This window comes from Castor canadensis, chromosome X (genome assembly GCF_047511655.1).
Source record: "Castor canadensis chromosome X, mCasCan1.hap1v2, whole genome shotgun sequence".
Taxonomy (NCBI): Eukaryota; Metazoa; Chordata; class Mammalia; order Rodentia; family Castoridae; genus Castor; species Castor canadensis.
Genome location: NC_133405.1, coordinates 144,839,042 through 144,911,130, shown reverse-complemented (window position 1 = coordinate 144,911,130; position 72,089 = coordinate 144,839,042). Strand labels below are relative to the sequence as shown.

At 35.8% G+C, this 72,089-nt stretch overlaps 1 protein-coding gene and 1 pseudogene across 4 annotated transcripts; one reads left to right on the top strand and one right to left on the bottom strand.

Moving 5' to 3' along the window:
- Positions 1 to 649, bottom strand: part of LOC141419523 (zinc finger CCCH domain-containing protein 14 pseudogene) — a 983-nt pseudogene extending 334 nt beyond the window's left edge.
- A 31,090-nt stretch (positions 650 to 31,739) lies between these two features.
- On the top strand, positions 31,740 to 70,721 carry LOC141419938 (eukaryotic translation initiation factor 1A, Y-chromosomal-like). Of its 4 annotated transcripts, none has more exons than XM_074064479.1 (5): positions 31,740 to 32,030; positions 59,211 to 59,261; positions 64,787 to 64,868; positions 67,327 to 67,418; positions 69,851 to 70,720. In XM_074064479.1, exons 1-5 carry the CDS (start codon positions 32,001 to 32,003, stop codon positions 69,854 to 69,856), a joined length of 261 nt encoding a protein of 86 aa, XP_073920580.1. In that variant the 5' UTR covers positions 31,740 to 32,000; the 3' UTR covers positions 69,857 to 70,720. The 4 variants fall into 4 exon arrangements, 3 of the variants coding, with proteins under 3 accessions (XP_073920580.1, XP_073920579.1, XP_073920581.1); XM_074064478.1 differs by lacking the exon at positions 64,787 to 64,868 and adding an exon at positions 66,331 to 66,433 and having other exon boundaries at positions 31,742 to 32,030; XR_012444663.1 differs by lacking the exons at positions 31,740 to 32,030; positions 64,787 to 64,868 and adding exons at positions 55,418 to 55,896; positions 66,331 to 66,433 and having other exon boundaries at positions 69,851 to 70,721.
- Positions 70,722 to 72,089: the final 1,368 nt, after the last annotated feature.

The following is a 72,089-nucleotide window of genomic DNA, read 5'->3' as shown; positions in this document are numbered from 1 at the left end:
CCATTCGCAGTCTTGGTAATAATTGTATCAGTTAAGTTTCTTTTTTTTTTCCATACTATCTTCTTTTACTCCCTCTTCTTCAATTGTGGGGGGAGGGGAGAGTTATATGGGGGTCTTGTTTTGCTCCTGAATCACTTCTAGTAATTCTTTGAGGTCTGGAGGGAACTAGAATTTTCTGTATCTGTGGAACTAAAGAAGAGTTACTTTGTTGTATCTCAGGTTCTTGAGATTCAGAGATTGCTTTCAAAATTAGATCCAGGTTAGCTTGTTCAGAAGGTGGAAGAGAAGGTCTCCTTTCAGGATTTGCTGGCGCTGACACTTGTTGGACAGGTTTCCTGTAGCAAAGCCATAATCACCATCTACCTCCTGGTCTCCCTCATGATTGACATTTCTTTAAGTTTGGCACCTGGACTTACAACAGGGAACTTGGTCTTCTAAGATCTTTTCCCCTCATTGCTCATTTTTATCATTTCCATTCAAAAGGAGGAACTATAAGACTCTTCTAAGATATTAGGCACTCTAGGTTGCAAACACATCCTGTTTCACACACCTGGATCTCCTGTGTTGTCAGCATAAATACTGTTTGCTGTTGTTACGTGTCTACCTGCAGGTAGTTTATATGTTTCAATAGAAGTACCAGAAAAGCCATGTGTGAAGTATCACTGTAGTTTTTTTCTGACACAGGGGATTCTCTTGCACAAGATTGAGGTCTTTATCAATAACATCATCCAGTTCTAGTTTAATATCAATCACACCTCCAGAGTCTGCTCTCTGCTCAGAGTTTTCACTATTGATATTAATCAGGATGCTGTTTCATCATCATAGGTCTTTCTGACATTAGTGGGGTTCTGCTTTTCTGAGCTTGTAGAAATTCTGGAATCTCTTTTTCCCATCTAATGTTGGAAATGGCAAGGACAGTCACTGTGTTTTGTACCTTCTCTCATCTCCCTGACTGAAACAGCTCTTGTAGTTCCTAATTCTTACAATTTCCCCTTACTGGACTGCATCAGGTCTTACATCTTATCTCAGCTATCTCTAGGGCTCCTGAGACTTGTATTTGAGTTTCTTTTAGAGGTCCCCACAGTCCTTCCACCTCTGCCTCCACCAATACTCTGTTCCCCATCACAATTCATCTTGAAAAGTGAAAAATAGAGAGTGGAAATGTGTTTTGAAAACCTAAGGAAAAATACTTCAAGATACAGGCATAGGGAATGACTTCCTGAATAGGACACTGGTAGTTCAGGAAACGATAGCAACAACTGACAAATTAGATTACCTCAAATCAAAAACATTGTGCACAGGAAAAAGAAACAATTACTGGAGTAAAGAGATAGTCTACAGAATGGGAGAAATTCTTTGCCAGCCAACCATATGATAGTAGATTAATATCCAGAATATGCAAAGAAGTAAAAAAATTAAGCAGAGAAAGAAAAAGTAATCCAATCATTAATGGGAAGATGAACTGAACAAAGATCAAGAAGTATGAGTAACAAATAAATTCATGAAAATGTTCAATATTTTTAGCCATTATGGAAATGCAAACCAAAAAGTCAAATCACACCAGTCAGAATGCCACTCTTTAAGAAAACAAGCAATGACAAATGAAGGTATGGATAGAGGGGGAAAAGAAACCTAATACACTGTTGATGGGAGTGTAAATTAGTGGAGATGGAGATTTCTCAGAAAACTGAAAGTAGAACAAACATGCAACCTAAATACACCACTCCTGGTGTATTTAGGATTCCAAATCAGCATGCATTAGAGATACTTGAACACCAATGTTTATCATGGCATTATTCACAATAGCCATGCTATGGAATCAACCTAGGTGCTTTTAAACAGATGAATGGATAAAGAAAATGAGGTACATATATACACAATATTTTCAACCATAAAGACTACTAAATCATGTTATTTGTAGGAAAATGGGTGGAACTAAAAACAATGAAAGTAGAAATGGTTCTGTTTAGGAAGATAAAGGGAACTAGTGGGAAGGAGTAAGAGAATAATTGACGGTGAGTATTATCAAAATACAGGTTTATTATATAATAATATATATGTTTGTACTATTGATATGTACTAATAAATAAATCTTAAATGAAATATGGCTTTAAAACAGCAGGCTGTCTCTTATTCTAGTGATTGCTTCCTGTGCTATACAGAAGCTTTTATTTTAATGTTATCCCATTTATAAATACTTGCTCTTATTTCCTGAGCTACTAGAGTCCTGTTCAGAAACTCTTTGCCTATGCCTAGACCTTGAAGTGATTCTCCTATGCATTCCTCGGGTAATTTGTTTCAGTTTCAAGTCTTACTTTAAAGTTAGACTTTATTTTAAAGACTTTAAAATCTTTGTACATTTTGAATTGATTTTTTTACAGGGTGAGAGATAGGGCCCAAGTTTCAATGTTCTACATAGGGATATCCAATTTTCCCAGTAACACTTGTCAAAGAGGTTGGCAGTTTTCAAGTATATTTTTGGCCCCTTTGTCAAGAATCAGATGGCTGTAACTACCTGGGCTAATTTCTGGATCTGTTCTGTGAATCTGTTTTCTGTGTGGGATGGAACCACAGATCACCACATTAAGTGAAATAAGCCAGTTTCACAAAGGTGAGTATCATTAAATCTGGACAAAACAAAAGAATGATATACAAGTTAAAACGATCTGGAAGGGGAAGGGGAAAAGCAGGAGAAACAAAAAGTAACAGATGTGGTGAATGTGAGTAACGTATATTCATATGTTGAGATATATATATATATTTATATATACATTTATATTTAGACACATTTATTTATTTTATTTATTATTTATTATTATTATATATATACATTTATTTTTATATATGTATATATATGAAATATAATAAAATTCTTTGTATAATTAAGATACAAAAAATGAGCAAAATTAGCTAATTTTAGGATAACTATACAAATTGACAGTGATGCTGTATATTATTGTCATGAATATATCACTTTCATAGTGTTTGAATATAAGGAAATGCAGTAATTCATCACATGCTTTTATGTATGCTAATCAGTGTTTGTTATGACTACAGATGTGATGGTAATCAGGAAACATGACACTTATCATTATGTACCTAATAGCTTAATGACAGCTACAGGAACTCCCTACAAAATATACCCATTAATGTATTTTCAAATTTACTAAGAATGCAAAGTGTTAAGAAGGTAAAGTATGAGTAGGTATTTGACTATTGTAATTAACCAAGATAGAATTTGGAGAAATTTTCTAATACAATAGGATATTTCAGGTTAGATCTGATAAAGAAGGATTACAAATACTGTTTAAAAATTTGGGGGAAGCCTAGTTATTTGGGAGTTTGAGCTCAAGAGAATGGAAATTTAAGTCCAGCCCAGAAAAAGTCCATGAGACCCACATCTCAACCAATACCTGGGCACATGGTGGTGACAGCCAGGCCTCGTAAGCTACATGGAGGCTGAGATTTGGAGTACCACAGTTCCAGACTAGTCTGGTCAAAAAAATGCTTGGAGGACCCCATCTCAAAGGAAAAAACCTGGACATGATGGTGCATACCTCTCATACCAAAGATGTTGAGCCAGAGCAAAATTCAAGACCCTATCTCCATAATAATCAGAGATTTAAAAGGCTGGATGTTTGGCTCAAGCAGTAGAGAATCTGCTAACAAACGGGAAGCCCAATTTCAAAACCCAAGTTCCACCAAAAAAGAAAAACAAAATCAGCAGAAAAGATTAGCCCAGAAAAATGTAAGTGTATAAACATTTAATATGCTAGAGTATATAGGTGCATAGTGAAAAACATAATTAGTAAGCTCAGGAGAATATTCTGCATTATTCGGAGCTCCAGAAAAGCAAGTCAGATATTTAGACTAATGAGACAAAAAATAAAACAAGAGTGGATGTCCAAGAAAGAGAGAGAAAGCGAACGCTGACGAGAACGGTTTGCTAACTGTAAGAGTGAGAATGGTCAAGAATTCAGAATGAATATAATGTGCAGGTAAACGCCTGGGTCAAATCTACACTGTTCTCAACACTAATTCTAGGAAGCCTCCCATTGTGATTCCCCACTCTGTGGAAAGGCGTTATAGTGAAGAAAACAGATGAACAAACTGTAACCATGTGCAGGAACTTTAGGTGCAGTTAGTTTCATCTTGTGAGAAAATCTGTGAAGGACAGATAATAGGGAGGATATGAAATGGAAAGAATGGTATCTGGAAATGGAGGATTGTGACATATATCCCAGAGTGAGTTTAATACTTGCTGTCACACTTATTATGTTCAATTTCATCAAGCAACTCATGTTGTCTAGTGTTGCTGCTTGAAAACATAGATGAGAAGTAAAGATTCAGTGAAATCTAGACTTCAAAGTGTTGAGCATTTTCCAGGAAAAGTCAATTATGGAGGTAAAAACCCAACTGAGGAAAAGTCTAGTTGTATCTGAGGAATGATAATAGTTATAACAATAGATTTTTGTTGGAAAAAGGTGAAAAATGGAGAAGTTCGAGGAACATGAGGCTGGAGAGAAAGGCAAAGAAATGTTTATACATAGTCTTCCATATTTACTATGTCTTGACAACTGAAGATTTGTAGTCTTATAAATCAGCAAAGCACCTCAGAAGTCTGAAGGGAAAAAAGTGGTTGCTCCACAAGTTGTAAAAATGAGGATAGGATAAGTTCACCTGGGTAAAAGCACAACAAAGAATTCTTTGGTGGCATGTTTAGCTCTACTGTTGGCAGCACGGGCTCCTGTATCAGGCTGAGTGAGGTTCTACCATCTGCAGCATGTGCCTTCCTTAGTTGCTGTCACAGTAGAAGAAAAAATGAGGCTTTTTGCCTAGAGTTCACGCTCACCCTGTTTGCCTATAGTCCTTGGATCAGAACTGATATCATGACCCTAGTTAATATCAAAGTAGAAATTTCTGGGACAACAGACAGAACTGTCACTAATCACCAGGGTCTCTAGTATCATCCTGTAACTGTTAATTTGTGAAATACATTAAAAATTTCTAACACACATATAATTCACTTACCATATGTTTTCTTCACAAGCATATATTTTTCAAATTTTTCTGATAAGCTGTATCTAATTATTTCAGGAATCATTGATTCTAGAAACAACACAAATTAATAAGCATCAAATTATGTTAAAATAGGTCATTATCACTCAAAAATTTAATATTTATTTTTAATATATCAGAATTTAGAAATTTTGAAGAAACAACAAAATATATTAGTATAAAATGTTTTCTTTTGAAATATTAGAAATAATACCATATATTTGTAAGATTTCATTTAAAATTATATAAAGTGTACATTGTTTGTTGTCTTGTAGGTATTGTAATATAGTAGTAAACTCCTAAAAAGAATAAATTAGGTCTTCAAAGTGTCAATACGTCCACATGTAGTTTATAGACTGGGTATTGAAAAACATCTTGCATATCTTGTCGGAAATCAAGCAAATTCATAAATTTCAACTAAGGTATATGACAATAGGGGAAAATTAAACACTTGAGCAACAAAACACTCAACAGACTTTCAAATTAAAACAGTTCTTTTAGGGGTCCTATTTTCAACCTGATATTTGTATAATTATATTAAATAAAGGACATGAACATTGACATACATCACGACATATTTTCACAAAGTATTACAAATGTTAATTTAAAATATTGCAAATGCTAATAAAAATGTTAGTAATGGCATTTAAACATATGATCAGATGACACCAGAGTCAAACCTCAGATCACTGATTTATTAGTTTGTTTGCTTATATGTTTAAAGAGTTTTCCACTGCTTACACCCATAAAAAGACATGACAAGACATTTTAGTAGCTCTAGTAGCCTAAGAAACAGAGCACTTGGGGTGGAAGAAAGAATCAGAAGCAGGAGGAAGTCATGGCACTGGAACTCATATTCAAATTGCCTATGATACATAAGAACTGCCTGATAATCAAGACAAAGTAGGAAATTACCACTCAAGAAATGCTATGAGTGCCATAGACACTGGGACAGCTCAGAACGTTACTCACAATGTATCACAGTATGTACTTTTACTTATTGCAGGAATGCATTTTCAATCCACATTAAGGAATTATAAATTTCACTTCTGATGTTTGCAGCTCAAATAGCACTTAAAATATCAGTGATTGAGACAAACATCCAGGTATCTGACTAGAGAATACAAGAAGAAACTGTACTGGTCACACAAGAAGAAAAGCAATTATTTAATGAGAAATCCCCAATGGAAGAAATTTTTATGGTAAGTGGAATGGAAACAAAGCCCTATAAACAATACAATTAAAAAATGCTGGAGCTACTGACTTCCGGGCTCCGCAACACTTCTCTAGTGGTAGCCTTTCCTTTCTCTCTAATAAATCCTACTTTATATACCAAAAATGTTGTATTTAACCTGATCTTTGAGAAATTGTAGGAAAATACTATGACTTCACAATCACTTTCCCATGGTACACACAGTTGGGATATTCTTAATGATTAGGAAATAATCAATAAGACACTCTCTAAGAAAGGGAAGCAGAGAGCAGAAAGAGAGAGAATAGAGAGGGACAGAGGCAGACAGACAGATGTGAACACACATATTTACAGGTACAGAGACAGATGCATACATACGTAGAGAGAGGCACACACATGTAAAGACAGACACACACACACTAACCAAGAGAGACAAACATGCACACACACATGGAGATGGACAGACATGCACACATACACACTAAGACACACAGGGAGAAAGATAGACATGCACACACACACAGATGTTCATGCACACAGAGACAGGCACAAAGATGTGCATGCATGTGCACACACACAGATACACACAAATTTGATAACTACTGTTGGTAACCCTGCAGCATCCCTTATATATTACTAATGTAAAGAGCTTACTTCTATAATATTGGAAATTTAATCTGCACACTACAAGCTGCTTTATAGTTGGTCGCTCAGATTTTAATAATCTGCCTTGTAAGCTTCAAAAAGGAAAAGGAAAGCATGTGTTTAGACTGTTAAAAATTAGGACATATTTGTTGTACAGGGGGCATTCATTTTAATAATTCCCCACAGGCCTATGGAGTACATTGATTAGGTCACCTCCATCTTCTCTTCCCCTTGACTCTCTCTCTGCCCCACTTAAAGAAATTGCAAAACATTTCTTTGTTCTACTTCACAAAAGTTGATGAAGTCCATAGTTTTAAGAAATAGTGAGTGTGAATTTTAAAAGATGTGTAACATCTAAGGGAAAAGTTGGACAGAAATTGTCAAGGTATTTTGGCAGGAAAAAATACTTTGCTTAAAGAAAACCTGCCTATATTAGAAATTATAATGTTTCTAGCTTTAAATTTTCCCATAATAAAAATTGACAGGGGTGTTCACACTGTTACTCAACATACGAGTTGTTTTGTTTTAAAGGTTTTTTACTACCTGTAATGAAAAAAGTTCTCTCAAAAATATACTCCCTTAACTTTTCCAAATGCAATTCTTATCCATGGGCAAGAAAAAACACACTTTTCTTTGCATATTCAACTGTTTTAATTTAACTATTTGTATGAAGAATATTTTACTACTCAAATGGACCACAGTTCTGACAAATCAATTTTACATCAAATGGAGAACTTCACATGTCAACAGATACAGGTGTGCACCACAAGAAAGTGCACTCTTAATTTCATGTTGGCTACATTCTTAAGACAAAACAACCTAATCGCAGTATTTCAACTGTTTTCCTTTATGATTATGAAATTATATACATAATGTTATATACGTTATATATATAACTTATATATTATTATGTTTTATATATATAACTTATATATTATGTATAATGTTATATATAATATATAACATCATATATATAATATTAACATATATATATTAATGACTTGCCTTTCAATTTAGCTTTAAATTTTATTTTATGTTGCCAACAGAGAGATCAATGTAACTGCAGGGCATGCCATTGCATTAATCTAAATACTACATTTGTTTCCTAGTTATTCTTCTATAGATCCTTCTGTAAGTCAAAATATTCTTTACAAGTTAAACATGCAGTTTCAAGAGAAACTACTTGGATTGACGTGAGATGCAGAACTTGCAGTCAATCAAACATATTTTCTCCTAAACTTCCTGATGCAGACCTTTCTGAAGACTTACCAACTACCAACTCAGAGCCTGGAAAATCACCAAATCATAGACTTGCAGCCTCACACCAAAGTTGAAATAAATATTAATTTTACTTCCAGAAGAATATTTTAGCAAGAAGAAATTCATATGAGGAGTGGTTATTAAATTTGTTAGCATTTTCCCCCATAAGAACTCCAAATAAAAATAAGCATTTATTTAGGTCATGTAACAACAGATCTAGTAAGTCTCACTTATACTTCAGTTTTATTAAACACTCCCCTTAATTAAGAGTTTTCTAGGTAACACTTATTTATCATAGAAATACAATATGAAATCCTGTGAATGTAGCTTCATATGCCAGAAAACTTTAATATTCTGAAAAGATGTTTAAAATTCCTCTCTGATTATAACTAAGGATGTTGTATGATTTCTGTTTCAAGGTGTAATTAGCAACTGTCATTGCAATAAAAATACTGAATTTTGGTATAGTATTTATTTGCTTCTCTACTGAGCACTATTTTCTTCACAACATTTTTCTTCACATGAATAATCTGCTTTTTTGTAAATAATTTAATGTACATAATTGATTGGTTTCTTATTTTTAAGACTGTCAATTTGTTTTTGTAAGTATGGATTCTGAATTGAGGAGCATTGAAGTGTGTATGAAATTTCTGCAGTCATTCACCCATGAAAATGAGCGAGGCTGACTCCTTCATTTGTTCAAGTAAATGGCTGTGCTTTACCAGAGATTAATAAATTAGTAACTCTCATTCAAAGGAGCTACAACTTTGGAAAATGCTGAAAATGAACAAATGTAGTAACATATGTGATGGTTTGTACATTAAATTCCCATCATGAGCTATTTCACATCCTATATTTGGGGGTTTTTTTGAGTTAGGGAATTAATGCTTTATTATAAATATTGCCTCAGAAATAAGTGAGAATTTTTGACCTTTTCCTGATGGGCTTAACAAGATTTAAAAATTTAGGATTTCAATAAAGGAAATAGTGACAGATCATACTTCCAACTTGAAATTCTGCAAGGTATCTAAATGGAAACATGAAATGCGAATATAACTTTAATAAAACTGTACTTCTTTTAAAGAATACAAATCCATGTATTTTGAGAACAGAGAGAGATGAGGTTATATAAGTATATATTATATACATTTATATGATTATTATATTAGTATAAAAAGTCTAATGAAAGTTTTATATATCCTTAATCAATACAAAATATATATTTTTCAAATTACAGTGTTAAATTGCTGGTCTATAAAATAACAATGTAAGTGGGTTTTGTATATATGTGTGTAAAGTGCATCCACTTTAATACTTTATGTGTCATTTTTAGTGGATACATATGCATTATGCATTGTCATTTTATTACAATCTAGTAGCAAGTTTATAAAATATACTTAACACAATAAGACTGGCTAAATAAATGTCATAAGCATTGGATATATAACAGAGTTCTATCTCTGATAGAATTTAAAAAATGGAAGAATTAATGTTAACATAATAACTTCAAAGGGGAATTAACCAATTAGTTTATAGACATGTTCTGATAGAAATGTTCCACTTTACAGCTAATAGTAATCATCAGACTTTTCTTTGAAATAAATATAATTCATAATTGATAGAGTAGCCCTTCATTGAACCTTGAAGTTTGGGCTACAAAATTAAATCTAAGGAGTTCATCCTGAAATCATAGATAAACAAACCATAAAGCCAACTATGCCAAAGTCTCTCAGTTTTAACATTACTGCCATTTTTTTGTGGAAAATTTTTTGTTTTGTGTGGCTATTTCATGCATGATACAACATTCATCACAATTAGTAATATGGTTCCATTAAATGCCAGGTTCACCAACCCTGAACACCTTCCTCGTGTTGTGACAGCAAAAAAGTCTTTTGTTATTGCAAAATGTCCCATGGTAGTGCAAAAATTTCCCAATAGAAAAGCACTGATCTATACACTACCTTTCCCCACTTTCCAAGTGTTAGCTTTGAAGAGATAATGGGTGATGGGTTAAATTCACTTAGTAATAAGAGGCAGAATATGAAGGAAAGGCAGCTGGGGTTTCTTATCCACTGTCCTTTTCTCTACTTGGATATCTAGTTGAAGTACAACTTCTATGCACCCTTAGTGTTTATCTGAGGTTAATAGGATTTCAGTCCTCAATACTTATGCTTTTATTCTATGTTAATATCTTCACAAGACATTATCAATATGAGAGTCTCTTTTGTGCAAAACATAAAACCAGACAATATTGTTCATTTAGTTAGTTTACTGTGACTAGAAATACACTTGCATTTTTAAAATAAAGATCTCAGTTATTTAAAGATGAAGATATTGTGATGTCTAAATTATATTAACTACTTTATTGAATGTAGTAACTACTTAAGGACATAAAAGCTATTGGTTCATGCTATAATTGTATTACTTGTTGACATATTAACAATTAAAACTCTCATTTATATTGTTATTGCTTTTAAAATGCAAAGTAATTAGTCTAAATGAATTACAATATTATTCAGGTAAAATGACAGTCACACAACTAAAGATCCCTTACAGGTAAACACTGAGTCAGACTTGCCATCTTGTTTCTTTCTTTTTATTTTCCATTGTTTTCCTTTTTCTTTCCTTCCTTCCCTCCCTCCTTCCTTCCATCTCTCCTTTTTTCCAACCCTCTTTCCTTCCTTCCCTCCTTCTTTCTATCCTCCTTCCTTCTTTATTCCCTTCCTTACTTTTTTCTCTGTTACTTTTGTACACCCTTAAGATAAATTGAACACTACAGTTAAACTCTGGTCATTCAATAGAAAATAATCTATATCAAAGGAAAAGCATTATAGTTCCTTGCTAAAAATGTAACTTTCATATGTAGAATACAGGCCCAATACAAATATAACAGTATTATGAAAAACAGGTCATGCTAAGGGGAGGTCACATATGAGAGAGGCAGGAAGTTAAAGTGAATGTGGTTGATGTACTTTCTATACAAGAATGAATGTAGCGTTTTTAAACCTGTTGAAATCACCGTAAGAATGAGACTAAGGTAGAAATGGGGAAAACAGAGGATATGAATCAGTTTGAGTTATAATACACAAATATGTGGATATGTCACAGTGAAACTCTCTGTATAGCTATCTTATACTTACAAAAATAGAGAAGAAAAAAATAGGAAGGTAAAACAGGTTCTGCTGGGGATTGGCACCAGTGTGAGGTAAGAGGGTATAAGGAAAGCATGTAGTAGGGTGAATATCATGGAAATATTATGTAGTTGTGTATGAAAATGGAAAAATGAGACCTGTAGAAAGTATTCCAGTAATACTTCCAGGACAAAGGAGAATGATGGAGGGTGTTAACTCAGTTATGAAATATTGTAAGAACTTTTGTAAATGTCACAATGTACCCCCAATACAACAATAAAAAATAAATTGACAAGAAAAGAATTCGAAGAGATTGTTGTGAAGGAGCATGTATGGTTTGCTCATTGCAAATTGTCAATTTTCACCTTTCTTCATTAGCAGATATACTACTTTGAAAGATCTAATGTCTATTAAGAGTGATTATCAATTGCACACATCTGTGTGCCTATATGCTTGTGTGTATGTGGCTATGGCCTTAATTTTCATCTCTGAAAATAAGTTTCATGTGGCTTGGAAACATTTGCTGTATAATACAACAGAAGTTCTCCTGGTATGTTTTTTCTCTGTATCACTTCATCAATCCCATCTTTTTAACATTCTACTTAGTTGTTTCTATTACATATGAGCTTCTCATTTCCTTCTACATTTAATTCAAGCAAAGTGGGTAATTGGTAAATGAAATATCACTGATTAGACACACAGTGAAGTTGCAATGAATCCTGTATCAGTCTACAATCATTTTGATTATTCCATTAATAACATACACTAATTTCAAACTATGTTAATAGATAATTCCTTAAGATATCCATTATGTACTAAAATTTACAAAGTACTAAAATTACTCATTCCAGTTGAATAGATATATTCAAAATAAATATTCAAATCATATTAATCCACAAAATCCCAATAGATGAAATTTTAATGATTAGAGTTTGAAATATTATAATATTAATGTATAGTTTGAAAGTCAAACTTACCTCAGAATAAAAATGGTTTCTAGTGCCTCTGTCTATAAGGGACACAATGCTGGAAATCTGAAGTTTTTAGCATTGTAAATGTATGATTAGCACATTGGCTATTATTACTATGAAATAATAGCTCTATATTATATAGTCAATGTTAAACTTGTATCCAGTTATGCTTTACACCACTTTGGATGGCTTCATGAAGAATTATGATAGCCATTGTTTGGTTATTTGATATCCTTAATTTTTTAAACATATTTCACCAGGCTTGGACTGTGGGTGGCCATATTAGTTGGTGTTATGGATTTTTAAGGTGTGGGTCTAACAGGTCTTTAGACCCAAAGTGTGGGTCTAACACACTTTGTAAGTGTGCCATGGAGGGGAACTGTGTGACCCCAATCACTCAATCTCTATCTACTTTCTGTCTTAGTGTTGTAACCAGTTTGATCTGCCACGTGCCATCTGAATCCTCACCAAGGCCCCAAATCATGGGGTCACTCAGTCATGAACTGAAAACTCCAGAACTCTCTGTGAAAAGTTGTGAGTGTGGCATGGTGGTGCGTATCTGTAATACCAGCAGTTGGGAGAAGGAGGCAGGAGGATTGAAAATTCCAGGCCAGCATGAGCTACTCAAGGAAACTGTATCTTGAGTGGGGAGGGGAGCTAATTGTATCAGGTATTTCACTGCACTATATGAAGCAAACTAATACAGTAATACTGCTTCAAAGAATACAATATGACATTATTTACAAATGCTATTTCCACTATCACTGTAGAGTTTAATTTAAAATTCTCTAGGTTATACTTATTTTGTCAGTACTGGTTTGAACTCAGGGTCTCATGATTATTGTGCAGGTGCTCTACAACATTAACCATTTGACCAGCCCTGTTTTGTGTTGGATATTTTCGTGATAGGGTCTTAGAAACTGTTTCCCTGGGCTGGCTTTGAACCATGATCCTCTTGGTCTCTGCAATGGGATCCCAGTGATGTTATACTTTTAATCACAATTAAAAAACATATTTTTCTACATGATCCTAAATCTTCTTAGTATTTTAATGACTTTTATCACTTGCCTTTTTATAAATTCCATTGACTTTATATTAGTACAGTTACAAGGCTTAATGAATTTTGTTTTGATCTATGGCTACTTCATTGACCATCTCCTTAATATTCATACTTGTTTTCCCTTGGGTCTAATTAATTTTTATTTTATCACAACCTTTTTTTCAAATAGAACATTTGAAGTCTTTCTGCATCCATTCCACATTTGCTGAATAGGAGAATTTAGCTGGTTAATTAATTTTTCCATTTATTTTGTTTTGGTGGTATTGGGGATTGAACTCAGGGGTTTACACCTGCTTTACAAGTGCTCTACCACTTAAGTCACAACCCAAGACCTTTTCTTAAGTTATTATTTGTATTTTGAAATATTTATTAAGTTTCTTGGCAATGGCTATACTTAACATTGACATGAATGTGTATCCACAATAATCAGTCACAAGTTCCCAGGCACGGTTGATGGAGTGGCTCATGTAGTGTATCACCTGACTATCAAGCATGAGGCACTGAGTTCAAACCCCAGTACTGCTAAAATAAATCAAAAACATGTTTACAATCAGTCCATGGCACAAGGTCAACAAAAGTTTGAGACCTAACAATAGGAGCACATTTCCCCCCCAAAGTCTTTACTATTACACTAATAAAAACCTATGAACTGAAGAATTTTACTTAGCATAGCATATGCATCTTTAAACAAAAAACAAAATGTGAAGGGACAGAACAAGCATCAGAAGCAGCATGATATTAAAGGGTTTGGGGATTGTTAAGTATGAAGCTAAATGTATATAAATTAGTATTTTCTGGGTCTCAGTGGAAAGCTATAGAGCATGAAACAAGAGATGGACAGTGTAAGTAAGCAGATGGATAAGAATTCTAAGAAAAATGATATGCAATGTGTAAGATTTAGAAGAGTAGAACATAAATAAAAGTATCTTTCATGGTTCCATGAGTTCACAAGACAATGCTCAGAAAATAATCTCTGAACCTGAGAAAGTGTAAAGAACAATCTACAAAATGAAAAGGCAGGAGAAAAAAAAGACTGACAAAATAGAGCAGAATATCAAAGTACTATTGGAAAATTACCTATGTATTTTCAGTGAATAATGTGAATGAAGAAGAAGAGCAGAACTGAACAGAGGCAATATTTGAACAGTAATGATTGATAATTTCCACAAATCCCAAAGAAGATTTGAGGAAGCTGAGAAAACTCAAAGCTGAATAAAGGCATCTGAAAATATTATGCAAAACCTGAAAACCTATACTACAGCAAATCATATTCAAACATCAGGAAATCAAAGCAAGAATACCTTGATAGAAGTCAAGAGGAAAGGAAATATCTTATGTATAAAAAAACAAATACAGAAATTGTATCTGACTTCCCTCAAAACCCATGCAAATAAGAACAAATGGAGTGAAATACAAAATGTGCTGGTATAAGAAAAACCTCACCATGTAGAATTCTGTTCTCTGAAAATTATGCTCCAAAATTGAAAGAGAATAAAGATTTTATCACACTATCAAAATGTTTACAAATTTGTTACCAGTACATATGTCCTGCAAGAAATGTTAAATGGAGAATTGCAGGAAGAAAGAAAAAATGTGATTTCAAAAATATGGAGCTATATGAAGAGAAAAAGAGAAGTAGAGAGTGATTGAGATTAAAAATAAAGTTCTCCTACATATCAGAAGTAAACAATTGTATTTCAGTTTGATCCAATTAAATATAAAAACATTGATAGCATTCACATTAGCATCCCCCAAATTGAAATTCTTAGATATATATTAAATGCAATATACACAAAGTGTCTATGAATAAAATTACAACTCTCTAATGAAAGATATCAAATAACTCCACAAGGGAAAGATAGTCCATGTTCGTGAATAGGAATAGTCAATATTGTCAAGATGACATTGCTCTATCTATTCACTATAAAAGTATCAGCAACTTGTTTTTGTGACTATTTTCAAACTCACTCTAAAATTTATATCAGAAGGAAACTGACTGAGACTAACTATCTCAATTTTGAGGGAAAGTAAGTCAGAGGAATGTAACTCAACTTCATAATTTAAAATAGAGCTACAGTTGTCAAGACAGTATGTCATTGATGATAATACAGACAGCTTGATCAATGGAACAGAACCAAGAGCCTCAAAAAAAGAATAAAATTCATATAGTAAAGTGATCTTTTCCAAAGTGGCACAGGTAGTAATTTCAACAAATGATGATGCTTCTGGATGCTCATGATAAAATGAATCAAGGCACACCATGTTCACAGAAATTAACACTAAATACTCATAGCAGAAATGTAAAATACAAATCTATAAAATTCCTAGAAGAAAACATAAGAGGAAACGTATTTGACTGTAATTATGCCAATAATTTTTACATGTAAGAGGAGGACAGTATGTATAAAAATATTTGCAAGCTGGACTTCATTAGAATTAAAATTTTCTGATTTTTGTAAGACAATGGAAAGAAAACACAAACTGGGAAAATATTTACAAATGACACATGTGCTTTAAAATGTACAAAGTTTCCCAACATAAGAAAATTTAAAAATAATAAAATGGGCAAAAGATTTTAAGAAATGCTTTACCAAAGAAAATATACAAATGGAAAAAACATATGAAATATATTTTTATAACATGTGGAAAGATATTCAACATCACAATCCATTAGGGAATCATATGTTAAAATAGCAACAAGATGCCACTACCTACTCATTAGGGTGAACAAAATCTAGTACACTGACAATAACAAATGTTGGAGAGGAAATAATGCAACACAATTCTCATTTATTGCTGGTGGGAATGCCAAACTCTACAGCAGATAGTCAAGTTCTTATAGTACTGAACATATTCTTACAATATGATCAAGTAATTACAATCCTCAGAATTTAAGCAAAGGAGTTAAAAATTTATATTCACCCCCGCACATGTTTACAGGTGTCTGCAGAAGCTTTAATAGTAATTGCTAAGACCTTGGTAGAAGGTATCTTTTTGTAGGTGCATGTATAAATAAGCTTCTCTATGGTGATATAATGGTATATTACTCAGTCCTAAACAGAAATGAGCTATAAAGCCAAGGAAAAATTCCATGACACAACATACTATATACTTTGATGTTTTAGTTTGAAATTAATGTGGCAAAACCTTGTCTTGCCATAAGAAATTTAAAATATCATCCCACAACCATAGCAAACTGGCTAACAGCTGAGGGGGGAAATGACAAGAAAGCACAAAGAAAATTAGTGGATTGTTGTGTAGAAAACTTTTGAATAGGAATGTCAACCTTTCAAGTTTTTCAAAATGTTTTCTCAGGAAACATTCTTCTATAAAATCAATTGGGATCTGTCAGATTAATCAAGTCTTCATTCTTGCAGACAAAATAAAAATGATGAAACATAACCCAAGTCTGTAATCATTGCTTGGAAGCCTATGTTCTGACAGGTATTGGAAGCTCTATCATAAGTATAAATGAGTGCAAAGAAATCTTCTAAATGTGATCATGATTTGTGGAAACACAAACTTTAATTTCATAAGAATCACCTGGCATCTTCTTTATGCAATACCTAACTAGTCTGTGAAAAGCCAGACTTCTAGAATCACTGTGATTAATCTGAGAATATGGACACACCTGAGTTTGTGAACAATGAGAAAAAAAACATGATTCTTCAAAGGAGAAACGCTTGTTTGTGTTAAGGATTTAATCACTCCTTGAGCCAGTTATCATCAATCATCAGAGTCTAAAGTATTGTCAATATATAAGACTTAGTCTAAATGGGCCATAATGCCATGTATACAAAGTGACATATGTAAAACATTTATTTTCCTTATTATATAGTGTATATATAAATTGAGTATATTAATTTAAAATATTGTATGTAACCTTATCCCTCTGAATTTATTTTCCTCATGATGTCCTATACAACTATTTCTCATATGTTCTTGGGGATGAAGATTCAAATTTCTACTTGGGAAGATATTTCCTCAATACTGGACAAACACAATATATGTACAACCTTGGTATTTGTTATTCTTTCCTTATTAAAATAATTAACAATATTACTTCCATATTGTATTCAGAAACCAAATGGAAAATTCATGCATTGTTATAGAAACAAAGTAATATTTTAAAATGCATTCAAGTCAACAATGTTTTAGATAAAAATTCATCAGAGAGTGTGGATTTCCATTACATACTTTAGGAAAAATTTCTCTCGCCAGCCTGATCCCAGATTACCTCCATCTATGATAACTTATGCCTTTTACATAAGAGGATTCAACACTTTAAAATACTAATGACCCAGTAGCAATCTTAAAATTAACAATATTGTCATCCTTGGATCAGTTTTGTACTTATTAAAATGTACACAATGGGAAAATAATTACATATTGATGAAACTTGGCTCAGGTAAAGACAAGTAAAAAGAACAAATTTTGCAAGCAGAAAATATTACTGATTTGGAAGAAAAATGATTGTATGTGAGATTTCTTGCTCAAATTTCAGGCATTCTTTTGATTTAATGCTTGATATCAATGATGCACATGTATAGATAGCTATCTATAGATATACAGCTCCACCTTTTAATAAAACAACAATAAATGTTCCACAAAGAACATCTGATTACACTTTACATTGATGTTAAGTGTGAAGTAGGGGTCAAAATTGGTGAATCAGAAACTATTATTTTTGTCAATTTGATGTCTTTAAAGACACCTACTGGGATAGTATTCCTGAAGTACAAAGGCAGTGTCTCACATGCAATTTCTGGTCTAAAACGCAGAAATGGCTTTAAAATTCCAATTAGTAGGCATTTGAAAGTAGTGATTATTCTGTTTTCACTAAGAAAATACATATTTGATTGAGGAATTTCAGTATAATAAATACAGATATATCTTCAGTAAGTAATAGCAATGTGATCTATTATAATCCCTTTTTAACAAGTCATTCGGTTTCACAACCTTTTCAGCATGTGGACATGCTGATATGTACTGGATATGGAGGCTCAGGCCTATAATCCCAGCACTCAGAAATTGAGGCAGGGAAATCAGGAGTCCAAAGCAGCCTGGGCTACTTAGTGAGTTCTCACCAGCCTTGACTACATAGTTACAGTCTATCTCAAGTAAACAAATAGATATGTCTTTTTCGGCTTTGAAGATACTTTTCTATTTTAAATCCTCAGTATTGTTTCTTTACTCAGGCTGTATTTATTTGCTCTAGTCCATATAACAGATTTATGCAGATTTATTTGTTATTGTTTCCTTACTCTCTGACAGCAAAAAAAAAAAGCATCCTAAAATTTAAAACAGTTGAAGGACAACTCACTTTTGTCTTCATGATTCATTGTGTTGGGTGGTTTGTTTCTCTGATAATTTATCTGGTTTTGCTCAGGCAGTTGCACCCAGGGTTAACCCAGGGTTAGCTGGACTGAAGGGCCAAGTAGGAGACATCTGCCCTTGTTGCACTTGGTAAGGGCTATTTCCTAGGTAAGTCCATCTCCTCCATGTGGCCTTTCTTCCTATGGTTAGCTACACCAACTTTCTCACATTCCAAGAGTTGGAGGTTGGGGTTACAAGGCCACTTGATGTCTGGACTGAAGAACTGGTGCAGGTTGATTTCAACATATTCTATTAGGAAATGAAGTTCCAACCCAACCTGGAACCAAGACACTGAGAAATGGACTTGGAGGATCACGCCACAATGTCTCCCTAAACTATCATAAAAGCCTCCCATTTCTTAGATGGATATTCCATATTATGAATTGAGCTAAGAAAATAAGACAAAATTACATATCATAGACAGAGGCCTTTGTATAACAAGTTGAGGTAGTGGCACACATAGGTCACCTCTTTTCAGAAAGATAGAGACAAAATTTTAAGAAAACAAAAGGCAAAGTCAATATATAAAAAAAGTACACATGGCTAAAGAAAATCACAGCTTGGCATTTTTATGGTATTGTGGCTGGATTGAGCACAATATAAATGTAGTAACTGATATCCCCTTCTTCTTGGAAGAGTGGGCAGACAATTAAGTATTAATAGCAGCATTCTTGAAAACATCCAAGTGAACAATGCTTGGCTACTGTTTCTGTTTGTAATACTGTGTGTGGTAGTCTGAAGGTTTGAAACACTACTTGCGTGCTCATTTCTTCCATGGAGCTCTCACCATTCAAACATAACAAAATTGGTGAAAAACCAGTTTTGCTTTTCTTCTGTCATCTATGTATGAATTCAACAGCTGTGCTTTTTGTTTTGGACTGTTTTACTGACGGTATTGAAAACATTTTTCACCTGAGGCTCATGAAGAGAGTGAGTACTTAGCTTGATGTCACTAATGAAAAGAAATCTATCTAACGAAGTACATTTCTTTGCAGAGCTGTGTCGTGCCATCTTTTAGGCCCTCTGCTGGAAAAGTGAAGTCTCAACTAATGCTTTCTAACCATATTTTCTTGTATTATAGAAGTAAGATGTCATTATATGACATCTATATGTATATAAAATATTTTGTGTCTGCTTTATGATATTTAGTATTGACTGCTTTATCTAAATAGCTGTTTTTAATTACATTACTTTAGAATATTTTCTTTCCTTCTGAAAATAATTTTTAAATGGTGCTAGGTTTGGGGGGATTCCAAGATGGTGGCTAGAGGGAGGAAGCAGAAAGCGAGCCTCCTATAGTGAAATCTTGGAGAGATGCCAGAGACACATTTTGCAGGCATAATCACTGAGAAAAGGCATAACTTTGACCCCTCCACACCTCCAACTGGCGCAGAGAATCTCCACTTCACGTTAAATGGAGAAACCAGGAGGGCCCCCCGGCCGCCAGTCGCTGGCGCCCAGATGGCTTGGGAAGACGTGGACCAGGTGAGCTTTGCGGTACCGCGGTACTCCCACAGACAAGCCTGGGCCAGAGGAGCATAGCCCCCTGGACAGACTGACCTCCACCCAGGGAAAAAAAAGAGAAACTGAGTAATAAGCAATAAGAACAAATAAGACACGTAGGAAAGAGGGTGGGGCGCACTGAGCGCCAAAGATTGGGGGAAGGGAATCCTTCCCGGGACTGTAACTAAACAAGCCAGGCAGGCCAGAGAGCCGCTGGCAGGAGCGGGAGTGCGTGCCCAGCAACCAGGAGTGGGAAAGCTTGTGAGAGTGGCGGAGGGAGGAAAACTCCACAGGAGAGGAGGGAAGACTCACTTCCCATGTGAGCTGTAAACAAACATGGCAGCTGGCAGGAGCAGCAGCACCACCCAGTAATCAGGAGCAGGAAAGCTTGTGAAAGAGGAGGTGGGAGGAAAACTTCACAGGAGAGGGGGGAAGACCCACCTCCCACATGAACTGTAAATAAACACACAGGCCTGAGAATGCAGGTGCAGTGTCACGTTTCCCGGTGCTTGGAAAGGGGAAAGCTTGTAGCAGAGGCTCATGCACAGAGAAATCTGAGCAAACAAAGCCTGCGGGACCAGGTGAGTGCTAAGCTCACCCCAGAGATCTGCATAAATAATGCCTCCAGCAACAGCAGGCTGACAGCAGCAGGCAATGAAGCCACAGTTGCAGATACCATTCTCAGAACTGTCTCCAGACTCTTTTTTTTTCTTTGTCTCTCTACCTTTGATGAGAGAACAACCAAATTAGACCTGCAAGCTGAAAAACTTACTGAAACTGTATTGCATTTGAACTTGGGACACTTGGTGGGGTTCTTTTTGTGCGTGTGTGGGTAGTTTTGTTCTTCTTTATGCATCCCCTTTGATGAGACAACTACAGAACAACATCTGAGGCACCATCTCCAGGATTGGAGACTGAGACTTCACTGCATTTGAACTTGGAGGTTTCTTGGGTTTTTGGTTTTTTTAAATTTTCTATTTTTTCATTTAATTTTAATACATTTTTATAAATAGATTTTTCTTTCATTTACTTATTTTTTATTTTTATTCTTACCTTTATTTTTTTATTTTTGATTTTCAATCCTCTCTCTGACTCTCTAATGTCTGTTCAGCTTACTGTCGGTTAGTACACTAAAGCTCCCTGTTTATACCTTTGAAATCTTGTCTGACACTTTGTTCTGTTTTCTCCCTCCAGTCTGTGTATTTGTTTTTCGCATTTCTTTAACTTCTTGCTTTCCATCTCAGCTCACCCTGCCATTCTAAATATTACCATTGTTATTATTACAAGCTAGGAAATACTTAATTGCACGCAGTACAGGGACAGTAACAACACCAAAGACAATGATGGGAAGACAGAAAAAACAGGGAAACCAGTTTCCCCACAGCAAAAAAGTTAGTACAGGAACCAGAGGGGAATGAAGAAAACAGGTACTCAGATCCAGACTCCAAAAAAATGAAGATAAACTATGCCAAAGGACCCAATGAAGCCCACAAGAATAATTTAAAAGAAGACATACTACAAGTACTCAATGAGAATTTCATAGAGATGATACTGGATAGAGTCAACCAAAATGTACAGGAGACACTCAAGAAATTCCAAGACAACAAAAATAGAGAATTTGAAAAAACAAAAGAAGAAATAAAGGAAACCATAGAAGCACTGTATAAACACCAAAGTGAAAGAGAAAACACGATGAATAAACAGATAAATGAACTCAGGACAAAAATAGACAACATTAAAGAGGAAAACAGCCAGGATATGGAAAACCTCAGAAAAAAAGAACGAAACAGAACTGCAAAACAAAATGGAAGGCCAATCCAGCAGAATAGAACAAACAGAAGACAGAATCTCAGAACTCGAAGAAGAAATGGTAATTAAAGGAAAAACAAAAGAACAATTAATTAAACAACTGAAGACCTGTGAAAAGAAAATGCAAGAACTCACTGACTCCATCAAAAGACCAAACCTGAGAATTATGGGCATCGAAGAAGGAGAAGAGGTGCAAGCTAAGGGAATGTGTAATATATTCAACAAAATAATAACGGAAACTTTCCCAAATCTAGAGAAAGATATACCCATACAGATGCAAGAGGCCTCCAGGACACCAAACAGACCAGATCAAAATAGAACTACCCCACGACATATCATCATTAAAACAACAAGTTCAGAAACTAAGGAAGGAATATTGAAGGCTGTAAGAGAGAAAAAACAAATAACATACAAAGGTAAACCCATCAAAATCACAGCAGACTTCTCAACAGAAATATTAAAAGCAAGAAGAGCTTGGGGTGAGATTTTCCAGGCACTGAATGAAAATAACTTCAATCCCAGGATGCTCTACCCAGAAAAACTATCACTAAAAATAAATGGAGCAATAAGTCTTCCATGATAAGCAGAAACTAAAACAATATGTGACCACAAAGCCACCACTACAAAGGATTCTTCAAGGGATTCTGCACACAGAAAGTGAAACCCAACTTAACCATGAAAAGACAGGCAGCACCAAACCATAGGAAAAGAAAAAGCAAGACAGTAGAGAGTAACCTCAACTTAGGTACACACAATCAAACCTTCAAACAACTAAGACAACTAAATGACAGGAATCACCACATACCTATCAGTACTAACGCTTAATGTTAACGGACTTAATTCACCCATCAAAAGGCACTGCTTGACGAAATGGATTAAAAAGGAAGATCCAACAATTTGTTGCTTACAGGAGACCCATCTCACAGACAGAAATAAGCATAGGCTTAGGATGAAAGGCTGGAAGAATATTTACCAAGCCAATGGCCCCCCAAAACAGGCAGGAGTAGCAATACTTATCTCTGACAAAGTAGACTCCAAACCTACATTGATCAAATGAGATAAAGAAGGACATTTCATACTAATAAAAGGGGAAATAGATCAAAAGGAAATAATAATTATCAACCTGTATGCACCCAATGTCAACGCACCCAATTTCATCAAACATACCCTGAAAGACCTAAAAGCATATATAAATGCCAACACAGTGGTTGTGGGAGACTTTAACACCCCATTATCATCAATAGATAGGTCATGCAAACAAAAAATCAATAAAGAAATCCAAGATCTATAATATGCAATAGATTAAATGGACCTAGATGATGTCTACAGAACAGTTCATCCAACTTCTACACAATATACATTCTTCTCAGCAGCCCATGGAACCTTCTCCAAAATAGGTCATATCCTAGGGCACAAATCAAGTCTCAGCAAATATAAGAAAATAGAAATTATACCGTGCATACTATCTGATCACAATGCAGTAAAAGTAGAACTCAACAAAAGTAAAGACAAAAAACATGCAAACAGCTGGAAACCAAATAACTCATTACTTAATGAAGAATGGATCATGGATGAAATAAAAGAGGAAATTAAAAAGTTCCTGGATGTCAAGGAAAATGAAAACACAACCTACCAGAACCTATGGGACACAGCTAAGGCAGTCCTGAGAGGAAAGTTTATAGCCATGAGTGCATATATTAAAAAGACTGAAAGATCCCAAATCAATGACCTAATGATACATCTCAAACTCCTAGAAAAACAAGAATAAGCAAATCCCAAAACAAATAGAAGGAGAGAAATAATAAAAATAAGAGCTGAAATCAATGAAATAGAAACCAAAAAACCCATACAAAGAATTAATGAAACAAAAAGTTGGTTCTTTGAAAAAATAAACAAGATTGATAGACCTCTGGCAAACCTGACTAAAATGAGGAGAGAAAAAACCCAAATTAGTAGAATCAGGAATGCAAAAGGGGAGATAACAACAAGCTCCATGGGAAGTCCAGGAAATCATCAGAGACTACTTTGAGAAGCTATATTCAAATAAATTTGAAAATCTTAAAGAAATGGACAGATTTCTAGATACATATGACCATCCAAAACTGAACCAAGAGGAAATTAATTACCTGAATACATCTATAACACAAAATGAAATTGAAGCAGCAATCAAGAGTCTCCCCAAAAAGAAAAGTGCAGGACCTGATGGATTCTCTGCTGAAGTCTATCAACCTTTAAAGAACTGATACCAACCCTACTTAAACTGTTCCACGAAATAGAAAGGGAAGGAAAACTGCCAAACAAATTTTATGAAGCCAGTATTACACTTATCCCAAAACCAGGCAAAGACACCTCCAAAAAGGAGAACTATAGGCCAATCTCCTTAATGAACATTGACGCAAAAATCCTCAACAAAATAATGGCAAACTGAATTCAACAACACATCAAAAAGATTATTCACCACGACCAAGTAGGCTTCATCCCAGGGATGCAGGGGTGGTTCGACATACGAAAATCAATAAATGTAATAAACCAAATTAACAGAAGCAAAGACAAATCCACTTGATCATCTCAATAGATGCAGAAAAAGTCTTTGATAAGATCCAACACCATTTCATGCTAAAAGCTCTAAGAAAACTAGGAATAGAAGGAAACTACCTCAACATTATAAAAGCTATATATGACAAACCTACAGCCAGCATTATACTTAATGGAGAAAAACTGAAACCATTCCCTCTAAAATCAGGAACCAGACAAGGATGCCCATTATCCCCACTCCTATTCAACATAGTACTGGAATTCCTAGCCAGAGCAATTAGGCAAGAAGAAGGAATAAAAGGAATACAAATAGGTAAAGAAACTGTCAAAATATCCCTATTTGCAGAAGACATGATCCTATACCTTAAAGACCCAAAAAACTCTACTCAGAAGATTCTAGACATCATCAATAGCTATAGCAAGGTAGCAGGATATAAAATCAACATAGAAAAATCATTAGCATTTCTATACACTAACAATGAGCAAATGGAAAAAGAATGCATGAAAACAATTCCATTTACAATAGCCTCAAAAAAAATCAAATACCTAGGTGTAAACCTAACAAAAGATGTGAAAGACCTCTACAAGGAAAACTATACACTTCTGAAGAAAGAGATTGAGGAAGACTATAGAAAGTGGAGAGATCTCCTATGCTTATGGATTGGTAGAATCAACATGGGAAAAATGTCGATACTCCCAAAAGTAATCTACATGTTTAATGCAATTCCCATCAAAATTCCAATGACATTCATTAAAGAGATCGAAAAATCTACCGTGAAATTTATATGGAAACACAGGAAGCCACGAAAAGCCAAGGCAATACTCAGTCAAAAGAACAATGCTGGAGGTATCGCGATACCTGACTTCAAACTATATTACAAAGCAGTAGCAATAAAAACAGCATGGTACTGGCACAAAAACAGACATGAAGACCAGTGGAACAGAATAGAGGACACAGATATGAAGCCACACAACTATAACCAACTTGTCTTTGACAAAGGAGCTAAAAATATACGATGGAGAAATAGCCTCTTCAACAAAAACTGTTGGGAAAACTGGTTAGCAGTCTGCAAAAAACTGAAACTAGATCCATGTATATCACCCTATACCAAGATTAACTCAAAATGGATCAAGGATCTTAATATCAGACCACAAACTCTTAAGTTGATACAGGAAAGAGTAGGAAATACTCTGGAATTAGTAGGTATAGGTAAGAACTTTCTGAATGAAACCCCAGCAGCACAACAACTAAGAGATAGCATAGATAAATGGGACATCATAAAGCTAAAAAGCTTCTGTTCATCAAAAGAAATGGTCTCTAAACTGAAGAGAACACCCACAGAGTGGGAGAAAATATTTGCCAGCTACACATCAGACAAAGGACTGATAACCAGAATATATAGGGAACTTAAAAAACTAAATTTTCCCAAAACTAATGAACCAATAAAGAAATGGGCAAGTGAACTAAACAGAACTTTCTCAAAAGAAGAAATTCAAATGGCCAAAAAAACACAAGAAAAAATGCTCACCATCTCTAGCAATAAAGGAAATGCAAATTAAAACCGCACTAAGATTCCACCTCACCCCTGTTAGAACAGCCATCATCAGCAACACCACCAACAACAGGTGTTGGCGAGGATGCGGGGTAAAAGGAACCCTCTTACACTATTGGTGGGAATGTAAACTAGTACAACCACTCTGGAAAAAAATTTGGAGGCTACTTAAAAAGCTAGACATCAATCTACCACTTGATCCAGCGATACCACTCTTGGGGATATACCCAAAAGACTGTGACACAGGTGACTCCAGAGGCACCTGCACACCCATGTTTATTGCGGCACTATTCACAGTAGCCAAGTTATGGAAACAGCCAAGATGCCCCACCACTGACGAATGGATTAAGAAAATGTGGTATCTATACACAATGGAATTTTATGCAGCCATGAAGAAGAACAAAATGTTATCATTCGCTGGTAAATGGATGGAATTGGAGAACATCATTCTGAGTGAGGTTAGCCTGGCCCAAAAGACCAAAAATCGTATGTTCTCCCTCATGTGCGGACATTAGATCAAGGGCAAACACAACAATGGGATTGGACTTTGAGCACATGATAAAAGCGAGAGCACACAAGGGAGGGGTGAGGAGAGGTAAGACACCTAAAAAATTAGCTAGCATTTGTTGCCCTTAACGCAGAGAAACTAAAGCAGATACCTTAAAAGCAACTGAGGCCAATAGGAAAAGGGGACCAGGAACTAGAGAAAAGGTTAGGTCAAGAAGAATTAACCTAGAAGGTAACACACACACACAGAAAATCAATGTGAGCCAACTCCCTGTATAGCTATCCTTATCTCAACCAGCAAAAACCCTTGTTCCTTCCTATTATTGCTTATACTCTCTCTACAACAAAATTAGAAATAAGGGCAAAATAGTTTCTGCTGGGTATTGAGGGGGTGGGGGGAGAGGGAGGGGGCAGAGTGGGTGGTAAGGGAGGGGGTGGGGGCAGGGGGGAGAAATGACCCAAGCCTTGTATGCACATATGAATAATAAAAGAAAAAAAATAGATAAATCGAAAAAAAAATGGTGCTAGGTTCAATAACACTAACACAAAAGAATCCTAAGAGGAAATGAGAAATCTCTTTCTGGAGCTTACTGAGCACAAAAAGAAAGCAGAAGAAAAATTGTCAATGCATAGAAACATACTATGCACAAGTTACACCTAGGTTGTGCACAATCAACACATTGCACTTCACACATTGTAACCAAGAAAAGCAGAACCACCAAAAGCACACCTCCAATTCATCCCAAGTGTGACCACTCCTCACCTCCATGATCATTTTAGAGCAAGCCTCCATCATATTTCATCTGGTGATGGCTACAAAAATCACTGAAATATTTGGCAAATATTTTACTTTATCTCTTCTTTATAATGAGCCAAAATCCTATCAAAATCCTATGTTTGCTCTTCTCCCTCCATTTATATTTTATTTCTATCTAATTGCTTGTGATATCTGTTCAAGCCCAGGTCTTTGAGAGACTCTCTTATCCTTACCATGCACTGCAGGTCAGAGCTGATAGTAAACAAACACAAAGGAAAGGAGGCTGGGTATTGTGTAAGTGAGATCTTTGCCACCTTCTACATCTCACAACGCAAGCAAGTTGGATGAGGAAGACAGTTCCTAAGGGCACCTTAGTCTGGTAGGTTTGGAAGAAGGTAGGCCCTGAGGATTACAGAGAAAATAAATTTTAATGATCCATCTGGAAATGTTACATTTAGTGAGTCCCAAAATGCTAGCCGCATCTTTTGGGGACCAGAATAAATGGGAGCGATTCTGAACAGGGTCCGTAAACCAGGGAAAGTTCAGTTTATAATGCCCAAGAACTGATATGCTTTGGCCCTGAGCTATGGAGGAATTTGTTGCTCTTCTCAGTGGTGGTGCTGAGGACCTAAGGTTAACAAGAGTGATGGGGCTATCTGGCATATAGGGAAGAAGGTGAACAAAAGTCGTGGTAGTTGAGTGTAGCCAAAAGTCACAACTAGGATATAACACTGAGCAACCAGGAACTCACAGTTTTGCTTGGCTGTGTGGTTCACTTCCCTTTCTGCTTTACATATTGGATCCCATATGCCACAACAATGAAGAGTAACAACAAATGACCCCATTGCAATATATAGTCTCATTCAATGTGTCATTGGCTTAGAAACATACTATGCACAAGTTAAACCAATATGTACAGTTTTGATCTTCTAGGTAACCTGCTCATTTCTGAGGACTCCTTCAAACAGCATTAAAATTTTAATCCTCTTTCCCTCCTTCTGCCTTCCAATTCACTAAGGGACACCTCCCATCCTTCTGAGCTTAATATCAGAGATGATCCTTCATTGTATCCTTTTGCCATTCCAATGCAAATTTACAGGCCAAGTCATTCTTACTGCACAGTTGGTTGATACATCCTCAGAGTTGCCATTTTTGTTCTGTCAGACATCATGGCCCACTGTTGACCTGAATTTCTGTGTCCACTCCAAGAATATTGGTGCAAAGGTTGTCATAGTCAAAATGTGGTGAGTTAGTATCACAAAGTAAAATAGAATATATTCCAGAAATTGCCCAAAGAGATATGGCCCATTGTGAACTTTATTTCAGAAAAATCATGTAAGCAATGAAAGCCAGGAAGAGAGCTCCCACACCTCTGGGCTCCTATTGATTGTGGGGCAGCATCAGTCCTGCTTTCCCAGAGTGTCTAATGTCAACTTGTTTATTATGGAGTTTGTTTGTCAACAAATGGCAGGTCTGTGACATAACAACTTACAGAATACTAACTTTGAGGTCACAGTGTCTAGGTAGTAAATCTTTTCACTCATATTTATGAAGCTAATCCTATTCTATGCTCTGAAAGATCAGTTTTGGGAAAACTCAAATGATTCCTCTGTTCAATAACTTTTTCAGCTCGTTGAGGACACAAAACTATAATTCACCAGGAATTATGAAATGAAAATGATCACAAGACAGGTAGAGGTCTATGTTGTGTCATATACACGAGATGCTAAAGATGTGGTTTCAGCAAGCAGAAGGGACCATGAGTGTCCTGTAGGGAAAAATGGTGAACTGAGGGATGATGACCTAAATCTTTCAATCCAGCCTTACCATACTCATTCCAGAAAATATCACCTTCTGTCTTTTTCATGCCAATATTTTCACAGGATTCTGCTGAAGGAATCCACTGGCCCTGCAAGCTGAAATGCACCCATGCTTCCAAAAGCATCTCCTTCCCAGCAAGGCCACCTTGATTATCAGATTCATGTATGACAGTTTTGAAAACACCACTCTGGCAAAAGTTACACTGACATTTTATCAAACACCATGAACTGGAGGATGGAACAGTAGGAATGCAAGTATGGGACACAGTAGGTCAAGAGTGCTCAGGAGCTTGGTTCTTGGATGCATATTTGACTTTGGCGAGTGCTGTTTATGACGTTACATATGGTAACTCATATGAGTGACCTACCAGAATTTCCAGAATTTCAATTTAATTTTCTCATGCATTCTATGCTTTAATTGAATGTTTTCATTATCTTCTTTAGTTCATTCAACTGTTTGTATTCTTTGAAGTATTTATTGGTACCTTTTAATTTTGATATGACCTATCAAAATTATATCATACTTATAATCATTCTTTTAATTTTTTTGATGTTTTATGTACTTCTCAGTCATTAGAGTCCATTATTATGGAACTATGATTTTTGGAGGAGTCAAGTTGCTTGTTTTTTCATATTAATTGTGTTTCTTCATTGTGATTTATGCATCTAAGGCCAAGTCATTGGTTTAAGGTTGTCATCCTATGAATTCTTTTTGTTGAAGTACTCTCAATTTTTTTGTCAAGACTTGGTAGTGTAGGGTTAGGTACTGTTTCACACCACTGGACATGGTGTGTAGCTTGTTATCCACACATTCATCATGTGATCATGTCAATGACCCAGTCCCAGCAGCCCTAGAGGGCTGGGGGTGTGGCTCAAGTTGTGAGTGACTGTTTAGCAAGAAAATGTCACTGAGTTCAAACACCAATACTGCCAAGAAGAAGAATTTAAAAAGAAAAAGAAAGAAAGAGACAAAGAATAAAGAAAGAAAGGAAGAATGAAAACAAAACCAAACAAAATTACATGGAAACTCTCGCATTTCATGATTTATAAGTTGGTATTTTATGTGGTCTGAGGGAAGGGAGGACTGGTTGACTCTCAGTTATTTGCTTTAGGTATGCATTTAATATAGAAGTTTCCATTTTTTGTGTACTGTGATCCACTGTTGGACTCAAGGAGCTTTGCAGTGTATGGGCTGAATATGTACTCACTTATTCCAGCCCTTTGCAACCCTCCCCCATTTGTGCCCTAAAGAACAGGAAGCATTAAAGTTTAGGACCTTATGATAAATTTATCAGCAAGTGGGGTAAGTAACCTAGCACTGAGTTCTATCCTAGAGGGGAAGAACTGGAGATCCCTAACAATTTGCATGATGGTCTTAGTGCATTCAGACTTTGCTAGCAGTTAGCTACCCTGTGTAAGGTCAGAGGCTGAAGAAATCAAGTGAACTGAAAGAACTTTTGTCAGTTTTACATGGCAACAAGCATTTTGAGCAGAGAGGAAGCTCTGGAGCCATCTGGAAGCCACAGGATGAACCTCTGTTTCTACAGTCATATCAGGTTATAGGATTTACTCCTTGAAGAAGAGAGGAGCACATAGGGTCCACACCCATTGCACCTTCACTGCCCAAGCCCCGTATTTCTTAAACTCCTCAGTGAGTTCACATCACACTGACTCTCTCCAGGAAGTCTCTTCATACTTCCTAAATTCCTCATTGCAACAAAACCCTGAGCTTGGATAAATGTTATTCCCTTCTGTCTTCTCTTCCTCCTGTATGTACTTACTGCCACACTGTAATATTTAGAAAGCATTTGGATTATGGTTTTGAACAGACAAATGTTTTCAAATAATCATTATGCAAAATACCTATGGTATGGAGAAGTATAGTACTTTTATAACAAAATATCATTGATAAAGATAATATTTGACACTTCAGATTTATTTTCATATGGCATGTCATGCATCAATTCAATGTAGAAAAAAATAAAACTAAGCAGGTGCACAGTCAAAAGGACCATCTGGGGACACCCAGCCATTTGGAGTAAGAGCTGTGTGGTTTCTGATCTAGCTACAAACTTTCAGTGAATTAAGTAATTAGACAAGTGCTGATCAAGTAAATTTTCTAGGATAATATGGATGATTCTGTTGTGCCATTTGCTACATATACCTATTGAGGACTTGAAATGTACCTAGCATAACTGAAGAACAAATCATTTAATTTCATTATACTTTGATTGAGAAATATGCTGCTGGTTTTTCTTTAATATATAGGATCATGTTGTCTGCAGATAGGGATATTTTGACAGTTTCTTGACCTATTTTTATTCCTTTTATTTCTTCATATTGCCTAAATGCTCTGGGTAGGAATTCCAGGACTATATTGAATAGAAGTGGGAATAGTGGGCACCTATGTCTCATTCCTGATTTTAGGGGATATGGTTTCAATTTTTTTCCATTAACTATGATGCTGTCTATAGGTTTGTCATGTATAGCCTTTACAACGTTGAGGTACAGTCGTTGTATTCCTAGTTTTCTTAGAGCTTTTATTATGAAGTGGTGTTGAAGAATTTTTCTGTAACTATTAAGATGATCAGGTGGTTTTTGTCTTTGCTTCTATTAACGTGCTGTATTACATTTATAGATTTGCCTATGTTTAATCATGTCTGGATCCCTGGGATTAAGCGACTTGGTCATAACGAATGATCTTTCTCATGTGTTTTTGTGTTCAGTTTATCCTTAATTTATGGAGGATTTTTACATCGATGTTCATTAAGAAGATTGGCTGATAGTTCTCTTTTTTTGGAGGTGTCTTTGTCTGGTGTTTGGATGGGTGTACTACTGACTTCATTAAATGAGGTAGGTAATGATGCTTGTCTTTCTATTTCATGGAACAATTTAAGGTGGGTTCATATTAGTTCCTGTTTAATGGTCTGAGAGAATTCAGCAGAGAATCCAACAGGTCCTGGAATTCTTTTTTGGGGGGAGGCTCTTTACTGTTGCTTCAATTTTACTTTGTGTTGTAGATCTATTCAGGTGATTAATATCCTCTTGGTTCAATTTTGGATGGTGATAAGAATCTAGAAGTTTGTCCATTTCTTCAAGATTTTTCAAATTTATTAGAATAGACGTTCTCAAAATGGTCTCTGATGATTTATTGGATTTAATGGTGTTTGTTGTTATCTCCCCTTCTGCAAAAGGAGAAACAAAACAAAAACAAACAAATTTGTTTTTTTCTCCTCATTTTAGTCAGGTTGGCCAGGAGTCTGTCAATCTTATTTACTTCTTTTAAAGAAACAACTTTTTGTTTCATTGATTCTTTGTACAGTTTTTGTTGTTGTTTCTATTTCATTGATTTCAGATCATATTATTTTTATTTCTCTTCTTCTGCTTGTTTCAGGATATGCTTGTTCTTGTTTTTCCAGGAGTTTGAGATATAGCATTGAGTCATTGATTTGAGATCTTTCTGTACTTTTAATATGTGCACTCATGGCTATAAACTTTTCTTAGGACTGCCTGTGCTGTGTGCCATAGGTTCTGGTAGGTCGTGTTTTCATTTTCATTTGTTTCCAGAAATGTTTTATTTTATTCTTCTGTGTCATCAATGACCCATTGATCATTGAGCAATGTGTTTTTCAGCCTCCAGTTGTTGGCATGTTTTCTACTATTGCTTTTCTTGTTGAGTTCTAGTTTTAATGCATTGTGATCAGCTAGAATGCATGAGATTATTTCTATTTTCTTATATTTGATGAGTCTTACTTTGTGCCCAAAGATATGATCAGTTTTGGAGAAAGTCTCATGAGCTTCTGAGAAGAATGTGTATCAAGCAGAAGTTGGATGAAATGTTCTGTAGACATCAGCTAGGTCCATTTGATCTATAGTGTGATTTGTTAGTCTATTTCTTAATTGATTTTTTGTTTGGATGGTCTATCTGTTGGTGATAGGGGGTTGTTAAAGTCTCCCACCACCACTGTGTTGGAATCTATATATGTTTTTAGCTCCTTCAGAGTGTGTTTGATGAAATTGAGTGCATTGACATTGGGTGCATATAGGTTGATAATTGTTATTTCCTTTTGGTGTATTTCCCATTTAATTAGTATGGAGTATCCTTCTTTATCTTGTTTGATCAATGTAAGTTTGAATTCTATTTTGTCTGAGACAAGTATTGCTACTCCTGCCTGTTTTGGGGGGGGCATTGGATTGGTATGTCTTCTTCCAGCCCTTCACCCTAAGTCAGTGCTTGTTTCTGTCGATGAGATGGGTCTCCTGTAAGCAACAGATTTCTGGATCTTCCTTTTTAATCCTGTTTACCAAATAGTCTTTTATGGGGGAGTTGAATCCATTAATATTCAGTGTTAGTATTGATAGGTATGTGGTTTTTCCTGTCATTTATTTTTTGTTGTTGTTGAAGGTTTGCTTGTCTGCAGTTGAATCAGTGTTACTCTCTGATTCCTTGTCTGGAACTCTCCTGTGGTTTGCTATTGCATATCCTTTCATGGTTTTGTTTGCTTTCATTTTCTGTATTCAGAATTTCTTGAAGAATCTTTTGTAGTGGTGACTTAGTGGTTATATAGTGTTTTAGTTTCTGCTTATCATGGAAGATTTTTATTGTTCCATCTATTTTGATTGATAGTTTTACTAGGTACAGTATCCTAGGGTTGAAGTTATTTTCATTCTGTGCCCAGAATATCTCACTCCATGCTCTTCTTACTTTTCAGATTTCCATTGAGAAATCTTCTGCAATTTTGATGGGTTTACCTTTATATGTTACTTGTTCTTTCTCTTTTATAGCCTTCAATATTATTTCTTTATTCTCTGTGCTTGTTGTTTTAATGATAATGTGTCATGGGTAGTTCTATTTTGGTCAAGTCCTTGGTGTCCTGGTGGCTTCCTGTACCTGAATGGTCATAGCTTTCTCTAGAATTGGAAAATTTTCTGTTATTATTTTTTTGAATATACTGTGAATTCCTTTTTGTTGCACCTCTTCTCCTTTTTCAATGCCCATGATTCTGAGGTTTGGTCTTTTGATGGAGTCAGAGAGTTCTTGCTTATTCCTTTCACAGGCCTTGTGTTGTTTGAGTAATAGTTCTCCAGCTTTTCCGTTAATTTCCATTTAATCTTCAAGTTCTGAGATTCTCTGTTCTGCTCTTGTTCTAGTCTGCTGGAGTGGCCTTCCATTGTGTTTTGTAATTTTGCTTCATTCTTTTTTCTGAGATTTTCCATGTCATGCGACACTTCCTCTTTAATATTGTCTATTTTGTCTTTAATTTGATTACTTCTCTGTTTATAGTGTTTGCTGTTTCTCTTTGGTGTTTACTTAGGGCTCCTAAAATTTCGTATAGTTCCTCCTGTGTCTTCTCATATTCTTTATTTTGGTTATCTTTGAATTTCTTGAGTTACTAGACATGTGGGCTTCTTTGGGTTTCTTGGCATAGTTTATCTTTATTTTCTTGGATTCTGTAACTGGGTGTCAGTGTTTCATTTCCCTCTGAATCCTGTATTAAATTATTTTTGGGGGTAGATAGGTTTCCATCTCCTTCTTCCTATCACTTCCTTTGGTAATGTGTAACTATGTTCTTGATAGGCTATAGGTGGTTTCAGCCACCTGTTTTCTTTCACTTGGGTTAATTTTGTTTTGTGGTGTGTTGGGTTTTAGGTTAGTGTATGTATGCTGTTTCTGTCCCTGGTGTGTTTGCAATTTAGTATTAGCTATCTCACAATAGTAACACTAACAAAACAAAGAATGAAAAAAAGAAGAAAACCAAAGAAATCAACAGGAGAGTCGACAAACAAACAGGGAACAAAACAAACAAATGATCAAACAAACACATAAAAAATTCCAGGTTCAAGAAAAAAAGAATTTCAGTCTTAGTAATTCTGGAGTTACTCCTTCAACATCCAGTTCTGGTGTTGGTATTTAAACAGAAGGTCTCTTTAGTCTTGCCAGGTGGTTGGGGAGACTCACCAGTTTTTTTTTTTCCTGTCTTTCAGTGGCAGCTTCTTAGTCAGCTGCTCCTTCAGTAGGGTGTGTCTTTTCCTCAGGTTCTGGAGATCAGCTCTATAGTCCAGAAGCCATCCTGCTTCGGATTTGGGTTTTTTCTGTGTTGGCTTGTTGGAGGTTTGTTTCTTTGCTTCACTCCTTTTCTCAGGGGCGAGTCAGAGATCTGTCAGCTGGCTCCCAGCTGTCAACATGTTATTATGGTTTGGTCACTCTTTTTCAATTTTTCAATGTCATTTGACTTTGGATGTTGCTCACTGACTAAAGAGATGAGCTTTGTTGACCTCTATTTGTCCTGTTTTAAGTAGCAGCTTATCACCCACCTGCTGTTGTCCCAGCTACCATTCCAGTCTTTGTTCACTGAAAGTTCGTGTGGAGATCAGCTCCTTACCACTCCCCCTTTCTCCAATGTGCACAGCACCCTGCCCCCTCTGCTGCATATTCCTTCTCAGTTCCTTGTTTATTATTCAGTTTTTATTTTTTTATTTATTTATTTTTTTGTGGGACAGTGGAGTCAGTCTGTCCAGGGGAGCTATGCTGGTTTATCCCAGGGGTGGTTGTGTGAATACCATGTGACACTTATTTGCTCCCCTGTTGGTCTGCTGGATGTCTCCCAAGGCAGGTTTGGAACCACTGTTTGGTGGCACAGGAGCCCTCCTGTTTTCTCAGTCTAATGTGGCACAGAGAAACTTTGCATGGGCTGGGGGTTCAGGGTGTCATTGTTTTGATTCTTCTTGGTGCTTTTTTTCCTGCCAAGTGTGCTCCATCATCTCAGCAATATATTTGATTTATGGAGCTCATGCTGTCTGCTTCTGCACTACAGTTTGTTTTTAAGATGAGATTTCCCTCACATTTCACGGACTCATCTTGAATTTGCAGTCCTACTGTGTTTGACTCCAGAGTAGCTGTGATTAAATGAATTACCACCACATTCCACAAAAAGTTGTCAAGTGTAAAAAAAATGTGTTGAATTTTTTAGTTGGAAAGAATTTGTTGCAGTTTTTTCAACTCAAGGCACCTTAGGATTTTCATACTTCAAAAAGTTCAGTTGGGCAGTGAAAAACAATTTTGCAGTAGAGACAAGCATTCTTGTGTTTACATTTTCTGTGTAATATGTGCAAAGGTGATGATTTATTGCACTTAACAAGGAAGGAAGGATAGACACCACAGTTGGGGGTGTTTGGTGGAGAAGGTAGGGATGTGCTCGATTCAGTTCCAGCAGCCATGGAATACCAGGAAAGTGAAATAAGTGCAGCTATTTTCTTTGAGCTTTGTCCTTAGAAGCTTCTCCTGTTGGGAAGACATTCATATACTCATTAAATCAGTGGAATAAATATTGAAAACAATGTGTTTCAAAACACTTGTTGATAGATCACACACATGTAAACTAAATTATATTACAAACTGCCATATTTCTTCATCTTTTCTGAACATTTCGGTTTAACAAAAACACATAGAGTTCCAATTTCTCCAAATGATAATTTTTAACTTGAAACTATCCTATGGAGAAAATTGGTGAGGTTATTTTCCTAAAACTATATGTAGAGTATCACTTTATGCCACACTTTTTCACTTTGGAATTCAAAGGTGATGTGATGACACAAAGATGGAAAACTCATAGCATTTTCTTTGAACAAATACACTAAAGTCATTTACAAAATTCCATTAGCCACCTGTTATATAAGTCTGTGTTCCCATTGTCCAGATGAGGGACCAAAAACTATCCTTGAATGTGTAAGTGCAAAGAAAACATATTCAAAGAAATGAACTTAGTTGTTCTTCATGTTACAAATGTTAATATAAAGACAATGGTGCTGAGCAAAGGGAATTGTGAAAGGTAAAAGGTAAAATTTCAAGCTCAAGTTTGGGTTGGAGGTGGAAAAGGGAGATGTTCCAAGTGTTTGATAAGCAGTAAAGGATGCTCATTTTTAGGGGCACAGGATACACTATATATTATATGTAAATCAACACGAGAAATGGGTTTTTTGTTGGCTCACCTCACTTGAACTCTGACAGCCAGCTTCATTTACTTTAATGTAAGATGTGGCAAAGGGACATTCATTGGGGAATTGTAGATTCTGGACCTCAGACTCCTAAACTGAAGCTTTGTCCTGCTCCCAACCCTGAAAACAGAATACTGATTTCCTTCCCTATGCCAGCTACTGCACACTGTAAGAGCCTCCTTTGCATAGATCTTTTTAAAAGACCTCTAGCTAGTGGTGTCAAAAAGGACAAATTATGGAAATCACTAGATGAATATAAAATAATTGTTTATACTCAACAATTATTTAATAATATTTAAAATAATCTTTGTCTGTAAGTGACATTGCAACTCAGACATGAAGCAGGGATTTATGTTTCAGTTCACCTTGGGGTAGACCAGACACTGAATCTTAATTTGCTGAAAAAGTTGCGAACCCACACACTTTGGTTGCCTGAGCATGCAACTTTGAGCCCAAGTAGCCCACATCACATGTCATCAGATGGATCATCCACCATGTTACCCTGGGGTTCCCACTTTTCCACTGGTAAGACAGAGATAGGTAGAGCTAAGGGAAGCAAAGGTGGTAGCACCTTAGCATGAAGGTTAGCAAGTGTTGCCTCTCTAATAGCCCAACACTTGTACAATTGGGTATCCCCAAGCCAAACAATGCTTCTCTTGTCATGGGCATGCACTACTCAGGTCAGTGCTCCATACAGGCTCTGCAGGCACTCACTACAACTCATTTTTTAAAGTTAACAAAAATAAGGGAATGGATTTTTAAATGTACCCATTAGGGGATATATTACCTTCAAATAGGTAATTATGTCAAAATAGAGGATTGCCTTAGTTTGGAAATTAATTTATTTCTACTGTAACATGACAGTACATATTAAAGGCTCTAGACATTGAATCAAAAACATTTTTTGGACACTATTTTCATTGTACAATATTTAAAAATGTGTTTGTTTATATTTATTACTGGAATGTAGAAATCACTTTCATTATGTATATACTACACAATTTTGCTGAGAACAAGTTCATTGTCTTTAGGAGTATGTTACTTCCTTTTAAACTTTTGAGTAATTATCTCATTTGTATGTTTTTATTCATCTAGAGCTATTTTTGCAGTATAATATAAAATATGCATCTTTATATTATAATTCGTTACCAATAAACTTCTGGATTAAATTACAATGTTGTTGGTGAACACTCTTACAACCATTGTGGCACGTGTGGATGAAAAATTTTTAAATAAATGTACACAAATATCAGTTTATGATGATATCTGAATGCTGTGGATGAAATGAGGACTAGATGACCCAAAATTCCAGAGAAGTAATATGCCTCTGTAGGTGAGCTGATATTCTCCTGTCATTTTTGATCCCTCTGGAAATTAGACAAATTTAAAGTTCACAGAGATTCTGACATGTCAAGAGAGAGTGACTCTTGTGGTGAAAAAGAATCCAGCAAAGCTTTGATAGTTGCTAGAGCTGCCTTTGCAGACTGCACACAAGCAGAGTCCTTAGCAAGATGGGTGGTACCTTAGGGTAATTGTTGAGGTCTACGTTGTGAAATCAGATTGAGTGACTAACTAAAAATGTAGAGCAAAAGATTAAACATTTATTTCTCACACTCCTAAGGTTTTGAATTCTGGGCCTGTGCTTTGAGCCACTCCACCAGCCCTTTTTGTGATGGGGTTTTTCAAACTAGGGTCTGGAGAACCATTTGCCTGGGCTGGCTTCAAACCATGATGCTCCTAATCTCTACCTCCTGTGTAGGTAAGATTATAGGTCACTGGGGCCCAGCAACCTTCAGTATCCTTATGTGTTTCCCCCATAATGTTGTATTTATTGTCCCTTATATGTGTCTAAGACACTGTCTTTGAGTTCCTACTGCATCTCATCTTGATTTTCCCAGCCCCAGATTTTCCTTCTGGTCCTCTTTATCTTAGCTACATAGTCTCTGCTGAACGACCATTCTCTCTCAAGTCACGCCTATGTATATGTAGGAGGTAGAATCGACTTTCAGAAACAGTTGTGTTCTATTAGATACATTAACCATGTATAATACAATCTAGCATGAATTTAGAGAAGAAACTTACTAAGTATAGAGTTACTACAAACCTAAATTACTGAATGATGCACTAGTTTCATAGAGTTTGCAGTTGTATCAGGGCATGATATTGAAATACAGGCAGTAGTCCCTTCATCCTTGTGATTCTTTTTATATATTTCTTTTCTTTTAATTTTTTGTTATTTATTCACTTTTTTTATTGCTGTACTGGGAGATACATAGTGACATTTACAAAAGTTCTTACCATATTTCATAGTTGAATTCACCTGCTCCATCATTGCTCCTTATCTCTACTAACACCATTCTTGGAACAGTTTCAACAGGTCCCATATTTCCATTTTCATACAAGAGTAAATAATATTGTCATCATATTCACCCTCTTACCACATTTCCTTATATCTGCCCCCTTCTACTTGTGTAAACACTCAGAAAGGACCTTTTTAACCTCCCTGTTTTTTGTTTTTGAAAAAAGACATTTTGGGGTTCATTTAAAATAGCTATACAGAAAATTTCTATGTACATATGTGTTATAACACTAACTGGCTCATCCCTTCTCTTTTTCCTTTCTATTTTAGTCCCCTTCTTATGATAATTTCAAAAGGTTTAAAAATTATTTTTGTTGGAACTTGTTTATTTAGTATTTTTCATTTTTATTATTGTTGTATTGGGAGATAAATTATGACATTTATCAAATTTCTTAAATATGTCATAGTTGAATTCACCCTCTCCATCATTCCCCTTTATCTGCTCTACCATTATTCCTGGAACAGTTTTAACTTTATTTTTTCTCCATTTTCATAGTTGAGTACATAATATTTTCACCATATTCAATCTCTTACACCCTTTCCTTAAATACTCACCCTCCCACTGGTGCCAACCCCCAGACAGGAACTGTTTTATTTTCCATTTCTAGTTTTTTGAAACAAGATATTTTTGTTTGTTTAAGACGGTTGTGCTGGGAGTTTAATTGTGGCATTTCCACCATGTATGTCTGAGTTATAACCTGAATTGGTCCATTCCTTCTGTTTTCCTCCTTTCTACCTTATTCCTCTCATATGGTGATTTCAACAGGTTTAAAAATCTGTATTCATTCTTGTGTAGTAATACATCAAATATATTCAGCTGCTTAACTTCCTTTACACTTCAGTTCCCATTACTGACCTCCCCTTTGGTAAACCTCTTTATCATAATATTGCTTGTATTTGTATTGGGGCTTTGTTTCACATATGAAAAAAAACACGTGGCCTTTGGCTTTCTGAACCTGACAAACATTGCTAAAGATGATGTTCTCCAGTTTCATTCATTTACCTGCTACTGACAAAATTTCATTCTTTCTTATGACTGAATAAAATTCCATTTTAAAAAAATACTGTATTTTCTTAACCTATTCATCAATTTTGAGGCATCTTGGCCATTTATATAGCTATTATCAATAATGTTACACTAAATACTATTGTAACTTGACTTACATTACTTCAGGTATGTTTATTGTAACCACATAATGTCGGGTATATCCTTAGGACAGGTATTGATGAAATATGGCAGTTATATGTTTAGTTTTTTAAGGCACCCTCATACTATTTTTCATAGTGGTTGTACAAATTTACCTTCCCACCAACAGTGTATGAGGTTCATTTTCCCCTACTTTCTCTCCAAAACTTTTTTTTCTTGTGTTCTTTATAAGGGCCATTCTAACAGGAGTCATGCAGAATCTTATCATTGTTTTGATTAGAATTTTCTTTATAGCCAGGAATGTTGAGCACTTCATCATGTGTTCTTTAGCCATTTGGACTTCCTTATTTGAAAAAAACTTTGTTAGGCTCATTTGCCCAATTTTTCTTCACTGTAATATAGTAATATATTCTGATTATTAATCTGTCAGATACAAAGCTGACAATGATTTTCTACCATTCTGTGGGCTGATTCTTTTCTTGGTGACCATTTACTTCATTGTACAGTAGCTTTTTAGTTTCATGTAGTCCCTCTGTGATTCTTCCCAATAAATTCATCTCAGTTTCCACGTGGCTGAAACTGAACTCCAACTCTAACAGCCTCCCCAATCCAAAATGTGAGCTACAGGATAGATGTTTTACCAATAGTTGACCTCTCCCATGTGACCTTCATGATTTCATTTGCTATTCTTGGCCAACATACCTCAGATTTTTTTCTGGAAGGAAAATCCACTTGTGTTCTTTTATCCACTCAAGTTACATTAGTTAAAGTGTTACAATACTCTATAATTTTGAAAGGATGATTCCTTATTTTTGAAATCCAACTTGGAATTCAGAAAAGATGCATTTCATTTTGACATGTTATGACTAAGAACATTCATAGCCTTTTTGACACAAGATCTTTGCTTGGTGTACAATGACAAAGCCAATACAGAAATTCGAAAACCAAAAGTACACATAGATAAATCAGCTGCTTCTCAGAGCATAGTAGTATACAGTGCTACACCTCTTCCACATTGAGGAAGGATAAATGATAAGAAAAAGTGGAAATGAGAAGGGTGTGGAGGCTAGGGAATCACTATCTTAATAACTACAAACATTGTTCTGTTGGGTGTGTGTACTAGCAATGGATAAAGCAAAATCTGAAAATAAATCAACACTAAATTAACCAAATATTAAAAAGAAAATGTATTTCTTTTCATTCCTGTGTGTCACCCTTGATCTCAATTATATATTTCTGTTATAATGAAGTTAATCATTGTATGTTCATAAAGTAGGGGGAATGAGGATGAGTACTCCCTTATTCATGCCTGGCTGTTCTGAAGGCATTCGGAGCTTCTCCATTTGAGTGTTGTCTATGGTATTCAAGAATGTAGGAGCTGCAGGTCATCCCTGAGATAGAGTAAACATTCTCCTGGTTCAGAGGTCTCAGCCTATTCTCTTTCTCATATACAAACTCAGAAAAACGTCTGTGGCATATACTAGACAAAAACTCATAAAGGCAGTTGGGCCACATGAAGCAAGGAGGGTTTTTTTTGAGGCTGTTTTACTGTGGATGGAACATGTGAATTTTGCATACAATAATAAACTCCAACATCTTCAGCATCCAGCCTACTGATTTTCATTGTTAAGTCTGTCCCTGATCCACTGCCACTGAACTTGTCTGGGGCCCCAGAAAACCCTTAGAAGCCAAATATATCAGTAGCTGTGGAGACTGGCCCGAATTCTGTTGGTATCAAGAAAATTGGTCATTCCATTACTATGCAGGAGGCTCTTACTAGACACTCAGGGGATGGATACTGGCTCTCCAGAGGTGATGGGCAAGGATAGTGGAGTCTGCATCAACACAACATCCCTTCTGGAACCTGAAATCATAATAAGATGGAAATGCAAGTATGTACATTTTTATGTTTTTTTTCTTTTGTTGTTTACTTCTTTTTAATATTTTTATGCCCCTAGTGCATGTTCTAAGAATAAGCATAAAGATATTTGAAGAGCATAAAAAGGACTGATGATTTCTCATACATAATCCCTCAACATCAGTGTTAGTCTTTTTCATTTTTCTGGAATCTTCATCATCATTGTAAATGAAAACTTAACATGCCCATGCTAGGAGAAAAGAATTGCACATCTCACACATGGATAGAACACACATGGTAAGCAGGGAGTCATAGATCTCTTTCTCCTACCCTATCTCCCTACTCTCCCTCTGTCCTTACCAGGGATCCAGACCATCAGAAGTTCCAGGAGCAGATCAAGGCACCTCATTTTCAGAAGTTGAACTGAGTAGTCCTAGTCAATTAAGACAAGATCACAGCAGGACATTTATCTCAGACTTAAAAAGGAACTGTCCTCCTTTAGGAACAATATGTCAATTTTCTAGTGGCTGCATCAGTGTGAGAAAAGCCAAGGGAGAGTAAGGCCCTCTCTTGCAATTCAAGTGATGGGAAATGTCTTCTGTGTTTAGAGGAAAACTGATGCAGAACATGCAGCAATGAAGAGAAGGACCATACTGTGAAAGTCTGTATCTGTGGGGAAGGCACAATCCACATGACCCCATCCCCTAATTAGGCCCAACAAAAAGGAGGTGTTTAACCAGGTCAATCTTAGGGAGAGGAAAGGCCACCCTGTTTGGTTCTCTCCTAGTTAGTCTAGAGAAGGAACCAGTGCCCACTCCCACTATTAATAATACCTAAGGGCTTTATCTAATAACTACATGGACTTGAGCTAATTGAAGAGTAGTCTGTTAATTTTTGTTACCAGAATAACTCTTTAGGATTATTAGCACCAGGTGTTAGAAATGATTTTCCTTGGTAACTAATGTGCTCCTTAAGAATATTCAAGTCTTTCACTTACAGATAGAGTTCTAACAGAGAAAAGTATAGACTTTTTATATCTTAGAGTGTGAATATGAAATTCTGTGTGTAAGGATTGTTCAATCTGGTAAATATCCTGTCATTATCATACTCCCTCATTATATTATATGCCAGATTAATCAAAGTATTTCTTAAGAATTCTTTCCTCCACTCTTCAGGAGGCTGAGGCAGGAGGATCGCTATTTCAAGGTCGTCATGTCCTATATAGGGGATCTTGTTTGAAACCAAAACAAAACAAATAAAATGAAGATTCCATATGGACATTGCAAAAGAATGAATATGAAATGATTTTATTTGTTTATGTTGTTTCTGTGCTCTGTTTAGAGAGATTCTCTGTACATCTGTTCTTTGCCTTCATGTAGAGCCTGGTCCTGTCATGGATTTTAGCTTCTTTTTTGCTCTGTGTGAGATCCCCAGTCTCTCTCTTGGTTGGTTTGTAGGGTAACCACAGCTAGGAGTTCACAGTTCAGAATAGAGTGCACACATTAGAACATGAAGAAATGGAGCCACTGTTTCAATGTGTTAGTCTTTGACTGAGATTTTCTAGGATGTTCATCAAAATTGGTGCTAAGAAACAGTGTACTGGGTCAAATCTTCCTTGAAGGATTAATTTCAGTATTCAATCACCAAGAGCTCTTTTAGTATAAGTTTCTGTTGGTTTTGCCACCAAGTATATGGTACATTGTTATGGCAGCCCCAAGAAAATAATACCCACATTATTCACTGTGGAGTGGAACCTCAAGTTGTGGGAAGAAGAGATGCAGTGAGAATCCTGTCATGGTAATTTCTATTAAAATAGGTTCTTTTTTTATTAGGATATATTCATTTTACAAGAGAGTTTCCTTGGGACAATTTCAAAAATCTTCATTGTACATTGGTTAGATCACCCCCACCCTTTGCTCCCTTCGATCTTGTTCCTGCCCCATTCAAAGCATTTACAAGAAGTTTCATCAGTCTATTTCCTACATGTATATGAAGCACATCAACCATACTCCCTCACCTTAATCGTCTGCATTCAGCCTCCTAGTCCCATAAGTACTCCTCCATACACTGTGCCTTTTATACTGTTCTGTTTTAGTTAATAATTCCAACATCAATTTTTAAAGGGGTTTCTTTATGTATCCCCACTGTAAGTATGCTTTATTTTAACTAGTTAAACCCTTGCTATAATCCTCCCATAGCCCTCCTCCCAACTGCCATTATTCAACAGCTTTCAATACATATCATTATTACCTCCACTGCACATACATATCTCTGTATTGTTGACTATCATTCTCTTTTCTTTTCTCACCTCCACTCAGTTCCATATAGTAATTCCACTATTAAAAACATGTTATACATAAAAGTTTGTATATGATAATATTTGTTTTTGTGTATATTTTTATATTTTTGATGTAGGTTTCACATATGAAAGAAAACAGGCAGTCTTTGTCTTTCTGAGCCTGGTTTACTTCACATAACAAAATGTTCTCCATTTGCATCTATTTATTTTCAAACCACCTTATGTTACTAATTGCTGAACAAAATTTCTTTATATATATGTATAACACACCACAACTTCTTCTTAACTGATTCATCAGTTGTGTAGTGAGGGAGATGATATGGTTGATGTGATCTAACCAATGTTTGATAAGTCTAGCATTGGACTTTTTGCTAACAGTTACTTTGGGTATTTGATGGCTTTTCTGTTTCCATATGAACTTTAGAATTGATTTTTCTATCTCTGTAAAGGATGTCATTGTAATTTTGATAGAGATTGCCTTGAATGTATTGATTGATTTTGTTGGTATAGCCATTTTCCCAATGTTGATTCTGAGTCATGAGCATGGGATACCTTTCTATCTTATGATGCCTTCTTTGGTTTTTTGGATTCTCTCTTCTGTGATTTATAGTGTTCAGTGGAAAGGTCTTCGGTTTTCTTCATCAAATTTATTCCTAGGTATTTTAATTTTGAAATATTATAAATAGGATTATTTCCCTAATTTCTTTTCAGTCTGCTCATAGTTGGTATACAGAAAGGCTACTGATTTCTGTATAATGACCTTGTATCCTGCTAGTTTGCAAGAAGCTCTTATGATTTCTAATCGTTTTTGTGGACTTTTTGGGTCTTTTGGGGAATAGGATCATATCATCTGCAAATAGGGATTGTTTGATATATTCCTTCTGTATTTGGATCCCTTTTTTCTTCCTCTTGTCTTCTTATTTTGGATAGGAATTCCAAGACTGTATTTAATTAGAGTGGGGGAAGAGTATATACTTATCTCGTTACTGACTTTAGAAGGATTGGTTTCATATAGTCTGTAGTGTAGTTGTGGCTCTGTGTTTGTGATACATAACCTTTAGTTTGGCTGAGGAATATTCCTCTATTCCTAATTTCCTTAGTGCTTTTATCATGAAAAGGCACTAACTTTTTTCAAGGGCTTTTTCTACATCTATTGAGGTGATATGTAATTTTTCTCTTTGCTTCTGTTTCTATGCTATATTACAGATATAGATATGCATATGTTGAACCATCTCTGCATCCTTGAGATGAGGAGATGACCACTGACTTAGTCATGGTATGCGATTTTTTAAATGTGTTTTTGAATTCAGTTTGCCAGTATTTTGTTGAGAATTTTTGAATCTATATTCATTAAGGTATTTGTTGTAAATCTCTTGCCTTCTTGAATTTTTGTTATGTTTTGGAATGAGTGTAATACTGGCTGCACTGAATGAGTTTGGTATTGTTCCTTCCCTTTCTATTTCCTGAAGAATTGTGAGGACTGTTGGTTTTAGTTCTTATTTAAAGATCTGGTAGAATTCAGCTGTGAGTCTATAAGGTTCTGGGCTCTTTTTGTTGAGAGATTCTATTACTGCTTCAATCTCATTGCTTGTTATATATGTATTTATGTGGTCTATATTTCCTTTGTTTAAATTTAAATACATCTATAAACTTATCCATTTCTTCATGATCTTCCAGTTTACTTGAATATAAGTTTTCAAAGTATGCCCTAATGATCCTCTGAATTTCACTAGTATTTGTTGGATTGTATTGATTGGGTCTTTTTGCTCCTCTGTCTTGTCACATGTGCTGAGTTTGTCATCTTATAATCTTTTAGAAGACACAACTTTTTGTTTCATTGATTCTTTGTATAGTATTTTTGGTGTTGATCTCGTTAACCTTGACCTTGCTCTTCATTATTTCTGTCTGCTAGTTTTGGATTTGGGTTGTTCCTGTTTTTGTAGAAACTGAGGAGTTTAATTATGTTCTTTACTTGAGATGTCTGTGTTGTTTTTTTAAATGTAGGCACTGATAGCTTTAAACTTTCCCCTTAACAGACCTTTGCTTTGTCCCACAAGTTCTGATAGGTTGCAGTTTCATTTTCATTAGATTCTAGGAACTTTTTTCCTTTTTCATTGTTTTGATGACTCACTAGTCATTCAACAATGTATTGTTCAGTCTTCAGTTGTTTGAATATTTTCTATCATTTCCTTTTTTATTGAGTTCTAGTTTTATATAATTGTGATCTGATAGGATATAGGGGAATATTTTGACTTTTTTATATTGTGTTCTAGAATGTGATCTATTCTGGGAAAAGTTCCATTAGCTACTGAGAAGAATGTGTATTACATGATGACTGGATGAAATTCTCTGTGGATATCTATTATGTCCATTTGATCTAAGATGTCTAGTAATTCTGATGCTTCTTTGTTGATCTTTTGTCTGGACGACCTGGATAGTGGTGACAATAGGGTATTGAGGTCTCCCATTATCACTGTGGTGGGGTCTATATCTGTGCTTTTACATCCATTACTTTTTTTTAATTAGTGTAGTTGGCTACAACCATGTTTGGCACAAATATTCTAAAAATTATTTCCTCTTGGTGAATTGTTCCTTTTGTTATTATGAAGTATCATTCATTGTCTCTTCTCACTGACTTAAATCTGAAGTCCACTTTGTCAGATATAAGTATAGCTACTGTTGCCTGTTTTAGGGGTCCATTTTCTTGGAAAATCTTTTTCCACCCTTTCACCTTAAGCTACTGTCTGTTTTTCACAGTGAGATGTATTGCTTGTAAGCAACAGATGGTTACATTTTGGTTTTTAATCCAATTGCTGTTCTATGCCTTTTTGTTGGTGAATTGAGGTCATTAATAGTCAATGTTAGTACGGAGAGAGGTGTGTGGTGCTTTTGATAATTTTCATTTCACTGATGCTTACCTATTGCACAGTCTGCTTGGTTTAAAGGAGTTTTCTTTCCTCCTTGAAATTTCCTGGCTGACTCAAATTTCTTCTTCTGTGTATAGGGGAACTTTATGCATTTTCTGTAGTGCTGGCTTGGTGGTCATGAAATCATCTACTTTCTACAAGTTGTGGAAGGTTTACATTTCTCCTCCAATTAGGCTAGTCTAGGTTGACAGTTAAATATATCTTTTCATGTCCTTCTTATGTTTAGAGTTTGTGTTGAAGTCTTTTGATATTCTTAAGGATTTGCCTTTATACGTAACTTGTCTTTTCTCTTTTGCTGCTTTCAGTAATTTTTCTTTTTTCTGTATATTGAATGATTGGATTATGATATGTCTGAGGGTGTTTCTTTTCTAGTCCTGATGGTTTGGTAATCTGTAAGCTTCTTGTATCTGGATTTCCCTCCCTTTCAAGGTTAGGGAAGTTTTCAGCTATTATGTTATTGATTAAGTTATTTATGCCTTTAGTTTGTATCACTTCTCCTTCTATACCCATGACTCATAGATTTGGTCTTTTGATCATGTCTCAGATGTCTTGCATGTTACATTCTTATTTTCTTAACATTCTTTCGTGGTCATTTTTTATTTAATTTCTGTGTTTTATCTTTTGAGTTTTTTTATTTGGGATTTTGAGCTGTTCTTTTCAAATTGGTTGTTTTCCAGGACTTCTATATCTTTATTAATTTCTTCTTTCATATTCTGCAAGTTCTCCTTAATTTCATTCATTTAATTGTTTGAATTCTCTTTAAATTCTTATACTTGTTTATTCACATCCTGTTGGAGTTCAGTCACTAGCTTATGTGTCTTCTCTTTGAGAATATTGATCATTTTTACTATTAATTTTTAGAATACAATATTTAATATTTCCTTTTCACTGTTGTTTATATACTTAAGTCCTTAGTGGTGGAGTTGGTTTTTGCCTTGTTGCCTCATGTTTGTACATTGAGAATTATGCATCCAGGGTCAAGTTTAGTTGGATTTTCCTTTCCCCTGTTTTCCTTTAATTAGGGTTTTAAGAAAAATTATATAGAACTCTGGGTGGTAGTTGAACTCTGACGTGTCTTCTTATTTTAGATTGGGGCAATCTAGTAAACTCTTCAGCTTATTGTTCTCAATGTGCTGGATTCTACTCTATGCTCAACATAGGGACTAGGTCTTATGCACTATACATTCATTTTCAACATAATTTGAAAGTGGACATTGACCCACCAAAATCTTTGTAGTTATGAGAATTTCCTAAGAATCAAGTCACAACAGAAAACTTCTTTGTTGTAGCCAATATGTCTCAAACCACATTTCAGGGGAGAGTGGATTTTTATTAAAAAGAAAACTGACAAAGGTACACCAATGAAATTAACAGGAATTCTGAAAGACTTTGTATGTATGAGTGCAGATAAAGATACTCTTGGTTTGATATCAGGAACACTTAATTATAATTATCATGTGGAGATAGGTTACTGCTATAAAATAGAGGTGCATTAATGAACTAAAGAATGTGGGTCTGTGTTTTCTCAGGCAGTATGTCTTTTAAGACTTGGGAACCAACATAATTGATAGATTCAAGAAAGTAATTGATTAAATATATCAACTACATGAAAAAAAGCCATATTTGAAGGGAAGCTGGATACAATTCAAAAGTAATACATTTCTAAGCCCTACCTTAAAAAGCATGGTATTGATCTTTCTGAAAGAAAACCTTCAAGGCAGAATATATGTCAAATCATACAATAAATACAAATAATTTTTAAATTACTAAAAACATAAATGTGATAGGCTTATAAAAATTATAGGAAGGACTGCAAATAAAAGGTTTGTGTATATGATCGATAGGTTCACCACATAATGACAATAGGTTTATTAAACCATATTTCTTTTTTATTAAATATACATAACACCATGTAGTACTATACCTGTACTGAAAAACACAAAGAATTCTGAAATCTTACATTTGTGAAGAGTAAAATTATAAATTCCACATGTACACAGACATTCATGAGCATGCACTTGATCAGATATTTTCTAACTATTTGAAGTTTAATGGAATGTCAACTGAAAGTTAGAATCACATCTAAAAACAAAATACAAAAAGAAATGGAGGCCATCTGCTATTATTGGAATATATGAATAACATAAGCAATGTCATGTAATTTATATGTAAAACATTGAGTGGAAGACAATGTTAAAGACAAGGGGAGAAGAATAGATACATGAATTTATTCTTGAAAATTATTTCAAAATAAACATCAAAAAAAGAACAATGCAGTAGTATTTATGAATCTGAAGATGCTTTAAGATGTAAGAAATATATAATGAAATAGTAGGTATACATGCAATATAATATAATAAGATGATAAAATAAAGTCAATTTAATTTATTTTAGAAATGAGCAATGTCCAGATGTGCCAAAAATGGAATTAATATGCTATTATAAATCCTATGAAATCCCATGAAAGGCTCCATAAGCATGAGTACTGGAATTTAAGCTGTATTACTCAGGTTTATAGTACTTTATTTTAAAAACATAAACATTAAAAAGAAATAGAATCATAATATTTTATTACTTTTTGTAGGACTATGTCTCTGAACTCAAAACTTGGCACTTGCAAAGCAGATGCTACACATTGAGGCACATCTGCAGTTCTGGAATCTTAGTAGTTTAGATAAAACTATCTAAAGGGAAAATACGGAAAATGATTATTAAATACACATTTCATTAGAAGAGCACAGTAAATAAAATATGATAAGGAGGATATTAAAAAACATGAAAATGTAATTTAAAATCCATGGTAATTGTTTTGCCCACTAGGAACCCCTCCAACTGAAGGATCTATGTGTTGTATGTAAAAGATATGTATGGTTGGGGAAAGGTTTCAAGGTATGAGTAAAAGCTTATTTTGAGATTTGTTAGCATACTGATTATTAAAGTGAAAAGGTGAAGAAAAATAGAGGAGATGAACCAATAGGGATTACAATACATATATACATGGAAATGTCACAAGGAAAATTCCTATGGAGCTATATTAAATGAACGAAAATATCAATTTTTTTCTTTTACAAAATCAGAGAACAGGAGGGAAGAACTTTCTCATTTCTGTCTGAGAGGATTGGAGGGAGAGCACATTGGGAAAAGGTGTGGGAGGGTTAATATAGTACAAATACTGTGTACACAAGTATGTAATGGAAAAATAATCCCTGTTGAGTCTGTTCCAGGAATGAGGGGAGAGTGGATAAAGAAAAAAAGTGGAATGGGTGAATTCAAGTATGATTTATTTAACATAATGTAATAACAAATGTAAATGCCACAATGTACCTCCATGCAGCACAACAACAACAAAAGAAAAATCCTAAAAACAGAAAAAAACCACAATTAGAAAAGTTAAAAAAGTGAAAGGGTGTGAATTTCTCATTTATGAGTTTTTCTCACCTAATAACGTTTGTATTGGCAGAAAACTGAATTTTGACAAAAGGATACAAATTTTCAATTTGAGAAAATAAGTAAGTTAAAGAGATCTGTTGTAAAACATGGTGACCACAGTTACTAACAATGTATTGTGTATTTGAAAATTATAAGTGTTCTCATCACAAAAAGCTGGATGTGTAAGATAATGTTTATGTTATTTAGCCTAATTTATGTAGTCTTAAATGTACAGATATTTCAAAACATCACCTTGTATACCAGAAATATGCACACTTTTCACTTGTCAATTACCTATAATTTTTAAAACAATAATAAATTAGAAAATATAAGGTAAATTCATCTTTGTGTTTGACTATCTGAAATTGTCAAGTTTTCACTTATCAATTACCTATACATTTTTTAAAATTAGAAATTAGAAAAATAAGGTAAATTCATCTTTGTGCTTATCTACCTGAAAGTGCATAGGATGCTGTAAATTTTCTGGAGAAATAAGTCTATGAAAATAATTAATTATTGAGAATCTTGAGGTTAAGAACTTTTCTTTCTGGAAATTGTTTTTCCCAATAAAGTAATGTATTTACTCTTTTTAAAAGATTGTACTTCAAAACTGTGCAACATTTAGTTTTAAGAAAAATGGTTGTGTAGTGACATCTGTTGTAACAATGTCAACTATGTTATTTATACATTTTATTTCAGTTTGCAGAAATAATTAAGAACATATATAGTTATTGCTTAGTTTATCACCCACATAAATTTTTGATTAAATTGATTTATATTCCTCATTTAGTTTGTCATTTTCTAGTAAATGTTCTAGTCCTAATTTCAAAATAAATTTCATTCTATTATTCAGTTTTATGATATTAGAATCATTAGCAGTAACATATTTGTATTCCTCTGAGGAAGTCAGAGGATTCTCTTATTGCTGAAACCAGAAATTTTCAAATTTTTTTCTCTATTCTATGTCATCTAGTTATGGAATCTTAGTGACTTTCCTTGGGTATTTTTAATTTTTATCATGTTTTCACTAGTTGATATTTACTAAGGAGCTATCACAGTTCAATTTGGAAAATTAATGAGAAAATCTACAGTATATTATTGATGATATTTTATCTATATAATTTTCTAGAAACCATTTTAGGTTGGATGGTTTAGAATCAAGTACTTTAAGCAAAAGTTCCTTCCTTCTAATTTCATTTCCCTTTTGCAAGAGTAACTATTATTAAATAGTAAATGTAAAAGTCCTGTCCACTTCAGAACTATGGATGAATCCAAGACAGGGAGTTACATTTATTTGCAGAAAAAAAAGCAGTGTTTTAAGGGAGTTTTCAGAAAGTAAAATTTGTTCATGTCTGTGTGGATTACTAATCAAACAATAACCAGAAACTCAAAATTATGTCAAAAATTTCACAAACTTTTTATGGCACCACTGATACTAGCTATCATATAGTCATTACCAAGCACAAGAGGTGCCAATGTTTCTTCCAAAGAGATATGTTTCCTGTTAGTTTTCTACTTATATAATATATTATGGCTTAGAAGAGAAACAGTATTCATCTTACTCTCCTATGAAATTAATTCTTCTTTTGGAAATGAATTTGTGTCATTTGAAATCATCCTGATACATAATAAAGGTTAGCTTTCTTGACTTTGATTTAGAAAAATTATGAAGATATGGAACTCTAATAATTTCTTATTAAAAAACGGACTGTTGATTTTAACATTATGAAGGAAGATATATTTATTGATTTTCATTTCAATAAAATTTTTATTTAAATATTATCTGTATCTTAAAATCATTATTAAGGTATTAACACATGTAGTCAAAAAATCAATTTCATTTTGTATTTTGCATACTAAATTAATTTGTTATATCCTTTTCATATGAATGTGTTTATTAGCACAATAAGTAACAAGAGGATGGGGACCAAAGTTTGAACTCAGGGTTTCATGCTACCAAAGCAGATACTCTACTGCTTGAGCCACACATTCAGTTCATTTTTTTTTTTGGTCTGGCTATTTTAGAGATGGGGTCTTACTAACTATTTGCCAAGAGTGGCCTCAAACTACAATCTTCCTAATCTGAGTCTCACAAGTAGCTAAGATTACAAGTATGAGCTACTGGTATCAGGCAAGTAATTTTACTTTATATTTGGTGATTTATTTTATATTTTATTATAATATACTATTGGAGGGACTTCTGTCACACTATAATGATTTAGAAATTATGAACTTTTAGAAAATTTTCCTTTTAAGGATATGTACACAATTTTAAGTTTTAAAGGATTTATTTGAAACTGAAATGCAACCTGAGTATTATTTACTTTCACTATAGACAATTATGATTGTGGGCTTGGCTATATTATCTACATTTTCATTAATATAAAAAGTGCTAAACTAAAATCATATATCTATTTTTAATTTCTTCAAATATTCAAATATTATAAATATCCATAGTGCAATATTTGAATAAACTTAAGGAAAATATAGTTGTTAAAATTTTACAAATCAGAAAAATATGAAATTTAAGAGATTCATGGATATTAACATCTTTCAATGTCCAAAATAAATTAAATAAAGACAATAGCATGCCTCAAGAGATAGGTGCTTGCCTAAGAAGTGCATGGCCCTATATTCAAAACCCACATCTGCCAAATAAAGAAATAAACATCTAAATTAATCTTACCTAAACGCCCTTGTTGATGTGTCCATGAATCTGTGAAATAGAACATGTGAAGAGATTGTGAGGAATAGATTATCTCAATAATTACACAGAAAATTATTATTACAGTCAAGAAGTTATTATTATTATTATTTGTTATGGACAAATGATGAAGGAAATGGTGGAAAAAGGGAATTCAATTATGATAAATTTGATACATTATAAGAACTTCTGTAAGTGCTACAATGTATTGCCACCCAGCACAACAATAAAAAGATGATAAAGTATATATTAAGTACATTTACATATTATAAGAGATTACCAAATTTATAACATTTCTTGAATGGTTTTTGTAATTGCAGAATGGTTTTTGTAATTGTAATTGCAGAGCTAGAGAATTTGGCTCTTTTACAGCTTGCTGCTGTAACAGTGTGTTACAAAGGAGGTGGACTCTATAATAGAAATTCTTTGTCTCAGTTCTGGAGCCCAGAAGTCAGAAATAAAACTGTCAGTTATATTGTTTTCTTCTAGGACTGAGAGAGACAATTTGTTCCTTGACTTTCTTATAGCTTTCCAATGGTTTGCTTGAAATCTGAAATGCACTGGCTTATGCATGCATCCCACTGATTTTTGCCTTGGTGCTAAAATAGCATTTTATCTGGAAGAGTCTGTCTCAAACTGTCCATTGTGTGAAGACATGAGTCACATTATATTAGCATACACCCTACTCCACTATCACCCCATCATAACCTCATAAATTACATTTGAGTTTACCCTAGTTTCAAACAATTTCACCGTCTGAGGCAATGGAGGTTAGGACTACAATATATGAGTTCGGAGGGATAATTCAAACCCAAGAAAACCTTTTAAAGTATTTTCAAATGTATAATTAATAACAATTGATATCTTTCTCATATTTGTTTTTAAATTGTTTATAGCGCTGCACAAAAACTTTTGGTACATTCTGTAACCTACTAGATCTTCCCTTTAACAGTCCAAGCATGTTACACCTAGATTTTTTAATATTGAAAATGAAAATGCATTATCACTTAAATGGAGGGTTTTGTTAATTTGTGGTTGTTGTAATTAATGATATATGTGTTTTGAGTGCTTTTTGATTTGTTTCCTCCTTGTCAGCAAAAGTTTGATTTTTTTCCCTCATTTGCCTACATTATTTGGTGCTGACTTTAACTTCTTTTCAATTTTCACTGTATTGTTATGTTTAAGTTTATTATTTTAGAAGTTATTCTTCACCTTTCTTCATGAACAAATAATTTGGTAAATCTAAACTTACTATTTAATGCCAGTCTCACAAAAATATAGATATTTTAACATTTTTATTTTTTATAAATTTAATATTATTGCCCATTATTTTATTTTACTTTTATTGTAAACTTCCCCCAAGTAGACACCAATGTTACCTTCTTGTATATATACAGAGAGACAGATAGGTAATTTGAGATATCTATACATATTTACATATAAATAAATAAACATATATATATTTATACATATAAATAGTTTTGTACTTGTTCTAACATTTTTATTTGTCTCATCATGATTAGTTATCTGTTTTATATCAATAACATATGGGATAATATGTTCTTCCTCTGGTTTCATACTTCTTTTTCATTGTTTTGATATGTGTGGTTGTTGGTAAAGCTTATGCCTTTAATTTGTCCCTATTCTTTAAAGATAATTTATTATTCACCAAAATGCTCTCTGTTCCTTGAATCTGGGAATGCATAAAGACTCACAGAAAAGCAAGATTAAACTTCAAGATGAACTTAACTGAGGAATTCCAAAATGGCAGCTAGAGGAAGAAAGCAGAAAGCGTTCCTCTTATAGTAAAATCTTGGAGAGACGCTGGAGACACACCTTGCAGGCAAAACCACCAAGAAGAGGCAAAACTTTGACCCCTCCACACCTCCAGCCAGCACAGAATCTCTACTTCATGTTAAATGGAGAAACCAGGAGGGCCCCCAGGCTACCAGTTGCCCGTGCCCAGATGGCTTGGGAGAAGTGGACAAGATGAGCTAAGTGGTAAGTGGTACTCAAACAGACAACCCTGGCCAGAACAGCATAGACCCCTGGACAGACCGACCTCCACCTGGGGAAAAAAGAGAAACTGAGTAATAAGCAATAAGAACAATAAAGACACGTTGCAAAGAGAGTGTGGCATACTGAGCACTGAAGAGGGGGTGAGGGGAATCCTTCCTGGAGCTGTAAATAAACAAGCCAGGCCTGGCCTGAGAGGCTCTGGTGGGAGCGGGGGTATGCGCCCAGCAACCAGGAGCAGGAAAGTTTGTGAGAATGGTGGAGGGAGGAAAACTCCACAGGAGAGGAGGGAAGATGCACTTCCCATGTGAGCTGTAAACAAACACACAGGCCAGAGAAAGCCTGTGCTTGGAAAGGGGAAAGCTAGTAGCAGTGGCTCATGCACAGGAGAGCTCTGAGTAAACAAAGCCTGTGGGGCCAGGTGATTGCTAAGCTCACCCCAGAGAGATCTGCATAAGTAATGCCTGCAGCAACAGCAGGCTGACATCAGTGGGCAGGCAAGCCACAGCCGCAGATACCATTCACAGACCTGTCTGCAGACTCTTTTTTTTTCTCTCGCTACCTTTGATGAGAAAACAACTGAACTACACCTGCAAGCTGAAAAACTTACTGAAACTGTATTGCATTTGAACTTGGGACACTTTGTGGGCTTTTTTTTTGTGCAGTGTTGTTCTACTTTATGTGTCCCCTTTGATGAGACAACTACAGAACAACATCTAAGGCACCATCTCCAGGAATGGAGACTGAGATGGACACCAAAATTATTAAGACTGAAACTTCATTGCATTTGAACTTGGAGGGTTTTTTTTACTTTCTATTTTTCATTTTGTTTTATCTTATTTTATATATATATATATATATATATGTATATAATATATGTTTCATTTACTTACTTGTTATTTTTATTCTTATCATTATTCCTTTTATTTTTGATTCTCAATCCTCTCTCTGTCTCTCTAATGCCTGTTCAGCTTACTATCGATTAGTACACAAACACTCCCTGTTTATATCTCTGAAACGTTTTTGTTTGATTCTTTGTTTTGTTTTTTCCTACTGTTTGTTTATTTGTTTTTCCCTTTTTCTTTAACTTCTTTACTTTCCAGCTTCTCTCACCCTTCCATTCTAAATATATTATTACAAGCTAGAAAATACTTAATTGCATGCAGTACAGGGACAGTAACAACACTAAGGGCAATGACAGGAAGACAGAAAAAACAGGGAAACCAGTTTCCCAACAGCAAAAAAATTAGTACAGGAACCAGAGGGGAATGAAGAAAACAGATACTCAGATCCAGACTCCAACAAAATGAAGATAAACTATGCCAAAGAACCCAATGAAGCACATAAGAATAATCTAAAAGAAGACATACTATAGGTACTCAATGAGAATTTTATAGAGATGATACTGGATAGGGTCAACCAAAATGTACAGGAGACACTCAAGAAATTCCAAGACATCAAAAATAGAGAATTTGAAAAAGCAAAAGAAGAAATAAAGGAAACCATAGAAGCACTGTATAAACACCAAAGTGAAAGAGAGAACATGATGAATAAACAGATAAATGAACTCATGACAGAAATAGACAACATTAAAGAGGAAACCAGCCAGGATATGGAAAACCTCAGAAAAAAGAACAAAACAGAACTGCAAAATAAAACAGAAGGCCAATCCAGCAGAATAGAACAAACAGAAGACAGAATCTCAGAACTTGAAGATGAAATGGTAATTACAGGAAAAACTGAAGAACTATTAATTAAACAACTCAAGACCTGTGAAAAGAAAATGCAAGAACTCACCGACTCCATCAAAAGACCATACTTGAGAATTATGGGCATTGAAGAAGGAGAAGAGGTGCAAGCCAAGAGAATGTGTAATATATTCAACACAATAATAACAGAAAATTTCCCAAATCTAGAGAAAGATATTCCCATACAGATGCAAGAGGCCTCCAGGATACCAAACAGACCAGATCAAAATAGAACTACCCCACAACATATCATCATTAAAACAACAAGTTCAGAAACTAAGGAAAGAATATTGAAGGCTGTAAGAGAGAAAAAACAAGTAACATACAAAGGTAAACCCATCAAAATCACAGCAGACTTCTCAACAGAAACATTAAAAGCAAAAGAGCATGGGGTGAGATCTTCTGGGCACTAAATGAAAATAACTTCAACCCCAGGACACTCTACCCAGCAAAACTATCATTCCAAATAAATGGAGCAGTAAAAGTCTTCCATGATAAGCAGAAAGAAAAACAAAATGTCACCACAAAACCACCACTACAAAAGATTCTTCGAGGGATTCTGCACACAGAAAGTGAAACCCAACTTAACCATGAAAGACAGGAAGCACCAAATCACAGGAAAAGAAAAAGCAAGAAAGTAGAGAGTAACCTCAACCTAGGTATACACAAGGTATACACAATCAAACCTTCAAACAACTAAGACAACTAAATGACAGGAATCACCACATACCTATCAGTACTAACACTTAATGTTAATGGACTTAATTCACCCATCAAAAGGCACCACTTGATGAAATGGATTAAAAAGGAAGATCCAATAATTTGTTGCTTACAGGAGACCCACCTCACTGACATCCTAAGCATAGGCTTAGGATGAAAGGCTGGAAGAAGATTTACCAAGCCAATGGCCCCCCAAAACAGGCAGGAGTCCAATACATATCTCTGACACAGTAGACTTCAAATATGCATTGATCAAATGAGATAAAGAAGGACATTCCATACTAATAAAAGGGGAAATAGACCAAAAGGAAATAATAATTATCAACCTGTATGCACAATGTCAACACACCCAATTTCATCAAACATACCCTGAAAGACCTAAAAGCATATATCAACTCCAACACAGTGGTTGTGGGAGACTTTAACACCCCATTATCATTAATAGATAGGTCATCCAAACAAAAAAATCAATAAAGAAATCCATGATCTAAAATATACAATAGATCAAATGAACCTACTTGATGTCTACAGAACATTTCATCCAACTTCTACACCATATACATTCTTCTCAGCAGCCCGTGGAACCTTCTCCAAAATAGGTCATATTCTATGGCACAAAGCAAGCCTCAGCAAATATAAGAAAATAGAAATAATTCCTTACAGCTAGGATTACAGGCCTGCACCACCACCTTGTCCCTTTTGCAACCTAATTCTCGACAGATGCTTTTCCCAAAGTGGGGAAATTGAGGATCTAGTTTGTGGGGACACACATCTAACATTGTTCTGTACCATATATCTTTTAAATAATATGCAGGAAATTGTCTTTTACAGGTTTGGATAAACACCTCAGATGTTATATTGGTTGGTCTACGAGACTATCAGGTAAAAAAAAAAATCTCATTTGAATTTGTACTGGGTCCTTGTTACTTAGTGGTTAATGTTTGAAATCACAGTATTGGCATCTTTGGCCAGTTCCTGCCCATAGGCTCTCTCACCATTCTGCCATTTAACATTATTATGGACCCTTGAGTCAGAGATTATGGCTCTTTTATTGTTCAGAATAATTCTCCAAGTTGATTAATAGTATATGTGTCTTGTGGGAAAATGCTTTTTTCTCTTACTATTTTAAATATACGATACAATAAATAATCCCTGGTAGGTGTAGATAAAAACCACAGATCCTTCTGTTCTCGTTCTTCTGAAGGCCGTGTGTTAGATGCTCTAGGATGTTAAGAGATGGCGATTCCCCAACACTGGTCTGTGAAGTAATAATGGCTCAAGCTGACGTTTTTCACTGCTCTTATGGTAAAATGGCAAAACTGTCCATTTTCTTTAGCGGTTCTAAATTACATTTCCTAAAAAGAATGACAGCCTAGGGAGGTGGTGTTCATTTTACAAAGGAGTCTTCCTTTCTTGTTTTCCCCCACTTTCTTGTTAGGGCATGTCAGTTGTACTATGTGTGTGGGGGTCGTTCATCGTGATATTTCCATATATGCATGCAGTGCACTCTGATCACTTCACCCCATTACTCTTTGGGTCCCCCACAGTCCCCTCAGAAACATCTGTCTCACAGTTTGTTTGTTTATTGTTTGTTTCAGTGGATTTCATTATGACTTTTCCCTACATGCACACAATGTACTTTGATCCTATTCTCCCTTGGTAGAACAAAAATTTAGTAATCCTGTGGAGTTCCAGTCACTTACCACCTTAATGTATTTTTACTGGGGAAAAGGAGTTTTGCTGCATTGCCCAGGGTATCAACCTGGGTTCCGGGACTCAAGTGATCCTCCTGCCTCAACCTCCCGTGTAGCTGGCACTGTAGGTGAGCCCCCCCACACCCAGTTCATTACTTACGTCTTCATTTTTTAAATGTAATGGTCTGGGAAACTGTTATTCTAGGAATGCAGCTGAATAAGTCAACTCTTCCATTCTCTTGGGCCTTATGGTCTTTAGATAGCCTGCTGGTGGAGCACGGTGATGTGCATGCAAATGGTCAAAATACAAACTGTTCTTTAAGCATATGCTGTCAATTTAGGATGAGCACAAAAGCTGTGGTCATACATAGCCCTCTGTAAGCTCAAGCTTGAAACTGCATATGCTTTGTGAGTTTGTGAAATCCATTTGATTTTCATGTAGAAGAAACTCATCCCTTTTAAGTTATGATACTGTGAAGTTTCCAGTGTGTCTATTGCTGTGCTTTGCAGGTTTCTGTAGGTATCTGTTAGGTCTCGCTGCCCTACACTTCAGGTCCTCTTATTTCCTTGTTGATCATTTGTCCAGTTGTTTCTTCTCATTATACAGTGGCCCTGTCAAGTCAGCTATTCAGTTTTTTACCTTTTATTATTATCCTAATTGCAGTTGGCTTAGCTGGAGGTTGAACTTGGTAGGCAGGCCAGCACTACTACTTGAGCCACCCCGCCAGCTCTTTTTTTTCTGCATCGGCCAATTTTGAGATAGGGTCCCACTTTATGCCGTGGGACCACCTTGGGCCGTGGTTCTCCTACTGGGCCTCCCTGTGCAGCCGGAACCACAGCCCCGTACTACCGTGCCTAGCCATTGGTTGAGAGGGGGTCGTGTGAACTTTTTGCCTACCCTGGCCTGGAACCACTATCCTCCCGGATCTCCACCTCCCATGCAGCCAGGAACACAGACTTGAACAGCCATGCCTGGTTTGGAATTTGTTTCTTTGGAGAAGTTCTGTGTTTTCATTTTCATTTTCCATTTAGTGAGACTGTTGCGGGAATCTCAAGCTGAGATACAGGACACTGAGGCAGTTCAGCAGGAAGCAATGGTTTAATTGTGCCGGCACAGACCCAGTGGACTCGTGTCGTCCAAGGGCTGAGCCCCTGAGAGCAAAGGGGTCTCACGTTATATACCCTTGCAAGCAGGTTACAGAAGCAAGAAGCAAACCTCAGCCCACATTTGGCTGCAGGTGACTTTACTGGCTATTCCATTCCCCCAGGGCTATGTGACCTTCTTCATGTTTCAGTGTTTTATCTCTCTGCTTTGCCATCCCTTCCCCCTGCCTCATTACCAAACACAGCCTGTCTGTTTCTCTTCTGGTCCTCCTCCCTGCTATAAGACATCAGTGTCATCATCCCATCAGTATTTGTAGATGTGTTTTCCTTTAATTCTTTAAATGTATTTATAGTAGTTGATGTAATGTCCAACTTCTGGCCTCTGTAAGATATTTTTTGAGGTGACTCTTTTTTTGTCTTGTTGGAGGCCGTACTTTGTGTTCTCAAGGTCTCCTACTTTTTGGTGGTGTTATTGTTGAAAACTGAACATGTCAAATACAATGTAGCAAGTCTTAAATTGGTTGCTGTTGCTTTTTTGCTTAGTGACTTTTCTGAGCAAATTCTGTGGCCTTAACTGCTTGGTTCCTTTAGTGGACAGTTCATGTTTTTGGTTGAGATTTTGTTAGAAGCAGGAAGCCTGCCAGGTGTCCTGATACCACCAATAATCCTGGTACCTGGGAGGTGGAATGTGTAGGAGCCTGAGTTCACGGGTTAGTTACATGGCAAGACAGTCTCAAAACCCAACAACAGCAACTACGCACAATGGTAAGCCTCCCAGTCTATGAGGGTGACTTTGTACAAGTTGGGATACACCAAGCCAATCAACAGACCATTCATCCCTAGTTTTCATCTCGTGCTTTGCAGAGTCTCAAGATCAATCAGAGCTGAGATTAAGGCCTTTCAGGGGTAAGAGATTAGTGTCTTCTCTTTTGTGAGCATCTGCTCGGGCTTTCTAGATTCACAGAAGTGTGCTGGGGTGTTCTAATCTCCTATGGACATCGACTTCTAACACTTTTACATTTCTTTCGTTGGGTTTTTTTCCCCAGATGTTACCTCTGCTTAAAGGCATTGCATAGACTATTTTTCTCTGAATCCTCTGGACAAAGGGTGGTGGAATATTGCTAGTAAATAAGCTTGGAATTATTTCAAATAAAGGAAAGCTTTACTGTAAGGGGGAGCTTCCGGGTACTCCCGGAAGAATAGCTCTGTAGAGAGTGGTGTTTTGACAGAGGTCAGAACTTGTTCTACATCTTCCAGTGGCTGCTGCGTTGCTGATTTTCATGGCTACATGGAACAGATATGAGAGGCATAGGAATAGAGTCTTAGGACAGGGCAGGTTAAAATACTAGAGAGCTTGGTCTTCTGACAGTCTCCCATTTTTCTCCAATAAGCACTCTTCAGATTATCACGTGCATTCAGTTATTTTCAGACTTCTGACAGAATGGATAGTGACAGACTTTGGCAGTATTCTCAACTCGTTAGAGAATTTCAGTGAGTCTTGGTGTCTGTCACAAGCCCCTCTCTTGGAGCAATAGCCCTTCTCTGTGAGGCCCAGCTAACTGGTGGCTAAAGAAAAACAGACTGGAGAAGTTGATGATATAATGGGAAAGCTTCAGTGTGCTTGTTCTGGGAAGACAGGTCTAAGGGGAGTTAGGAACAGCCTTGAGGTCATATAGCAGGGAAAGAACAAAGGCAAGACTTGGGTGTTTGCACAGCTAGTGCTCCTGGTGGGAGCATAATCTGAATAATCATCATCCCTGATTCATGACACGAAGTGCTGCTGCTCTGGTGGCAACCTCCCTTTGCTTCACAGGACGGACTTTGGTCAGATCCACAATGCCAGAATTAAAATAATCTGAGGGGGAAAGAGCAACTCAGAAAAGGACACTGTGTGAGAGACAAAGTGGAGTCTGGTTAACCATTGGATTCTCCTCCACTATGACTGTTCTGTGCCTCTGTTGTAATAGACTCAATCATATAGTAATTTTCTTTTATAAAAACTTCCAAAGTAGAAAGTTACAGGTTTTCTTTGAAACTACATATTTTTCATTCAAATTTGAATCCCATGTGCGTTTTAATAAAATCTTTGTGTATTTGTCTGCACATACAATTTTGGAAATACTGGTTCACTTCATATGGTCAGTGAATCACCATGATTATTTTACTTGCCTCTCTTTGGATTTCTTTGCAATTAATTGTAAGGCATCAACAGGAACTTCTGCCCAATCACCAGTCTAGCTGAGTCAGGTTCTTTAAAAGTTGAGCATTTTAAATCTGTGCTTCTCAGGGATGTTTGCACCAAAACCACCCATTGGAAAGAGCTTTTCAAAATTCAGTTTCTGAGGGTATGCCCCACATCTACTCTCAGTCTTAGAAAGGAGTTAAGTATTTTGAAACTGCACAGATCATTCTGATTGGCAATAAATCCTAAGAACCAGTTGCAAACATGAAAAGTCTGGCTGTGCAGCTGCTAACATGGAAGCATTAGCACTTTGTATTATCTTGTCACTCTGTCTCTTGGTTCTCTGGTGACAGCAGAATTACCCATGGTAGGCCATCTTACGTGATGCTGCCAAGAGAAGATGTGTATAACATCGTTTCTGGGAATGTTCTCAGTCTCAGTCACCTGGTGCCAGAGTAGCATTTTAATCTTTAGTAATGAGAGGTTTTACGATGTGGGCGAGAGCGTTTTAGCTTAGTCTGCAGGTTGCAGAGCATCCCAGACCTGTGAAGGTAAGAAAGCAGCAATTGTGCAGAAAGCTTGTTGTTTAGAGGTCCAGGTGTCTGGATTTTGTCACAGTAAGTCTCTGCTTCACATTTTCCTGAGAGCTCTTCTGATTGTGACCTTTCCTACAATCTAGGAATGGCCAGTACCCAGGGAAAGGGCTGAAACATTTTAACTAATTCTATACAAAGTCATTAAGATAGGAAACAGGATGCAGGGAGAAAATAGTTACACAAGCATCAACTGAACAGAATAATGAGGGAAGCAAAAGCCACTCAGCTCAGGCCCAACTTCACACTGATATGTTTTTCTAGAACCCATTATACTCTTTTTCAGTTTTCAATTGTGTTTCACTTACAAAGTTCACATTGCAGTTTTTGTGCTTCAAGAGACTTCTAATCAAAAGTATTACTAAGTAAGATGAAGGGGAAGGTTGTCTGTTCTGCTTTTATGAAGATTAAATCTGTAAAAGGTCCTTTTATGAATTGCTATTAGTTATATGCACCCTACCCTTCTTTTTGTTAATTTACACCCAAAGGTTGTTTGTGTTTGTTTGTTTGTTGTGGTACTGGGGTGTGAACTCTTGGCCTACACCTTGAACCACTCCGCCAGCCCTTTTTTGTGATGGGATTTTTTAAGGTAGGGTCTCCTGAACTATTTTGCCAGCACTGGCTTCAAACTGCGATCCTTGTGATCTCTGCCTCCCCAGTGGGTAGGGTTACAGGCATGAGCCACTTGTACCTGGCATTTGTTTGTTTGTGAAAGACGCACAAGTTTGTAAGTAAACACGGAGTGAGTTTTTCCTTAGTGTGTGTAACTTGAAAAGAGTTAGGAAACAAATGATACTTTGTTCTCACCAGTTTAAAACATTAATTATTTCTAAGGATAAAAAAGCTGATGTAATTTTGAAGTGTAATGCAAATGAAGCTAGAAGCCAGAAGGCATACGGAGAGCTTCCAGAACATGGTAATGTCTATAGTGTTACCAAATGCTGTCATGTGCTGTTATGGTTCCTTAGGGATAACATGAGGGATTTTGGTAGAATTGGGTCTGTTGTGTGTTACAAAATTTTAAGTATGGTAGCATTTTAGAAAGTTAAGTAGGAATCACTAAAAAATGTTCTTTTGGTGAGCAGTTGGTGAGTTTATAAGCTTTGAATATAGAGCATCCAAGAATGCCATTTAGGAAACTTTTTCTTACTCTCTCCTCCTTTTTTGGTACTAGGGTTCTCCTCCTTCTCCTGCTCCTCCTGCTTCTCCTCCTCCTCTTCCTCATCCCTTCTCTTCCTCCTCCTCCTCCTTCTCTTCCTCATCCCCACCTTCTCCTCCCCCTCCTCCTTCACTTCTCCTCCTCCTCATCCCTGCCTTCTCCTCCTCCTCCTACTTCTCCTCCTCCTTCTAATTCTCTTCCTCATCATCCCTGCCTTCTCCTTCTCCTCCACCTTCTACTTCTCCTCCTCATCATCTCTGTCTTCTCCTAGTCCTCGTACCTGCCTTCTCCTCCTCCTCCTCCTACTGCTCCTCCTCCATCTACTTCTCCTCCTCCTCCTCCTCATCTCCACTTTCTCCTTCTCCTCCTCCTCCTTCTACTTCAACTCCTCCTTTATCTTGTTTTCCTTCTTTCTCCTCCTCCCTGTTCTCCCCCTCTTCCTCTCTTCTTCTCCTCCCTTCTTTTTTCCTCCTTTGCTTCACTTCTTTCTTTTTTTCTTCTTTCTCCTCCTCTGGCTTCTTTTCTCTTCCTTCTTCTTTTCTCCCCATTCTCCTTCCCTCCTTTTCTTTCCCTTCCCCTTCTCCCTCTCCTTTGTTCTCTTTTCTTCATGCCCTTCCTCTTGCCCCTGCCTTTTTAAATACTGAGTTTTGAACCCAAGACTTCTGTGATGCTAGGCAGGCACTTGATCCATGCCTCCAGAACTGAAGGTATTTTTTAAAAATACAGTCTCATATCTTAGTCCAAGATGAGCCCAGACTGTGATCTCCTACCTATGGGTTTCCACGCAGTGAGGGCCACAGACCTGGCTCATTTGCAGAGGTGTGATCTGAACAATTTTCTTTTTGCCTGGGCTGGCATTGAACCATAATCCTCCCAGTAGCTGGGATTATAGCTGTGAGCCACTGTGCCTGACCCCTGATAGTAGATTTGAACTCAGGGTCTTCGGGTCACTAGTCAAGTGTACTACCTCTTAAGTCACACCTCCAGGTCAGTTGCTTTCACTTGCTTTTCAAATAGGGTCTGTGGTTTCCTCAGGCTGGCTTCTGACTACCGTCCTAATTTCACAATTAGGATTATAGGAATCATCTACCACACCCAGTTTATTGTTTTGAAATAGGGTCTTGCTAACTTTTTTGATCAGGCTGGTCTCAAAATATGATCCTCCTTACTCTACCTTCTTAAGTAGCTGGCAACTTTATTTTGTTACTTCTTTTAATAGGGGGTTTCACTATGTACCCAGATGAGATCCCCCTGCCTCAGTCTCCTGAGTAGCTTGGGTTGCTGGTGTGCTGCACCATTCTCAAGAGACTGGCAGTTTTCATGTAAGCATCACCAATTAGGATACTTGTTTTGATTTTTATAGAGAACAATGTTCTCTTATGTGTTGGCATGGTTAGGAGTTGTGTGGTTTTGTATTGCAGTGCTGGGATTAGAACCCAGGGCCTTCACATAATGTAGTACTCAACCACTGAGCTACATCTTATCAGTCAGAAAGATTTACTCAATTCATGCTTACGCATAAGAAATAAAACCAAAACAGAGCTGCTACACTTAAACTGCCAATAATTTCATCAGGATCCTCATGTTACATTCCCAAGCCCTTCATGATTCATGATTGTACCTACAGGGTATATAAAACAAAAATACTTATTTTCTTTCTGAAAGGCCAACATAAAGCATTGTCACTTGAAAACTTGGAAAGACTAAACTAAGACCATGCATGAATTTGTAAGCCTCAATGTTTTCTTTACAGGGCAGCTAGTTTATTTTTAATTCCAGTGCATTTTATCATAAAAATAGTAAGATTCTTCCTAACAATGATGATCCTCATGAAATTATTGGCCTTTTTAAAACTAGCAGCTCTTTTTGCTTTTATGTCTTACAGGTATTTGACTAAGTCTCTCTGACTGGTGAGAACTTGCATACTATGAGGATATTTCTAGGCCTTTCTCAAATCCTTTCTGAAGGATATTTTGAAGGTTTTCAGTGAGTCTAATCAGAGTCTGTCGGCTTTACTAAAATACTCTTTTGAACAAAAGAACACATGGCTCTTGTTTTTGTAACAATTTTTAAATGAATGATCATCTGGGGGACTTTTATTAATTTGATCTCTGAGATCAATGTGTATTGTTTTATGTCAGACCCATTTCTTTTCTTAATAATACTTAATAATATTTTGATTATTCAGTGGGCATTTTTGTTATTGTATGTTTAGCTAAAGTCAATGAAACGGACACATTTGGTCCCAGAGAGGATGATGAAATCCAGTTTGATGATGTCGGAGATGATGATGAAGACATTGATGATGTAAGTATTATGACCCTTACAGATGTTTTGTGTATGTTCTTTATGGATTATATGTCTTATCTGGGAGAAAGTCCCCTTCTTACCCTGATATTTTCCTTTGGCTTCATTATGCTGAATACATAAATTTAGGATATGTTTCTGAGCTTGAATATTCAGTACTTGAATATTTGGAACTAGCCAGAAACAAGCTGTTTATTCTCTGATTTATAATCCCTTGGGATATTTCTTTCTCTCAAAATCAGGATTAGTTTTGGCAGAAGCCGTGCCATAATCCTAGCTGTTTTAAGGAAGAGTACGTAAAGAGGTAGTCGTTGACAATTTCTTTTGTGTGTGTGCGTTGCTGGTAGAGGGGTCAGCATAGTGTCTTCCAAGAATTTTAGCAGTTTTGAGCTCATGCCTTTTCTGAAACAAAATATTTGTGTTAAAAAGACTTATTTGATACAGCGTTGAAATTGCAGCATCCTTTGACAACCTTCTTTCAACGGAGGCATGTTGTCAGGATCCTGTTATTTTATCAGGTATCACTGTTGCCCTAAACCTCACTTGGAGTTGCTGTGTGATTAATTTGTGAAAAACGGCTGTTCTTCCTAGCATAAAGTAGTGAGCTCACAAGAGTACTATGTTTTTTAGTGTTCTTTTGCTGTTCTACATTTAAATGAAATTCCTTGATACACATTTATTATGACAATTGCTTATGTGTTTATATTCATGTTTATGTTTGTAAACATAAATATGTATAAGTAATGCTTAGCAAGCCCTCTGCCACTCACCTTTATCCTTAGCCCTTCATTGTTGTATCTGCAGTATATTTAAGTCAAAAATATTTATTTTCTTAAACGTATGTATACCTATCCATTCACACACACACACACACACACACACACACACACACATACACACTATCCCATTCCAAACCATTTACATTACTTATACTGTGAATGTGTGTGTGTAACTGGGATGGCAGTATAGCTTACAGTTCAGTGAGGTTCTTCTTTTAATTCCCCAGTAATGAAAATGTATAAAGCCAAAATAATGAGTGTTTGATTAGACACTAAGTTGAAATTTTAGAATACGTAGAGTAACTTTTCAAAAAAGATTGCATGTGGCATAATTACCAGAGCTTGTCAAAAATGCACAGGGCCAATTTGGGGGAGTCAGTTGGGTCTCAGGTGACCCTGATGTTCACACCTCATGGAGAATCCTTGATCAAAAACAGTGATCTCTAAAATTTTATTCCCTAATGTCTTTGTAAGAGCATCTTCAAGCTATTCAAAGAAGTTGAAAATTTTCAATTCAAGTAAACATCAGCTAATTTTACAACTTGCATTTGTTTATACGTGGTTTATCATACCATCCTATTTTTTATTTTTACATTATTCCAAACCACTTACATTACTTACACTGTAAAATAGCATACCCTCTACCCCTATTCTGTACCACTATTGTGTATGTGTGTGTTTATAAATTGTATATACAAGTTTTAAAACATACATCACTCCAGTGTTACATAAGTCTTAAAGCTATCTAAGTGTAAAAAGGAAGAATGATGAGTAGTGAACATGTTCTTCTAATTTCTTTGTACACTTCTCTTTCGGGACCCTAAGCCAAAGGAGTCTTATGACAAAACAATATTAATGATACTTTCCTGAGATAAGAGACTGACGTATCATGTCACTATTGGGTTGTGGTTTAAGGGCAGATCTGAACATTTTGTCAGCTGACCTTGGTTTTAGATAATTAAAGATCCTGTCCAGACTGTATGTGTTAATGCAAAGCTGTGTGCACAGATTAGATAGACTAGATGAGAGTGTAGGCACACTAACCATGTTTTCCAGAAAATATAATCTATGCAACTATTTCTTCTGGAACACTTTGAGTGGGCTGAGAGGGGAAGGGATTGGAAAGAAGTGGGACTATCAAGGAAATTTGGTATTTTGACTATTTCATAAAGGCTGCTTTTGTTTAAGACCTGAGGACTCTACTACTTCTAGAGCAGCTCTCTTTTTACAGCTTTGAACATCTGCAAAAATTTAAATTACACTAAATTAAAATTAAGTTAGGGTAGATTTAGTGTTGCTCCTGTGACCAGATTGACTCAAATTAGAGAATTTGGTTTAGCGATACTTCTATTCGGAAAGAATTATATATATTCCTTAGTGTGTATGATCAGCCTCAACACAAGCAGATCTCTAGAAACAGAGCAGGAAGGAGATGCTAAGTTGTATTGTGGATATTATGGATAGTGTGTAACACGTATAAGGATATTATGCATAACATATAACATTCTGAAAGCGAGAAAGATATTCTGGCAACAGAGAGGAATAGAGGAAAATTTGATATACAGAATGTTCATAGAAATTTAAGGGCATCTTACATTGCGTAGAATGTTGTAATGATTATTTTCATCCATCTCCTGTTCTTCTTGCTTCCAGATCTAAGCTGAACCCAATGTGTTATATCCCAAGTATTCTCAGGGTCGTTCTACATTCGGGATCTTGGTCGTCAGCTGTTAAGAGTAAGACTTCATTTAGCTTGCCAAGGAAAGCAGATTGGTTTGTTTGCATTTTAAAAAGTATTTGTTATATTTCTTTGAAGACTGAAGATGTTGCGTTAACTGACATGTGAAAACGTAGACGTAATGCTACCATGTGCACTGATAAACCAATACTTCATTTCTAGTAAATGAATGCCACCACTCAGTTGTTTCCCTTGTGACCAGAATGGATTTTAGCCGCTTTCAGAACCGTTATGTTCTAATTATCTGGACGTTCTCTGGAGACTTTTTAAATCTAATTTATAAATTTTTAGAATTCATCAACATAAATCTGCATTTGGAGTTGAAGAATATCGATCTGTTTTTGAAATGCATGTACCCATCTGTATTCTTAAAACTTCGGTATTTTATACATTCTTGTTTGTCATTTACATTGCCACTGTACCAAAAAAAAAGCATTTTCAAAATGTAAATTTAAAAGCATGGGTAGCAATTTGGGGTTTGTAACATTAGCAGCTGGAGAAATTGAATACTAAGTGATAACCAGTTATCTTGAGGTTTTAAGGGAAAAAGAAAGTGAAAATAACTACGCTGTTGTATTTACATAGAAAAGTTTTGAAACAAGACAGGTTGTAGTGGTACATAAAACATTTACTTTTACTTTTACAAAATAGGTTAGGTAAAAATGTCATTTTACTCTAATTAAATTGCATTGTACAAGTGAAGAGCCAATCTCATAATAAAAGAGGTCTCTGTTTTCCTGATGCAAGACTCACGGAAATAAAACTATAATAAAGTGTCACGTTGAGCATCTGGTCTTCTTACTTTGTGTTACTGGCATGTTGTTACACGTACTGATATGATACACATACTGGCACATCTGACTAGCAATTTGTATCATAGTCTCTGTTTTTAAGATTTGCTTTTTTATAAATTTGTTAACTCTAATAAAGTGAGGTCTGGCACACAGTTCAATCGTCTACGTCTTTAAGGAAACAGAGTCATTGATCAGTTTGTAAAACATTCTCCCAATTATTTTCACAACTGAAAATAAGGGAATACAACTTCACATGGCTTTGTAACACAAAGGTAACAACTATGAAGATGAATAAACCTGCATTTGACTGTGTCCCATTTTGCCATACATCACAAACACACCAACACCATAGATTGAAGATACGAGGCCGGGTTATTTATTTCCTGAAATAAGTAAAATAAGAAATATAAGTACACGGTGTAGTTTGAAGTTCTTACTCTGTGGAGTTCTGAACACTGACATAGGTGGGATGTGTCTTGAGAGTAAGGACTGCTTTTAACACTTAAGTAAGCAGATTTAACGAGCTGACTTACCGTCAGTGTTGATGAGTAATCAAAACTCACATTTCAGAGTAATACATTAAGGGAAATTGCTGAATTTACAGGGTATATCCTTTTGCCCTACTTTGCCTAAAGCTTAGAATTGTGCTTCATGAGTGTAAAACTGCTCTAACGCTTTTCTTCTAGCGATACGGTTTGTCTAAAGATTCTTTGAAAAGACAACTGTGGTTGCAATTTGTGGATCTTTGTTGTGAGACAATTTTCTTGCTTTTGGTTGAAATTCCATTTTACCACTTCATCCTGGAAAGTCTAAAATTGCAATTTAACATTAAAGCAGGAATAAGTCACAGCTCTATGTACTCTACTTGAAGGAGTTGTTTTGAAAACATTGTGTGGAGATTTTCTGCTTTCATGGCTTTGATTATGTTCTAAATGGTTTTAGGCATTGTTAGCATAAGCTGTGTTATTTGTCAGTCTCTGGCTCTGTCTGTAACAGTAGCGCAGACCTGATACAACTGTCTTCCAGACAGTGGTATGGGCCTACATACTTCATCACCACCTATCTGACACTCAGACCAGTCAGGACAGCAGTGCATGTTCAGATAACATAGGGGGTCACCTGGCAGTAAGAGTCACATAGATGTGGTGACACCAAATGCTGTTAGTACTTAGGGTTATTTTTTTTCTCAGAAATGATACTTTAACCCCACAATCATTCATACCTGGAATAGGGCAAAAGCCTGGGGTTCCTTTCTGCCTGAGTCAACTGTTGTGTCCATTACAGAACAAATGGGAACTGGATATGGTTTGAGCTGGGCAAATAAATTCTTGGGACCTTCTTTGCTCATGTGATACCCAGG

What these genes read in the sequence shown, in the direction of transcription:
- LOC141419938 (XM_074064478.1), top strand. Translation starts at nt 32,001, where the DNA reads ATGGGTGTACTACTGACTTCATTAAATGAG. An exon ending in TTGGTCTACGAGACTATCAG is followed by an intron (nt 59,262 to 66,330) that starts GTAAAAAAAAAA and finishes TTCTTTTAATAG; the next exon opens with GGGGTTTCACTATGTACCCA. An exon ending in AAGAGACTGGCAGTTTTCAT is followed by an intron (nt 66,434 to 67,326) that starts GTAAGCATCACC and finishes TTGTATGTTTAG; the next exon opens with CTAAAGTCAATGAAACGGAC.